Source organism: Lygodium microphyllum, chromosome 4 (assembly GCF_053477565.2).
Source record: "Lygodium microphyllum isolate KBCC chromosome 4, Lygodium_microphyllum_v1.1.10, whole genome shotgun sequence".
NCBI classification, from domain to species: Eukaryota; Viridiplantae; Streptophyta; class Polypodiopsida; order Schizaeales; family Lygodiaceae; genus Lygodium; species Lygodium microphyllum.
Window position 1 is genome coordinate 108,980,848 of NC_141138.1, and position 72,089 is coordinate 109,052,936.

At 38.9% G+C, this 72,089-nt stretch overlaps 1 protein-coding gene across 2 annotated transcripts; it reads right to left on the bottom strand.

Moving 5' to 3' along the window:
• Window positions 1–17,868: 17,868 nt before the first annotated feature.
• LOC148037456 (Ikzf5 (DUF668)) lies at window positions 17,869–55,404 on the bottom strand. 2 transcript variants are annotated; one of them, XM_087676405.1, is made up of 12 exons: window positions 53,952–55,404; window positions 46,476–46,801; window positions 45,266–45,358; window positions 45,075–45,165; window positions 27,760–27,853; window positions 27,538–27,635; window positions 27,382–27,409; window positions 20,548–20,660; window positions 19,861–19,977; window positions 19,594–19,670; window positions 19,442–19,486; window positions 17,869–19,357 (listed from the first exon to the last, which is right to left on the bottom strand). In XM_087676405.1, the coding sequence occupies exons 1-12, from the start codon at window positions 54,411–54,413 to the stop codon at window positions 18,826–18,828; spliced, it is 2,076 nt and encodes a 691-aa protein (XP_087532531.1). In that variant the 5' UTR covers window positions 54,414–55,404; the 3' UTR covers window positions 17,869–18,825. The 2 variants fall into 2 exon arrangements, with proteins under 2 accessions (XP_087532531.1, XP_087532530.1); XM_087676404.1 differs by having other exon boundaries at window positions 27,382–27,451; window positions 53,952–55,403.
• Window positions 55,405–72,089: the final 16,685 nt, after the last annotated feature.

The window sequence follows — 72,089 nt, forward strand, 5'->3', positions numbered from 1 at the left end:
GTCTTATCTTGCATTTTTTTGAACATATTGTTAATTGATAACTTCTCATGTTGTGCTTGCTCAAGCAAATGTTTCTCATATAGTCCTACATTCTTTAGATGTAGACACTCCTCACTAGACTTCCATCTTACTTGACTTACTTCTTGCCCATCAACAATGGCCTTTTCATATACCTTGCATACATGCTTCTCTATAGTGTCAATTTTGAGGTGGAGTGCGTAATCAGCTCCCTTTTTCCATGAGCAACTAATACATCAAGCCTTTTTTGGAGTAGAATCATCAGCTGGTATAATTGGCTAAATGAATGGAAATTTACTAACCCAGACTAGCTGAAATGTATGCTTTGTAAGGTTCCAAATTCTTTTATTTTTCTTCTCACTAGCTTGTGTGCTTTTCAAGGAACTTGACATCTCTTCTTCATTTGTTTGTATAGGTTGACATGGAGCATTTTGTATAGCATAGATGATTTTAACATCCAATGTATACTTTCATGTTATAGAATATGTGGCGAAACTTGTATTTTAGGCTTTTGAAAGTGTGGCGATTTGTTCTCTAAACCAAATATATCCTATAATTGGTTGAAAAATATTTTTTATGAAAATAATAAAGTAATAAAATGTTTAAAGTGTTATTTTTGAACTCAATATGGTAATTTTTTCTCAATAATAACGCAGAAAAAGCATTGAATGAAAGATCATTCAACTAATGACCGTGTTATTGCAAAGAAAATAGTACAACTAAAGCAAGGTAAATCAAGTCAATACACATTGATTAAAGCTCAACTTTCTTGTGAGAAAATACCTATAAATAATGTATTGATAAGCCATAGTGCAACATTCACATGGATTGTCTATACAAAAGCTTCACCATTCAAGTTGATTACACAAAGTGCAACTTGATTATCTTAGGCTTGCCATCCATCAATACTTAGGAACTTCATCATTTTCATGTAGTTTTGTTGTTGATGATGATGATACTGATGTCAACCCTGTGTCGATATCCGATTGATAGCCAAGTATTGACTGATATCCAATATGCCAAAGCCCATTCATACGGAAAGTTATCTACTAAGTACTGATGGGAAACATACAATCTCATGCAAGTATCTAAGTTTTTACTTAACTTGTTGCACACCTTGTTTTTTAAAAACCTCATAACACTAAACATTCATTCATCCTCCACGAATCCTAAAATTATTGTTTGAGCCAAGCCAACAAGTCAAAAATATTCAGGCATACGATCTTCGAGAACTTGACTCATGCTTGACTCATGCTCAACCTGTTTCATAATCGAGTAATTGCACCTGATTTTTTAGGCTCTACAAGTTCTGTAAATTGATGCCACATGGTCTCTCCAAAGCATTGTGATTGTTGCAAAAGTTCATCTCCATCTATTACCAAGAAGGTTGCATCAGACCCTTGCAATTGTAACATTTTTCCAAAGTGATCTTTAAGAACACGAACTCTTTTCTTGAAATCTACTTGAAGAGCACGCATGTCTTGCTGATGGTTCCAAAATTGTGGATGAACTATTGACATTGCCTCCAATAGTTCATCTCCTGGAAACCGTTCTCTTATTTTCTGTGACACAAACTGTGCAACTTGAGCTAATGTGATCTTAACACTTTCCACTACGTTATTAAAAGTTTCCATCTTTACAAGCTGTCTTCTAACAAGCCGTCCTCGAACTCACTTCCTGGAGACATAAAGATGTACCAACCTTGAATGTAGTTTGATGCATACTGTACCATTTTTGTTTATCTTTAAAAAGCTCTTGCTAGGTTCTAATTGAAAGTTCATGATCTCATGCCCTCTTTTGAATCTCTCCTCGTGCAAAGGATGATTCATATCTGCATAAAAAGAATCTAATCCCAAGCATATCATCTTTCGAATATTGCTATATTCAGTCATATGCATTGTTCTCTTTTCAGCAAGCTTCACAAGGACATTAAGATCCGCAAGTAGAGGAACAATTCCTATAAAACAAAGATACAAATATTAGATATCAAACTAGAAAAAAAAAGTACAAGCAGTATGTTCACTCCAAAAACATTGAAATACCTATCAATGTAAGTAATGTCTCTAAATCTATCAAAGCTGTTAAAGCTCTAATGCCTTGTCAGTCTCCTTTGACTTCTAAGCTGCCAATCTATCCATGAGTCCTACTAAAGATGGGTACTCCTCTAATAATCTCCTAGCTGGCAAGTACAAGCTAATCCACCTTGTATTCACATGCTTTGATAATTTTCTACCATGTGTTAAGCCCTTTGCCATCTGTTGGAACTTTAAATATCGTTTGGAACTCCTACAAAAAAAACTACTAGATGTACCGACCAATTGCTCCACCTTTGCAACACTATCAAACTCATCAACTATTTTATAGGCCAAGTACATTCTATGTGCCATACAATGAATTCCTAGACAAATTTTTTTTTTTGCAATCTCAACCCTTGATAATTGCAACATACTCATCAAGCTTTCTTCAACTAACAAGAACAGATTCTCTGTTATGGCATATTTTTGCATTTTGTTTATTGTAAGAAAATATGCATAACAAACATGATTTTCCACAATATAAATTGTCATGCAAACCCAACTAATATTATCTCTAGTTGTGGCCTCATCTAGCAAGAGAGCAAAAAACTGAGAAGATTTGATTTTTTCTCTCAAATCTTGCTTGACAACCTCATCTAATGCTTCTGTCAAATCCCATCCACTATTGTGTGACCAATGCGATTCTAGAAAATTATCAATAGGAAATTGTGACAAGAATTCCTTATACTCAGGATAGTCCACCATTGGTCTTCCTCGCCTTAAGTTATAAAAAATAGTATGCACGTAAAAAAAACCATTACAATTTGATATTACACATAATATAAAATATATTATAAATATATTAATAATTATAAATGATAAAAAATACATTCAATTGCAGGATTTTAATTTGCAAGGTCTTATCTTGCATTTTTTTTAACATGTTGTTAATTGATAACTTCTCACGTTGTGCTTGCTCAAGCAAATGTTTCTCATATAGTCTTTCATTCTTTAGATGTAGACACTCCTCACTAGACTTCCATCTTACTTGACTTACTTCTTGCCCATCAACAATGGTTTTTTCATATACCTTTCCTATATGCTTCTGTGTAGTGTCAATTTTGAGCTGAAGTGTGTAATCAGTTCCCCTTTTCCATGAGCAACAAATAGATCGAGTGTTTTTCGGAGTAGAATCATTTGCTAGTATAACTGGCTCAATGAATGGAAATTTACTAACCCAATCTAGCTGAAATGTACACTTTGTAAGGCTCCAAATTCTTTTATTTTTCTTCTCGCTAGCTTGTGTGCTTTTCGGGGAATGGTTGAAGTTCAAAGTGGCACCATGGCCAAAGTAGATCCCTTATTCAAGATGAAGCAATTTTTGTGTCTATCTATAGTTTAAATGTTTTGACGCCTAATATGGATGCCACATCAAAAAATATAATAACACATTCTTTGACATTCTCTTTCTCTCCTATGAAGTAATCATTCCATTGGATCCTCACTCACAAGAGGTGGTTCTCTCTCTCTCTCTCTCTCTCTCTCTCTCTCTCTCTCTCTCTCTCTCTCTCTCTCTCTCTCTCTCTCTCTCTCTCTCTCTCTCTCTCTCTCTCTCTCTCTCTCTCTCTCTCTCTCTCTCTCTCTCTCTCTCTCTCTCTCATAAATAATAAAATCATATTTCGAAATTATGTGACTATCAAAATAAAGTATTCATGACAAAAGCATCATGTGTCCCTTTTTTAAAACAAGTCATGGCTTATTTGATATCCAAATATCACTATGCTCTTCAATTGTGTAAAGGTTCTAAGGGTCTCAATTTCATCTTTAAGTCCTTTTAGAATAACAATTTTAATTCCTAAATATGAGGAAATTTATCTAGATATTACATAGAATCAAAGCAACTTCTAGAATCCATTTTGATTTATTATTGTGATGAGAGCATGCTAATTTTCAAGTGTACTTTAGACTATATTAAATTTTTGTCTTTGTTTCTTAAAAGTCACCTATAGTATGGGTCTAAATTTAGAAGACACATAATAATTTCTCATATTACTCTTTAAGTATTTTTCTTTCAACTATGTTAAATCCTATTCACACGGGCATGGTGTGAATCAAAGGTGAAAGTAGAAAAGGAGTTGTGCTCATAATAGCAATAATTTGTTACACTTCAATTGTACCTAAAACTTGCTTAGCTACAATTGCTCAAAGTATGGGTAGCTCATACTTCTACAGATTTGTTGACTCAAATGAGGGATAATTTGAGATGCTTTTAAAAAAATATCAAACTGTAGAAAAAAGCACATGGATAAAATAAGAAATGTCAAGTATAATGCAAGTGAGATGGAGTGGTGGATTGGGCTAACAAGAGGTGTAATCTCTAGCCAAAATACTTGTTGGAAATAAAAGGAAATTAGAAGGTCTAGTATTCCAAAAGAGGACAACTCGACCCTCTTGGAGGTTGGACAAAATAGGTGGTGATTTGGAGCTAATTGAATATAGTTTCAGGGCAACATGGGTAGGGTATTGGTTAACTTATAGCGGGGTAATGGTGTGTGGGATGTTTAGGATTAGTATAGACTTAGTTCTCTTACTAGTGTGTGGATATGGTGACTACCCCATGCTTATCTAAAGATCTCTAGCCCTCAATTTTCATTCCCCTACAATAAAGAGGCTCCTTCCAAATGTTAGTTGATGCAACGTGCAAGTATTGCATTGATACATTTACATATGCATGTCAACTTTACAAAGACATTATATAAAACCATAACTAAACATTCTATGCAAAAAATCCTTTAATGGCTTAAAACTTAGGGCTTTTAAGGTAGAACTAGTTTGATTTTTATTTCATTGTTTCATTTCACACATTCTCTCTTCGCATTCACCACATCCCTTCTACATGTTGCGATGGATGCTTGCATATACTTTGATGACTAGATCCATGAGACTTATTAAAACCAACGTGATGAGATCTTTGAGGTTTTTTGAAATATCTTCAATCTTGAATGTGTACTCTCACTCTTGGGTCCCCCCTTTCAAGTCTTAGAAGACTTTGTGAGCACTGTTGCCACTTGCACAAACTCCATTGAGGAATTTAACATGACTTGGGTGCCTTTGGAACAGCTCATAGTATTCCAAGTTGGGAAAAATCACCAAAATTAAGTGAACAGGTGTGTTGCCCATGTGGATCCTTCACACAAAGCATGCACTATTCCCATGGGGAGTGTACTAGGTACAATATCTTTGGAGCTTGTAGGGTGTTATTTTGCACTAGCCATCTACCTCCTTTCATTGGATAAACCAACAAAGGAGAGTGATGAAGGCACAACTCCAAAGGTTGTTGCTATCACATACAAGGGAGAAGATGGTGCACAGATCGAACGGCGTATACACGCGTAGTGAGCGTCAAAAGGTCCCCAAGAATAAAAGAACTCTACTTTTGCACAAAAAACAAGGAAGAAAGCTTGCACGACATGAAGCAAGAGACTCATTCGGTGCAATCTCCCCCCATGCCTTGTGTAAGCGCTCCACAAAGCATGTATTTTATATATTATTCATCTTCAAGCTCAAAAAATAGCCCAATTTACAATTAGCATGCTTTAGCTTTTGTGTTTGCTTTTGTGCCACTAAAGAATTAAAGCTATTGGGCGCCCAAGGAGTCAAGCGATACCCAAATACAATGTCCAATACAAATATCTAAATCGTGCGTCCATGTGCATACAAAAGTAATAAATAAATATCAAACACTTTAATAAATAAGCGCATCAAAATATGGACGCCGTGCCTAAGATACGTGCCCATCAAAAATTGATGATAATTTGAATACACTCTATCCTCCAATGCTTCACAATGCCACCGCTGCTTGCTCTACACATCATCTGAAGCATTCACAATTATTAGAAAAATAATACAATTAAACCGACAAAAGTGAACACCAAGCAGTCTTCAGCTACAAAAATAAATTGGTTAGAACTCAATCCTAACCTTAATTTATTACGAGTGCGTACTCTAAACTCATAAATGTTTATTAATTTAAATATGTATTTTGCGAAATCACCCGCTATGGAATCGCCCACTTACACATTAAATTAACAAAACGCCCAAAAAGGATAGGCGTCCCCTTCGACTTTTCGCACAACGAATCCACCTTGTGTATGAGCCCCGAAAATAAAATTTTACAGAATCCATCGCAAAACCTCACGAAATACACCGTGGAATATGCCTCCTGGCATCAGAAGAGCCAATAAATGTTCAAAAGAAACATCGACTGGTAGCAGAGCAAGAATTGGCTCTCATGGTGCCATTCTCTTCAAAAGAACCACAGGTTCGACAAACCCAACCTTTTTTCCTTAACACCAATTGAAATAGATGGCTCATAATACTTTTTCTTTGAGATATGCTACAATACTTGGAAATGGAGGAAGAAGAATTGTTCACAATCCTAGTCAGAGATTCAATGAAAGACTCTAAAAGAATGTTTTTAGGAACAGGATCATAGCCACATTGGATACACCTTATCTCCCTTGAAACAATAGTGCCCAGTCTCCATCTCCTCTTCTTCTATTGTGGTCTTTGTGCTCTACTGTGTTGCTGTACTAAAGGAGGCTCCACCTTCTACTCCAAGTGGGACTTGGCACACGGTCTTCACTAGGAAACGATAAGTAACTTGCTTGGTATGCGGCATGCAAGCTCAAAGAGAATAAGATGGAGAAGAGTAGAGATTGGAGATGTGAGAATGGAGAAAACAATGAAAGCAAGATGTGAAAATGAGAAGAAGAATAAACTTTTAACCCATTTAGAAATCTAAACCGGGTTAATGCAATTTTATATGTAGTCCACCATATGATCATAAAATATATACTCTTTTATTAGAACCTAATGAAACTTCACATGCACACCCGTTAGGTGACCAAGCACCCATCATTTTTTAAAAGTAAAAAAAGATGCCAATAAACCCCTAGTTTGAGATCTGGCATCTGGGGTCACTTTTTTGCCAAAAAAGTGCCTCTAGACACCAAACTTTGGACCAAGGGTCTTCTAACATAAAAAATGGTGGGCTCTTGTCTACCTAATGGGTGTATGTGGGAATTTTTGTTGCATTCTGATAAATTTTTGGTATTTTTAAAATTATGGATATCGATAATCGAGAAATGAACATTACGATTATTGGCCTTTAGAAATTTTCCACCATATAGACTATACAAAGGCATTAGAAATAAAGTCCACAATAAGAAATTGTAAGTTTTTGCACATTTTTCCTATTGAAATGGACAATGATAGCAAAAATTACAATTAAGCATATAATAACACAACAAATATGCACATTAAAGTTGAGAGTGAAGGATAAGAGCAAAAACTTAATTCATACTTTTGAATGAGTACAACAATTTTGCAGTGGAACATAGTCATGTGTCTAGTCCATGTGGAGAACACTATTCCAAAAAAGATAATATTACAAATGGTATTTGTTCCATTGGAACGAATGCATCCTTCACTGTTTGAAAATTTTTTACAATTTGAAATTCCTTAGGGATTACAATAATGCAATTTGCATGTATTGCACAACACTCAACATCAGTTTCATTAAGTCTACAAAAAGTCCTCTGTAGCACATTGTAGAGCATGAAGACATTCTTTTGTGAAGCAATCAGGTCTATCTCGATCCTGTGCCAAAAACCACCTCCTTCTTTCTATTTGATAGAGATCTTGCACAATTTTGTGAACAAGTCTTGAGAAACTAGCCTTTGGAATGATAAGATCAAAAAAGCACTAATACTTTTTTATTTCTCTTAAGGCCACTACATGTGCCTTCCACTTTCTTATGGGGATGCTAAGGGAAAACCCTCTTAAGGCAACTTGAGGAAGTTAGGTTAGGTTGAGAAGGGGATCATTAGTGGCAGGTTGTGAAGTGTCATTGTCCAAGAGTGCATCTGAGCTGATAAATGCTCCTTTAAGTTGAACACAATATGGGGCTCTAAGAGGAAGCTTCTTTGTAGTCACCTTAGGCTAGTCATTTCCTACACAACAAGAGATCTGAAAACTCAGTGTATAAGATAGAGTAAAATCCTAATATATAGTGTTTATACTTTAAGGCTCATTCACATAGATACACACGCTCTCTTTCTCTCCTAAGATAGAGTAAAACCTAATATATGGTGTTTAAAATTTAAGACTCATTCACATAGATACACACTCTCTTTCTCTCAACTAATGAAATGTGTTCACACTGAATACATTCTTCATCTTACTATCAGAGCTCTTTTTAAACCCATTTGCTACCTTCTTGAAGCCTTGTTTCTAGCCACTTTGCACGGTTTTCTTTGACACTTGAGACATCATAACGTACTCTTTTAGTGACATGATGTGATTCATTAACACTTTCATTTGCTTTCTTCTGCGAGAGTCGAGTTGCATCTCTACTATGATCATGTACAACCAAGATAGCAAATGGATCATTAGATTACTGTCACTCACCTCTTTTCCATGATCAATTTTTCTTGGTATGCATCACATGCTATCCAATGTGTATTTTTCATCTCTTGTGTAGATCAAACTTTGATGCTTTTCTTTTCTGCAAAGTATGTGTCACGAATCACATGATCGAGGGACTTGCTTGAGTTGTTGCACCAAATACACACCATACACACAAAAGGAAGCTCACTCAAGAACACAAGAAAAGAGATGGAGACCAAAACTTTTTTCTTGCTGGTTTCTTCTTCTTCTTTTTACACACAATACAATGTACACAAAGTATAGATAAGATACAACATAAAGGAAAGTGGTTTACTAAGTCAAATAGTGCATAACTGACTATATTAATCAACTAGTGCTATAACTATGTTAGGTGTAGGTAGGTGCAATAAACCAAATATAATAAGTTAGTAGTCATATGAGGATCATAATGACCACTGACGTCCTAAGTGTAGACATGCAGATCCATCTAACCAAGTGGTCTGTCTCATCAATGTTCGCACATGTTGAGCTTGTTGTTTCAACAATATGGCCCATGTGTCTCAAGGATATGCTACAAAGGCACATAACAAACATGAATAAAAATACACATTAATTTATACAATTCATACACTTCTAAAATCTTGACTTAGTATGCACCATATAACGTGTGATAAAAAATTTATCCCACACTTGCACCATATTTTTTAGGGAGCCAATTTATTAAGACTAATCCAACCCTTGTATTTTTCCAACCTTGTTTTTTGCCCATTACTTCAATTAAGAACCACATCATAAATCTTTTTCCACCCATCGTAGTCTTGTGGCCTATAAACTGGTTTTTTTTTTTTTAATAGGTACTAAAAGAAACTTCTTAGCCTTCACTCCTCTAAAGCAAGGTTTCCTTCCTTGTTGACAGGTGCTAAAAGAAACTTCCTAGCCTTCACTCCTCCAAAGCAAGATTTTTTTGGTAAGTTACCAAATTTTCTTAATTTTCTCTTATCATTTTTAATGTTTACTTGATACTTGTGTAGCCCAATCTCTAATAGCAATCAATCCACATTCTTGCATGTTGCAATGGCTTCTTTTTCTAGTTGTATCCTATAAGCAAACAAAATATATTCATACACAATTTTCTCAATAGTTCTAACAAAAGCATGCAATGAACAAATGTAAACACAATCCAATGGAATGTTGAAGATGTGCTTTCAAGTGGGATCTTCTTTATGGTGTATCGATGCAATAATTGTCACTCTTTGTTAATCCTTCCCGTCCTTTCCTTCCATCCTCTCTGTCAAGCAATATAGGCATGGATATTTTGCATTTGTACCATTCAAGATTCCACACATAGATTTTAAGATTTTCAAGTCTCCTACAAGATGCCAGTCACCCATGTATCCACTGTACCCTTCAACTAAGAGTATCTTGCCCTATTTATGTGACGATGGATGATATTTGGAATGCTTCTATGTGTAAAGAATAGTTGTTACACCTCAAATGTTTCCTTAGGAACTTCAAATGCAACAAGCCACTACACATGGGACTTTGATTGAACGCTAAAGTTCTTTGGATTATTCTTGTCAAATTGTAAGGCTTTGTTCATCAAAGTTACTCTCTAACTCTTTCAAGTTGTACTCCCTTAACGACCTCACTTTCATCCAATTTGATGATAAACTACCATTTACCACCATATTCCTCAACAAACATATCATAATACATTATCATTGTTAACTTTACCTTGCATAGATCTAGATAGTAATTAGTAAGTTCAGTAAACTTAACCCTCATATGCATTTTCTATCCCAACCTCTAGTGTTTCCATGCTTAGAACATGCATGGGATTTCCTATCATCTCTAAAACATTTGTGTTAACTAGCCATCAAGCCTCTATTAACTTTGAATGCCTAGGAAGAGCCATGATTCTATTTCTCTAGATGTATGTTGAGTGTGTGAAGATACTTTACACCAACATACATTATGAGAACAAGGGGTTTGATATCTATGGAGTTAAACTAGAGAGAAAGAGATCAACACACATATATGTTAATAAGAATAGGGTTGTTGAGTCTACAAAGGTAAACTGGAGAGATGCAGATAGACACACACTGAGGTTAAGGAAAACAGTTGGTTTGGTATTTACAAAGATAGACTGGAGGAAATGAACATAGATGTTAATGGAAATAGGGAATTAGATATCTCAAGAGGTAGACTAGAGATGCATAGATAAACACGCAGAGATGTTAAAGGAAAGCAAGTACCTTAGTGTGCGAGGGAGGATGGATAGACATTGCAGAGTTCACAAACATAGATAGATTCCATACAATGCTAGTTATTGATAACTGATTGTGAGTAAGAGAGGTCAAGGTAGTTCACTGTTTAAGAAAGGTTGCATAGACATAGAGAAGAGGTCACAGTAGAGGTATGAGAGAGTAGCAAAATGGAACAAAATAGCTCAAAGAGAAGGAACATGCAAGAGCTTTCAGATTTTAGAAATTTCAATTTTACGTTCAAAAACATTTTCAAAAAATGAAAGTTTTGACTAACCCATTTGTTTTTTGACCAAAAGCCATAATATAAAAAATCCATAAAATATCCTAAAAGAAACACTTTAAATTTTATTTTTCTCATTTTCAATTACAAAATGAGTTACTTCATATCTACTAATCATTTTGCATTGAAAACCAAGCACCGCACTCGTGTAACTGCCTTTTAAATATAAAAGTTGGTTGAAAAAGGGTTCTTGAATGAAGAAGAAGGAATCTAAGAAAATCCTTTGTTTATAATATAAAAAATGAAAAACCAGATTGCAAAAGTGGAGAGAATAGAGGATTATTTTATTGTTCTTCTCTCCACTTTTCCTTGTTTTAGGGGAGGGGAGAGGGGGGTCCTAAAAGACCTATTTCTGAGTTCGCATAAAAAGTGGACATTATGATGATGAAAAATATCTTGAAACCAACTTTGAGAGTAAGGATAAACTTCTTCAAAAGGAGTGTCTACTAGACCTATCAATTAGTCATATGGTAGAAGCATAATTAAGTGATACACCTAGTAACATTGTCTACTAGTGTATGGTAACAATTCAATATGTTCATGTACTTGTTGTGGCATTAGGAGGTAACCTCATTTATAAAGGACACAATCCAATTATACTTTCTAAGCACAAACTAATATAAGCATAGTAGCTAAATTCTAGAAGGACAAGAATGAACCCCAACTTAAGATATTGCCATCCAAGTGATCATACAATGTCACTATACTTTTTCAGCTTCAATTAGTAAACAATTTAGTGTGGCTACGTACTCAGTGATGAAGGAAAAGTAAGGGAAAGACATCTATACAAGTATTTCAAATGTATGCTTATGAGATATTTACTCATGATCCTAAGAGGTTTTTCTAGGATCAAAACTAGTCCATCGAAATAGTCTAAGTTTCTATTATTAAGTTCTAATAACTTGATGAGAACTTTGGATGGATCTAAACACATGCAAGGACTTATTTTGACTACTACAAGCCATTCAAGCCTAAAAACATTAAAAAGTGATACATTTTTCAAAAGTGTTATTTACAACTATTTGAGTAAGATTTTTGTAATTATGACCACATTGGCTTGTTGATCAAGTTTGTTTGTTGCAATTAAGTACTTGCATCACCCTATTCAAAGTTCATACATGAAATTTATGGTGGAAACAAGTTGCAAGCAAGCTCAAGATAAAACTACAATCTTAAAGAATTTGTGATAGTTACGTGGTCTTCTTGGATGTATGCTAACTTAAAGATCAAGTAAATTAATCGTGATATTTTAGAGGGTTGATATTGCTCTTATATAGGGTATCTTGATGCATGTGGGCTATTTTGGTACCAGATTGTTCTATGCTTGTTCGGGGCATAAATATTAGTTTGTGCTTGTATTCTCATATGGCAAACATTGAATCTTTTAGGCTTATTTAAATTGGATTTCTTCTGAGCCATAGTCTTAGAAATTGGGATTCTAGTGATCCATAGTTTGAGTAATTGGGTTTTCTATAAGTCGTAGTCTCAAAAATATCATATGAAAGTGGATGTATATACTATGCAAGGATTAAGCCAAAGCTTCTTACAAAAAATATAATTCACAATTGGGTTTCTTACAATTGTTGAAATTAATGCGACCAAGTTATTGCTCTCAATGACTTCTCTTCATAAATGGAAAATTGTGGTAGATGGATATCAACAATGCCTTCCTCAATAGGCAACTTGAGGAATAAGTTTACATGCAACAACATCAATGGTGTATAAAACCAAGTGTGGAGTATCTAGTTTGCAAGCTAAAGAAGAGCTTGCATGGCTTAAAACGAACCCCAAGGGCATGGCATGCTAGAATGGATGAGTAATTGAAAGCTTAAGGGTTCCAAAGGAGTCAAGTTGGCCATACTCTTTATCACAAGATTCAAGGAAAGGATATTGTTCTTGTTCTTCTATATGTTGATGACATGATTTTAACAAGTAGTAATGAAGAATTAGTGGAAGAAGTCAGGTCCAAACTCTCAACTAAGTTTGAGCTAAAAGACCTTGACTATTCATAGTATATCCTTGGTATTGAAGTTGCAAGAACAAAAGGAGGCACTGTCTTCATCTCACAGCACAAGTATCCTTCACAAGTTTAATATGACAATTGTAAGCCTATTTCTACTGTGATGTATAGTACAATCAAACTTACAAAGGGAGAAGCTTTAGCCTTCGATGCTACACTTTATAGATAGCTTATTAGATCCCTTATCAAGTTGACAATCACATGTCTGAATATCTCTTTTGTTGTAAACTCACTTGCTTAGTTTATGCAAGCACCAAAAATCTCCCATTGGATAGTGGCCGAGTGGATCATTAGGTATTCGAAGGGTACCCATCATTGGGGTGGAAATAATCTCAAATCTACATGGATTTAGTGACTCTGATTATGTAGTTAATTTGGTGGATAGATAAAAAATAAGGGGTGTTGCTTTCTTCCTTGGAAGTAGAGTTGTTTCATGGTTCTCCAAGACGCAAAGCAGCATTAGCCTTTCCTCATTTGAGATTGAATACAAAGCCTTAACTACATTAGCATGTGAAGCAACATGGGTAACAAGATATTTGCAAGAGTTGGGAATTCATGGAGCTAACCAACCAACACCTATCTCCTACGACAATATCTCAACTAAAGAATTGGCAAAGAGTCCAATTCAACATTAGAGAACTAGATACATTGAATTTAGAGAGTATTTTATTCAAGAGAATGTTCAAGATGGAAAAAAAATTTACAATATTGTAATGTATGATGGAGCATCCCTAAAGGGAAGGAGTTTGAGCAGTAAGGGAAGGCCCCATCATAATTGCTACAAAATGGAAGTAAGACAATATGTCACGATCTTCTCATCAAAATGAGCTATCCTTTCAAGTGGAAATTTTGTAGAGCAGAATTCTCTCGATCTATATATCAATTTGCTAATATTCAAAACTGTGGAATGTTCCTCTCATTATGGACTACAACAACATGAGAGGACAAGTGGATATTTGATTTATGTGTAGAGTTATTAGGTGCCTAGCAGAGTGAAGATTGCACAATTGCATGACATCAACCACCTACTTGCAAAAATCAAGGAGATACACATAAAATCAAAGTGTGAAAGAAATATTATTTCCATCACACTGAAAAGGTCTCTCTACACTTAACAATCAAGCTAATCTCACTCCTATAAAAAGACATTGTTGCTATAATGCAACAAACAAAGAGAGAATGCATGAAGAGATTAGTGGGTGTTTGCATTCTCTCTTTGTTTAATCCATGTATGGTTCATGAAGTGCCTTATCCTTTTGTGAGTGCAACTAGGGTGTTTTCTTCTTTTTGGTTTCAAAAAAACATGTAGCCAATGAGGTCCAATCTTGTGACCTCCACACTAATGTAAGCTATGCAAAGCATGGCTAATGGAGACTTTGATAATAATGGTTGAATCGTAAACAAGAACAATGGTTCATTGTTGTAAAAGTATAACTTCTTACCTCTTGAGATTTGTGGGGTTTCACACAATATTATGCAGTGTGTTATTTGTTATGTGTATAGGTGTGATATCCATTATTTTTCTATGAGCATGGAGCTATTTCCCTTTCATATAATATATGAAGGGAGTGAAGTGCAACCATGTGAGTTTTGCAAGCTAGTAAACCATGCAACATGCACCTAGCATTGTCGACCAGGCAAGCTAGCAATCATAAATTTTACAATAGACATAAATTTTCATATTTCCTTAAAAGAAAAGGAGAATAAACAAACTAAAGCATTTATATAAGGAGTGTGTGACAAACAACCAATGAAAATCATCATAGTTTCAAACTAGAATAGCACAAAATTATGCACCCCTTTACAACAAACACTATGATGAGGGAGGAGCAAGCCAAAAGAGAGAATGTACCTGAGAGAGAGAGAGAGAGAGAGAGAGAGAGAGAGAGAGAGAGAGAGAGAGAGAGAATAATAGGGTAACCTACTAGGGTAAGGGAGCTAGCAAAGTAACACTCTATATATAATTCCACTATATGCCTTCTAAAATAGTTATAGGGTGCAAGCATAAAGGCAAAAAACGTGTTCATACATTTGTGCAATTATTGTTTCAAACATGTATTCAATCCTCTCTCATTTTCTAATGGAATAAAGTGAAAGAAAACAAAAAAATACAAAGAAATTTTCTAAGAAAATGGTTTTTGAAAGACAAATATATAGTAATCAATTGATTAAAATTGTTGTAGATTTTAGTACTCAAAATAATGCCTTTGAAATATAGTTTATTCTAAATTTTCTATAGCCTAATGCTTGCTTCCTATGAAAGAAGTTTAGTAACCTTTTAACACACGAAGAAAGTAAATAGAAGGATTGAAACATATGATTCTGCTCCACAAGTTATGCAAGCTTAAAAGAATGCAATGTGAAAACGTTCATAAGGTTTGATACACACAAATGGCTTATGACAACTTTAAAGTTCCTAAAGATATCATCCCAAAGCATACCTTTATTGGTAAGCCTTTCAAGACCTTAGTAGGTCACTTGATATGTGGGAGATTGTCTTAGAACATCATATACACATACTATGTTTTAAGTGTTTTCATTAATCCTTTTGAGATTTTCAAGTCTAGTCAACTTTCAAACCTTAATACTTTTACAAGCAATTAGTGTATTTACCTAAAAGATTTAAAAGATTTACCCCTAGTCTCACACCCAACTTGAACTTGTAATGAGTTAAGGCTCTTAGCATTTTCTACAACCCCAAGAAAGGTGTACTTGTGCATGTTAACTAGTGTTAAGAGCCACCCTATTTCTAGACAAGAACTTTAAAGTAAGCAAAACAACATTACAAGATGCCAAAAAATATCCTTCACATAGAACTTGAAACCATAAATAAACAAAAAACTACACTAATGCAACCCTAGATAATCCCAAACCAAAAAATATTGTGTAAAATCAAGTTGCCTAACATGTGAGGCCCATCTAGCTCCTGGAGAAGGTGGTGTACCAAAATGTGATGGTTCAAGCAAATGCGGCCCAACCAAACAAACAAGATGATGATAAGAACGAGCCCTAGCATCCTTTCAAACATATAGATTGAATTCAAAGACATCACAAATGGTAAGCTCAATTATACTCAAGAATATCATAATCAAATATTAATTACATGGAGTAGGTGCATGTATGTCTTTCCATGTAACTTTGTTGGGATAAATAAGAACAAAAAAATTGCTACAACAAAGTTGATTTGTATGCTCATCTACCAATTTGTATTCATTATACATATCAAGAAGGGTTTTAGTGTCTAACCATTGTTCAAGTTTGACGTGCCTTACATGAAATATTCATAAACAAGGCAAACAATGATTGACACCTAAAATCAACTTTATAGGATTACAATCTTCTTACACTTAACTTCATGGAACACAAAACCAATCTATCAAAGATTATGTGAAAGAATGTTGTGAATCATCATCAAGTCATCATAAATCTTTAACTATGCTTGTGAGTAAAGCATAAATAGTCTTCATATGAGTGGAATACCTATAACCCAAGTAAATATAACTCCCCAAGAAAGTTGCATATATCCACAGTACCAAATGATAACTTAAGCAGCAAATCTGATTTGTGTTGACAAAATACAAACTCCTATGCATCTAATTATAAGCTTTCATCTCAAGACATGACCTAACAATTTGTATAGTTGGCGTGCACTTTCCATGTTAACATTGTTGGGATAGATAAGGACACAAAGATGACCAGACAATGAAGTCAGCTCATGTACCCATCTAATGCATCATTCAAGATTGACATGACTTGCATGAAAATTTCAACAAGGGCAATCCATAATTTAATAGGTGTGATCAGCTTGGTGGGAAGCGAGTCTATTTGTAGAAAGCTTAATGCAACCCAAATGAATTCATCAAAGATGAGGGGAAACTGATTCTGTGAATCCTTCCAAGTCCAGTTACTGTAATTCCTAAAGTGAGCAAAGCAGGAGAACTAGTTTTCATGTCGATGAAATGCCCATAACATGTCAAAGTAAGCAATCAATGAACTCCAGTAAATGGAGCTCCTTGTTTCTCTTGGAAGATCTAGTACTTCCTCTTTAATTCATTGGGAGACATTCTTTCAAAACCACCACACTCCCTTTCACTGCAGAATGTGTATCCTGTGCTACATTTTCTACTATCACTTGCTTCCAATTGCTAAATGTTCAAGAATGAAATCAGAAAAAACAGCACTGATATTATGCATTCAGAACATCCCCTTTTTACAATAGTAATATGATTAATTGAAACAAGAAAGTGAATCACTACTAATATCTCCAAATTCCTCCCTTCTAGATCTAAGTGATAAGCAGAATACATGACATAAATGAAGTCTTTTCCCCTACTAATATCAAAATGTTGAACCATTGAAGCTGAACTCCCAGCGAATCAAAAGATGAGTGTTCTTTTCCTTGGGGAACTCATATATAGGTCTTCACCTATTAAGGTAAGTGTTCTTTTCCTTCGGGAGCTCGTATATTCTACCAATTGTGCTTTACTAATTGTAGGATAAAAGCTTCCAACTTAAAAAAGTAATTTCAAGTGAAGCTATCAGGTTTGCCTGATCAACCCTCCATATAAAACTCTCAACTATGGCCAACAGGATTTCCCGGAAGCACTTACACAAAACCTGAGTATTAATAAACTCAATTTCAGGTTAATGCCCTTCATAGCGGTAAAGGCTAGGCCATAGTATGTAGCTAGCAATGAAAACAGTTATAGTCTACAGTAAGACCTTTTGCCACCCAAAACCCAATAAATCAACAATCCATCAACCAGACTCTTATTTGCTAAGGTCCTAATCAAAGCTGCACACAATGACCCAAGAACTGAGGGTATAAATTGAGCACTTGCTTTGCAAGGGGCTCCATGAAGCCAAAATTTGAAATGGGGAAAATGTAAATAAAAAATTAGTGAATTGCTTTGCCTCCACATACAGAAACCCACCAGAATACACTGAACAAGTGATGAGTACTTCACAGGAATACACTATACAAATCAGTCTCCTAAGAGACTTGTTATCATAAAAAATGACTTGAGTGGCTTTTATCAGCTTCAGATGGATTGACTTTACACCAGGCATCAATACCTTATTGGGAGCTGCCTAGTTGCCTTCAGAGTGTCCCATATAAACAACAGTATCACCTGTGATGAAAACACCCATAATCTATGGGGTAATAGTTATATTCATACAAGCCTTGCACCCTTGAGATGTGTGATTGATAGGTTCCCTGAGCAAAAATGGAGGGAGCCCATAATCATGGTTACTTGGCAAAGGTTCCGACTGAGACTTCAAAGGTTCCCACTGCTCATATACAACCCTAAATAGAGGAGTCAAACCAGTTTTCAAATCAGGCAAACATATTTGAGTAGCCCAACTTGGTGAAACCTCCTTCAGGTCAACAAACATGTACTGAAATGCCCCTCATGAACAACAGACTTGCATGACACATGCACATTGCACCTGCGGGCTGCAGATCCTTCTATTCAATGTGCATGTGCAGATCTTTCTGTTATCTGTCTACTTAACTGTCCACTGAGTTCTGCCCTTGATCTAATCAGTATAGTGAAAAATCTCATGAATGATGGAGAAAAGCAATCCGAGTTCTTATCAGTTTGAGAACTCAAGCACAGGCATCAAGGGCAATCAAATAATGACAGAACCAACAAGCACAGAGCTCTGTTTCTTCTTCCTGTCTACCAATATCAGTATTGTATCAGTGGAATTGTACAATGACAAGCCTGCAATGGAATGATGTAACTAATCACTTGTTGATCTGATATTGCCCTAAATGTTGTCCACACGATCTATCACATCAAGGGCTTTTATCCTGTCCACATCAAAGTTGAAAGGAACTATGCCTCCATGACGTCTAGATGAACAAAGGTCAACATCAGTAGAGGTGCTTGGAGAATGGCTATTGCTTTTGCTCAACCTATTTGAATGACAAGCAGCTTTTGCTTTGGATGTGTTGAATTCTTGACTTTTACTGATCCCTGGGGTGAACTTTTTGTTCTTTACACCTTGTAGCATAACCTGATCTTCTGGAGAAAGTTCTTGTGTCAGGCCACTGTGCCCATTCTCCCTTGCAGAAGGTTTCTCACCTGTGACTGATGTATTTTGTTGCACTGGAGAGCGAATGGGAGACTTGATGGGTGATTTACTGCCAGGAATACTGCTCCTTGCCAGACAGACAAGGTGATGCAACCACACAATGAGCTCTAGTATATAATTTTCTGTTACCTCCTTACTTGCATGATGGAGAGTTTGAAGGAGAGTCAAATCCATGTGTCCTGGTAGTCTTCGATCTAGGGATGACCTGCATGCATAGACTAGTCATGCTTGTACTGTGCACTCTTATATTAAAGAAGATTTAAGGGAGCTTGAATCTCCAGAAAAATACCCAGTGTTTGCCCATTCTCCAACCCAGCCGAATCCATGGTGAGCCCTGCATTTGGTTATACCACCAGTAAGCAAGACCAAAATACCAACTAGGCCTTGAAACGTCTGAAGACATTTTTCATTTAATTACAAAGGAAGATCTGCAAAACTCACTTGGTAGTATTAGCAGCCACAGGCACTAACCAAGCTAGTGTCTTTTCCATCTCTGCTTTGATCTGAGGAACAGTCATCTGCAATGCATGGTTGGGAAAAACATTAATTGCAATGAAGATTTCTTTTTTGCAAGACTTAAACTCCAAAATACAACCCTAAGCTTACAAACTTGCACATAGGACAGTCACCATCCATGCTTACACCAGTCTCTAAATAAGAAAAACACAAAAGTTGGTATCTCTAAAAGGCTATAGGGCTTCACATTACCTCCTCCTTGACTGGGAAGTCCTGTATTCTACTACGTAAAGATGCTTTGATATTGGGAGGAAGCCCCTGATAAAGGTTGTCTCTTGTATTGGGAGGAACAGAACCAGGTCTGGAGACCTGTCACAACCATTTGAAACAAAATTATTTATGGATGGTTGGCATCCAATCAAGTACATCAGATAATTGTTTACAGTAGCAGGAGACATCCAGCACAAACTAAACAACATAAAACATAAACATTTTGCACGCTACAACCTATCCTAGTCTGATGGATTATGTCATATTCATGTTCCTAAGAACAAACAGAAAGCATTTTGTTGTTGGCCTATTGCGATGCAGCATACAATACAAGTTAGCTAGATGATAAAACAAAGATAATGAGAAAATAAAAAATGGAAATGCCATCACCATAAGCTGTTTGTAATATTGGTTATAGCAGTAGGAGACAGACCAGCACAAACTAAACAATACAAACATATTGCAAGTCCAACACTACTTCAGGCTACAAGCTATCTTAGTCCGATGTATTATGATTATTCATGCTCATAAAAACAAGCAGAAAACATTTTGTTGACCTATTCTTATGCAGCTTTACAATCCTGACTAACTAGTCACTATCATAGTGAATGTGCTTTTGCACAGCTGAAGGGTAAATCTTTAAACAATTTTGCAGGTTAGAATGCATACCAAAGTGTCTATCTGATTGATTATATTGGCATAGTGTAGGGCAAGACCAGCAGGACCCAGCCTCTCAGAAGTTGCTTCAATAGAGTTACCCTTTCTGAAGTAGGAATTCTCACCTGGAGAAACAAACCCAAAATCCAATTCATTGTATCCCCCGTCTCTTGCTGTTATAGCTACATCAAGTTCTTTCTCCTTAGTCACATATAACACATATATAAGCAATACTTCAACTGTGTATCTTAAGAAAAACAAAACCAGGCGTGAGTAATATGGTTACAAATTTGTGGCGCAAAGTTTCATTCTGGAACAGTAGTGTATCTTAACAGTTCCCTGAGATGAAGGTTGAAACGGGATACAACATTGCGACCCATCTCTGACAACATGACACCATCAACAGATATTGTTAAACAAAGATAGTTTGCACAAGGTTTGGACACTTCTAGCACACCCATTTATTGTCATGTTGAAAGCACAATCTGGCACCATAACAATTATGCATGCTGGTGCAATCTCATCTCTCTGTTGGCTGCTCATTCACTACCATAATCCGACTTTAACCAATCATCCAACAGTTGTTTACCCATTACAAAATCATCCTGGATACTCCAGGATGCTTGAAGATTGCAACAGATTTTGGCAGTCCTGTTGAACATGGCTACCATAATTCCGTATATTTGTTGGATTTCACTCATGCCTACGCCCACAGAGGAGTGTTGGTGATCTTAGTAGGACACTGGGGCACTTTTTACTCTCCATATGAGAGGATTTTCCCCCAGATTTATTCTCTTTATTTTATGTGCCTATGTTACACATTTTCAGGCACTTATTGTGTCGCACACTCTTCGGGTGTGAACACCCTCTTACAACCCTAAGGTTTATGGGTTGTACTTTCATCACACACTTTCAGTCTATTTGCATTGGGTGTTATGCTTCCACTCTCCACACTGTCTACTCCACTCTCATTTGAGCTTCAATCCACTCAATCTCTCACATCTTTTATTAGGACAGCCCTCTACTTAGCCTAGCTTGTGGCCACCGCCAGCTGAGCCGCCACACTCCAGCTCCTCGGCATTCAGTCCAAATTGTCTGCCACCAACAGTCTGCTCCGTCACCAGGCCTGCAGCACCGCCAAACAAGCACCCACTGCCTCCACTTGGCCTACACCAGCCCCAGTCCTGCTGCTTGACTGTGCCGCCAACCTGCTCAAGTCTGCCCCTACTCCTCCAAGAGGATGTGGACAACGGGAAACTCAGCCTATTCAGCCTACTCCACCTCAGCCACTTCCCCAAAGATCAGCAGCACAAAAGGCATGGGATACACAGAATGCACAGGCCTTGTCACTAATTGCATCGGCAATTCAACGGTCTATCATCCCTCACATTCGGTCTACGGCTTCTTCACGAGAAGCCTAGCTGACCTTGGAGCAGATGTTTGCTAGTAAGAATGAGACCCGCATCTCTTTCTTAAAGAAAGAACTTGAGACACTGAAGATGGATGAGAATGGTTCTATGTAAGATCACCTAAACAAAATTCAGGACTTCCGTGAGCAGCTTATGAATGTTGATGAGTATTACTCAAATGCACAGATGATATCTACTACATTGAATTCATTGCCGCCCTTGTACTTGGCCTTTCATATGGCCTTAAACCTCACCGTGAGGATTGCCCCGCAGCCACTTACTTTCCTTCAGTTGGTCAGATTGCTCTTAGAGGAGGAGTAGACAAAAAGAAACAGTGATGTGGATGTTATAACCTTTGTGCAGGCTTTTATGGCACGACAGAAGGGCAAGGGTAGCCAAGCAAAGAATGCTCCATAGAGCTTTGGGACTTCAGGCACTTCACAGGGTAATAAGAAACAAGGGGGCATGCAAGCAAAGAAGAGCAAATGCCATTATTGCAAAAAACCATGCCACTACATCACTGAATGTAGAAAGTGCATAGAAGGAGAAGAAAAAGAAGTCGGGAATGTCTGGTTTTTATACTCCTTCTATTGCTACTAAGTCAGTGTCCTTTGTTGCAGACATGGACTATTGTTTTTATACATGTAGTTATGACTCTTCTTAGGCTAATAGAGCATTTAGCTCTACTGAGGATACTAGCACATGGTTTCTTGACAATGGTGCTTCTAGACACGTCACATCTCACAGAGATTTGTTTGCTTCTGTTGGTACAGCCCCAATTGGCAAGTCTGTACAGTGTGTTAACAATGCATCGTACCCTGTTAGAGATATTGGGAAGATTGTGCTCACAGCCATTGATGGCTCTATTCTCCGCCTATAAAATGCTTTGTTTGTACCAGGTATAAAGAAGAATTTATCATCTATTTCTTCTTTGGCACAATGTGGTTTGCAAGTCACCTTTGATGATGACAGATGCATAATGCAAGATAAGGAACATATGAATTTGGTCTTGACTGGTACTCTATGTCATGGGTTATATGAGTTGGATACTTTTTCAGTTGATCAATTAACATATTTAGTATCCACTCTTACTCCTGCTATGTTACAGACAGAGTTACGACATGCTCACATGGAGCATGTAAACTATGGTAGCTTGATGCTTTCCTAGCGTACCCAAATGCTAGATGGATTACCTCTCATGGAGAGACCTCCTGAGCACTTATCCGAGGGATGTATTTTAGGGAAAACACATTGGTTTTTGTTTCCCCATGATGTTGCTTTTAGAGCCACAACCAGGTTACAGTTAGTGCACTTAGATGTATGTGGCCCTATGCAGACAAAGTCATCGAGTGGATGTTACTACCTTGGGACTTTTATTATGACTTTACTCGCTTCTGCTGAGTCTATTCTTTGGTAAAAAAGTCAAAAGTGTATGATGCATTTTTGGCTTTTGTAGCACTAGCTGAGAACCAATCTGACTGTAGGGTGAAGACTCTCCATTCGGACCGAGGGGGGGAATATATGTCCTCTATGCTGAATTCTTTTTTGAAGCAGAAGGGCATTATTCATCAGTTCACTACTACTTATACTCCACAATAGAATGGAGTTGCAAAGAGGAAAAATCGGTCACTCGTGGAGATGGCCGGATGTATGTTAAAAGCAAAGAGCTTGCCACACAGTCTCTAGATGCAAGCCGTTATGTGTGCTTGCCATGTTGAACAGATGCCCCACCAAAGCATTAAAGAATATCACGCCTTTTGAGACTTGGAATAGTCGGAAACCTTCTGTTGCGCACTTTCGTACTTTTGGGTGTCTTGCATATGCACACATTTCCAAGGTACTTAGAAAAAAGTTGGTTAAAAAGGTTGTCAAATGCATTTTTGTGGGATACATCAATGAGAGCCAAGGATACAGATTATATGATCCTGTCTCTAAAAAGGTATTTGTTAATAGGGATGTACTTTTCGATGAAAAATCAGAATTATCCCTTGCTGATTTTGACACGTATCAAGCTGCCAATGATATATTTGAAGGGCTGCTGCCCAGTTCATTTAGTGATTCAACTGGAGTTTTAGCAAGTGAACTTAATGTTCAGCCAGCTTCTCCATTGAAAAATGCAGAAAATCAGCCAATGGCTGATCTGAATATTCAGCAAAGTGCTGAATTTGAAATTCAGCAAGAGCTTGTGCTCAATCAGGAGGCAAGACAAATGCCTAGATGATATTTATAGACTATGAAAGATAGTCATTTGGATGCTCCCATGGTTGGTCATACTAGAAAGCAAGCTCGTATGCATGATACAACACATACCATGGAGTGAGGATGCACAACATAGTGTGCATTGGATGGCAACAATGCAAGCTAAGTTTGATTCCATCATTAAGAATCAAACATGGGATCTAGAGTCTGCCTATTGGGAAGAAAGCCATTGGAACAAAATGGGTCTACAAGCTGAAAAGGAATGCAGATGGATCCATTGACAAATATAAAGCCAAGCTTGTAACCAAGGGCTATGCACAGAAGAAAGGCAGTGACTATGAGGAGACATTTGCTCATACCTCCCACATAACTTCCATCAAGTATATGGTTTCTTTGGCTGCCCATTACGGATGGACTATGCATCAGTTAGATATAAAGATTGCATTTTTACATGGGGAACTTCATGAAGAAGTATATGTACAACAGGCCATTGGTTCTACAATTGAGGGATCCGAACACTTGGTTTGTAAGCTGAAAAAGGCTTTATATGGCTTGAAACAAGCTCCTTGAGCTTGGTACGTTAAGATTGATGCCTTTTTACTCAGCAAAGGGTTCATAAACAGCTCATCAAAGTCTACTCTTTACGTATATAAAGAGGGGGGATCCATGCTTATCATTTGTCTATATGTTGATGACCTTTTGCTTGCAAGGACACATGCTGATCGGATTTCAGTATTTAAACAAAATTTGCAGCAAACTTTTGAGATGTTAGAGTTGGGGTCTTTGCACTATTACTTGGGCATTCAATTCATACATGATGCTAGAGGTATCGGTTTATCATAGTCAAGATACATTGGTAAACTTCTTAAGAGGTTTGGTTTACAAGATTGCAAGCCAGTCTGTACACCAATGGAACCTAGACTGAAGCTCTCATTGCATGATGACAATGACTTGTTTTATATACACACATATGCTCCAATAGTTGGATGCCTTATCTACCCATGCAACACTAGGCCATACATACAGTTTGCAGTTTCAACCCTAAGCAGATATATGCATCAGCCACACATGTCACATTGACAAGCTGTCAAGCATGTTTTCCATTACTTACAAGGTAGTAGATCTCTTGGATTGCTTTACGCCAAGGGAGAACCACTGCACTTACATGCTCACAATGATTCTGATTGGATTGGTGCTTATGATTCACGTCACTCCACTAGTGACAATTGTTTCTTTCTTGGCTCATCTTGCATATAGACTCAAATTGAAAGGCTACAGCTCATTCCGATTCTCCCTTGGCAGATGCTATCCATTATAGGCAGTTGGTTGGCTCCTTGATCTAGCCTCTCAATACTCATTTTAACTTGTGTTATGTTGTAGGTGTACTGGCCGGGTTTATGAGTGAACCCAAGATGGTGCATTGACAGGTTGCTCAGAGGATTTTGCAGTTCCTATGGGGACCTCTAATCTTGGGATCTATTATCCAACAAGTACCGTTACTACAAACTTGGTACTTACAAGATGAAGTGATTCAGATTGGGTTGGCAATGTGGATCATCGACGGTACACGCCAAGTTACTGCTTTACCTTGGAAGCTGGTGTTGTTTCATGGAGCAACAAAAAGCCATATGAAGCTGAATACAAGGCAACTTTCACTACCACAGTTGAATGTGTACGGCTTAGACACTTGCTAGCTGATCTAGATGTATCTGTCACGGAGCCTACTCCTTTGTTCACCAACAGTCAGAGTACCATTGCAGTGGCAAGAAACCCAATGTTTCATGCATGCACGAAACACATTGAGATCCATTATCACTTTGTCAGAGAGAGGCTACATGCTAGAGATACCAGCCTTGTCTATTGTCCTACCACCAATAATGTGGCACACATCTTCACCAAAGCTCTTCCTCTTGTGACAAATTTGAAGCATTTCGCAATGCTTTAAATTTGATCTCCTTTGGTGACGGATGACCCTTGTATTTTGATCACTCTTCACTCCAAGGGGGGTTTGTTGGGTTTCACTCACGCCTACACTCACTGAGGAGTGTCTATGATCTCAGTAGGACACTAGGGTACTTTTTACTTTCAGTACGAGAGGTTTTTTTCCCCAATTTTATTCTCTTTATTTTATGTGCCTATGTTACACATTTTCACGCACTTACTATGTTGCACACATTTCGGTTGTGAACACCCTCTTACAACCCTAAGGTTTAAGGGTTGTACCTTGTACTTTCATCACACACTTTCAGTCTATTTGCATCGGGTGTCGTGCTTCCACTCTCCACACTGTCTACTCCACTCTCAACTAGGCTTTGATCCACTCAATCTCTCACAATATTCTCTCCCTCTATCATAAACAAATCCAAGCACTTCAAACACAAGCAAGCAACTCACTTAGTAAGACATGTAAGCATTTTTCAAAATTACTGAGAGAGGATTTCATTCACTGGAGTTGTCTTATTTTAACAGGACTCAAATATTAATATGGAAGCATAAAATAAAATGTCATGCTTCATCTGCAGACACGAGACAAATAGTGGTGCTGATTTTAACAAACAAAATTCTTCCAAAACTTAAACTTTTTAACACCAGCCAACTGTTGTAGCAACTTGACCCATGTATTGTCATGTTTGCAGTTTCACATTAATGCAGTCCCAGCTCTCTCAGCTGATGATTGGCCTCCATGAGAGCTTTGTTACTCATACCCTGGTCATCTAATCATAATAAAGGATCATTCAGAGAAGCAGCACAAAATCTGTAGTAATTCAGGTTGCCTGCAGATATGCAACCATATGCACATAGTTATCACAATGTTGTGCAACGTATTCTAGATTCTTTTCATTTTGAAATACCGACTGGCCTTCCTTTATTTCAGCAAGCATTCAGATTCCACATCATTGCTGTTCTCATCTCCCACCTATGAATGCCACTTCACCGCTACTGCTGTTTCTAATATGTTGAGAAAAATACAAGAAGCATCATTCAGAGCAGCAGGAAAAAAAACCTAACTCAGGCTGCTTTCAGATATGCAACCCTATGCACATAGCTCTCACAATCTTGTGCAAAATGTTATTGGTCCTTGTATTTTGTATCACAAACTATCCTTCCTATATTTCAGCAAGCATTTAATGATTGCTGCTCTCTCCCATTTATGCATACCCATTTTATAAAGACAAAAACAAAATAATTAAACAGAGACAGAACACGTACATCAGTCCAGTAAGCTCAACCACTGTACCTGTATCATTGAAGGCTTGTTGGATTTCCTGATGAAGAAAATATACAACATCAACCAGCTTCTCCATGACCTGGTTAACAATGGTTAAACTGAGAAAAAAACTTTTAAATCCAACCTACTGAATTTAATCTTATAGCTGTACATACTCCACACTACCTCTTCTAAGATCTTAGACCATAAGGACCTTTTCTTAAGATTCTTCACGTGCCTTTTTTGACTTTTCAACTCGCTTCTAAGGATGGTAAGACTGTCACCTGCAACTCAAAAGATGCACAAATGCTTGAGCGATCTCTGAAGCAATATGATCACAATGCATTTCAGGTGACTGACTAGTCGTATAAAGAGTTGATATTTTCAACAGGCTCTTGAATTACTAACCTCTTTGAGGATTACTGAATAGTTCTTCTTCTTGAAGCTTTCGTCGATAATCAGTCTCAAATCTGTCCAATGCATGTAGTTCATGATACAGCTCCTAAATAGGAAACAGAAGGCAAGGATAAGGTTACAGTTTGAAGGCAAATGGAAAAGTATAAACACAAACCAACAGCGGCAACAATAGAAATAAAAAGACAAAACCAACAGAACTAAAAAGTAGAAATGACCAACACCTCAAAAATAGGATCAGAATCTTGTTGAAATGGTTCATTCCTTTTGATAGTGAAAGATAATATGTCTCTCATGTGAGCTCATTTAAATACATATTTACAGAGATTCAGAACTTTCAACATCCACAGGGAATATAGATAATCATTAACATTATGTACCATTTTTCATGTCATAATAGATGTCCCTTTTTTTTATTGTACAGCTAGATCATAAAATAGATATGTAATGTTGGGAATAGGTACCTTTTATATGTGCTCGGGTCTGAATGCACCCTTAGCACTTGTGCTTTACATATATCTATCTAAAAACCTAAAAGAGGTACACAACTTATTGTATCCACACATCGAGCATCTCACACTCTCTACTCTCTACTGCTGCTCACCTCCCTCTCTCTCTCTCTCTCTCTCTCTCTCATATATATATATATATGCAACCATTACCATTGCTGAATATCGCATCTCCACCGTGTACTTGTCACTTCAAACTGGTATCAGAGCTAAAGTTATCACAAGCGCGCTTCCAGAGGCCAATTCGAGTGCACAAGTCACAAGTCGCAATCTTGAGCATGTTGCAGGCTGCAGTTGGTCACAGGCGTCACGGCACAGGTCAGGCATCAAACAGGTCGCAGGTCTGCAAGTCCGTAGGGAAGCGCAAGTGCCTGACAGTCAAGCGGCAACATTGGCGGCAATTCCCAGGCCTAGCACGAGTTGAGCGCAGCCATCGGCACTCAACATTCTTTTCTAACAAAAATTCATGTTTTATTTTTCAAAGGTTTATCCTTGGTAAGTTTTGGCAGGCTATCACATGCGTGTAAGCACAGTTTGACAAATCTCAGAGATTGGGCATGCATTTGCTCCCAGAAATTGGGCATTCTAACATATGTCCAAAGATTTTACTCAGCTGAGTAAAATTTGTGGAACTTGCACACATTCAGGTCTCACAAATTGAGGCTTTTTATGTATTTGTGGAAATTGCAGTGGGATAGGTACAATTTCCTAGAAATTTGACAGATATGACCCCGCACAATTTGGGGCTTTTGCAAAATTTGCAAAATTTGTGCCAAATTTGGTCCTGGTATGTACTTGCAATGCAATTTCTATGCAAATTGAGTGCATTGACCCCGGAAAAATTTGGAGCTTTTGCAAAATTTGTGAAATTTTGGTGAAATTGGATTGTGGAATCTACTCGAGAGTTTATCTTTGGTGCAATTTAAACAATTTGAGCAAAGAAATTTTCGGGCTTTTGACCGTATGAGTCAAATTTGTGCCCATGGATGAATCACAATAGCCGTGTCTCCGCTCAATAGTGTTTGGAAAGAAGCTTCTTCTCAAAGTCATCAAAGCTTGTGAACTGGTAAGACATCTTCGATCCTACAATCACCGAGAAAGCTGCATTTGGATGGAGATAGCATAGGAGACAAAAGGCAATCAACTACAAGGACTATAGATGCATTGTTTGTCAAGGAAAAGTTGTTGCCTATCACTAGGAAGTTGTCACATACCACCAAGACATCTTCGATCCTACAATCACCGAGAAAGCTGCATTTGGATGGAGATAGCATAGGAGACAAAAGGCAATCAACTACAAGGACTATAGATGCATTGTTTGTCAAGGAAAAGTTGTTGCCTATCACTAGGAAGTTGTCACATACCACCAAGAAGTTGTCACCTGCCAAAAAGTTGTCACCTATTGTAGACAATTTTTGTTTTCAGCAAAACATAAAAAACAAGGGCCACTTGATGCTTGGATGTTGTCACCTACGTCCTAAGGGGGAATCGCCTGGTAGCTAGAAGGCCAACGAACAAAGATTGGACCACCTAAACAAGTGGTGAATACAACAAACGCTGAAAATCTGTGTTTTGAATCTCTCGGCTGGTCCTCCACACGGAAAACCTACTCTTTAAAAAAATCCCTAGACTGTGTCCTCACAGGCAATGATACTATGTAAATGTGCAATGGAAGAGAAACACGAACATAGAGAGAAGCACAAAGAGAGAGAGGAAGCAGAAGATGAAGGAAGAATGCTGCACTGATAGAAGAAGAATGTTGGTACAATGATGATGGACTGATCAGTCCCTAGCTGCAACCCAAAGTGTTAGTGAGGGCACCAGATTAGGCTAATGATGCTAGCAGCACCAAGCATGCAGTGTCAGAGTGTTCACTTGCAAAGGGAAGACTGAAGAGTGTGTGCATTTGCCAAGTGGGGGGATGGCTCTAAATAGCCATAAATCCCTAAACCTAGCCGACCTACACATGCCAAAAAAGTTGACCGACCAGCATTTAATGCTGACCATTGAAGAAAAATGCCAAAAAAAAAAAGGGAGACCTTGGAAAAATCCCAAATGACAATGACAATGACTAGCAAGTGTAGGCAGATTATGAAAAGCAAAAACTCGCCTTGAAAGGCACACAAGGAGTCGACAAATAAAGAAAATGCACTTAAACTCCCAAAGATCCTATGTCTGTGTCGTCAGATTCTAACACCAGCTCACAACCAAGAGATGGCAGACTGACATAACTAACATAAGCAGGCCAACAATAGCAATGGCAGACCAATCAAATAACCCCTTGGTTTTAACGAGGAAAATGGTCCAACTACCATGTAAGCAACAGATCTACCATATTGGGATGGAGGATGATCCCCCTCTTGACTATGGAGATGGGGCTGAAGTGTCCTCATCTAATGTGCTGGAGTTCCTAGGTGAGTAAGAGAGTCTCTAGTCTTCAATAGACTACCCTTGGTCTTTGAGTGATACTCGTCATCAAAATGGCCAATCTTTTGGCAATGTTCACAGTATCTATTCTTTTTGGGGACATTTTGCCATCCTGTTTCAATTTTGGAGGGGGTTTACTTTTCCCCTCACTGCTCAACGCAGTCTTAGTAATGTTCTAACTACTTTCCGCCACCTTGCTACTTTTCCCCTCACTACCCTGACTCAGTTTCTAGTCTTCATCTTCAACAAACTGCCCTTGGTCTTTGAGTGATACTTGTCATCAAAATGGCCAATCTTTTGGAAATGTTCATGGTACCTATTCTTTCTGGGGACATTTTTCTATTCGGTTTCAATCTTGGAGGGGAATTACTTTTCCCCTCACTACCCGACTCGGTCTTGGTATTGTTCTAACTACTTTCCACCACCTTGCCTCACCTTCTAGGAAGTCAAGGCCCCTTTGAAAAGGAAAATTGGGGTTTCTTATAGAATAAATCAAACAACCGAAAGTAACACAATAGCTGACACTCAAACTCATAAAAGGTGGGTCACTAAGGCTATCAGACAACTCGCTAATGATATTGAAGTATTTTTGTGGCAATTCATTCATGAATAAAAAAGTGACTTGATCATCAACAACTTGGGTTGGCCAACTATAGCAAATTCAACGAGCAATCGCTAATAACTTGATCAACTTGACAATCCAATTATACCTCTAAAGGACTTTCAAGTCTTGGAGCTCATGGTCAAGATTAATATATTGAATACAATCACAAGCCATGTAGCAATCATCTAGATGTGCCCAATGCTTAGAGGCAAGGTCTAGGTTTTGAAGTTTAGAGTGAAATTCGAACGTAAGACCCTGCATCAACTTGACTATGGCTATGGCATTTTTTCTCTTCCATGAGTGAACTACCTCATATGAGAACCAACGTGGATCAAGCTAAGGTTCTTGCCCCTCAACAAGTTCCCACAAGCCTTGGGAATCCAAGACCCACATCAAATTAGACTAAGTGGTAAAGTTAAACCCATTAAAAAGAGTCTCATCCATAAACACATGCTTGGTTGATACAAATGGATGGATAGCTTGATGAGGAGGGAGATAAGCCAATCATATAGGATAGCAATGGGGGAAACTAGATGCTACATGAGACATCAAAGTACGTAGTGTGGTGACTCTAGAGGTATGCCTCAAACAGGTAACTAACTAGTATATGGTCTTGATGCCGAAAAGGTATAGGTTGACCTACTTGGTATTGACATGTTGGCAAGGAAAACTAAGTTGCCCATCTTGTCCTTAGAGCATCTTGAAACCGACGGATAGACCAAGAGGACAAATCAAGCAATGGAGGATATAATGCGTGCATGTCTCCCGTAGGCAATCTGATTGTGAGTATGATCTTCCTCAAATTGAGTTTGCTTATAATAGTGCTAAGCATTCGACGACCAATTATAGTGTACAATTATGAGCCAAAACCACTAATTGCCATCGCACTCAAGGAGATAAAAATGCAATCGGTAGTCAACTTTCCACACGATGTGCAAGAGATGATGACAGTTGCTAGAGAAGCATAAAGACGCACTACGACTATGCCACGCTTTATGCCAACTAACATACTACTCTTCAAGAGCTCTAGGAAAGTATGTGGGTTTACCTTGAAGTGCCAAAGGACTCTCATTTGATGACTACCAATAAGTGCTATAAATTATTTTTGAGGAATTGTGTTCATTTCCAAATTACCAAGAGGATATGTAGCATATCCTATGAGCTGGATTTACCATCAAAAATCGGAGTTCACCATGTGTTTCACATTAGTCATTGGAAAGAATGATTGGGACAAGGTAATTTGACTATTCTGATTAAGGGCATCCCGCAGCTCGAGGATATTGCCCACTCGAATCGGCATGTTCGTTAAAAAGTCATTTCTCTCACTTAGTCCCTAAGGATATTGCTAAGGTCAACAATCATTCATAAGGGGGGAAGTGTTATGTCCTTGGACATCTGAATGGCTACTATAGCATTGGTCACAATGGTTATGAAGTGACTTAGTGCAAATGCACTGAGGATACTTCCACACTAGGGTAGTCGTGGAACGCCAACCCTTGGGATGTGGTCATGACCCCAAGTACTGCTAGCTCCCATGCTTAGAGGTGAGCCCATTTGGCTCCATGGCTAGAAGGAGAGTCTTATGTCCACTCCCTTTTATTCATGGATATGGCTTGTGTTGCGTCCCATATGCAAGTTGGATCTATTAGCAGTCATGTATATCTTGTGTGGTCATCTCATTCCCGTGAGCCTCGGTCTGAGTCAAACAAGGACATTAGGAGCTCTGATATTGTATTTGTCTATCATCTTATGTGTTTTAGACACTTTAGATCGAGGGCACATTAGTGCATTTCTTTTTGTGCATTTTTGGCTATTTTTAGGGGTTTGCCCACATTTAGGGGTTTTCCCTTTTTTGTCTATATATAGGCAGCCTATCCTCCCACTTTCATTATCCATTATTCATCATTGATCCTTCATGATCATCCAACGCTCCTCATTCTCTCATCCCCCTGCAACCGTCTGGCACGCACACTGATGCATAGAGTTGTGTGTTGGGGCTGACTATTGCAACCTTGTACCTTCAGCCGTTGCAATCACATTGTCCCTTCTCTCTCCTACGTTCTATTTGTCTCCTTCTCCACATGTTCACTTTCCTCTTTCCATTGCACACTCTCACATAGTATCACAACCACGTGTGGGAGCCAAGGATCTCGAAGAGAAGCATACTATCCACAACAAAACTTGCCAAGTATAACCAGCCTTCCTTCCGTCGATGGATGGTAAATCCCTAATAACAACTTAATTACAGCAGCAAACAATTAATGCAAATCTGAAAATACAAATTTACCTACTGATCTTGGACGATACACACCCGATTGGCCCAAAAATTGGCGCCCCTTTCCGTATTTCTTTAGCTTTATTAAAGAAGAAGTTGATTTACAATGGGATTCTCCCAATCCCCTTCGCAATTCAAACTCCCCTTGTTGTCCAAAGTGACCAGCAAGTCTTCAATCTATTTTGCCCCTTGATTCGGGCACTTAATTGGCCTTCACACACTTCATAAACGATCGAAATGCCCCAAATTCAATGGCTAGTGAGTCCTCCACCTAAATTTAGCTGATATTCACCTTCAGCCCTATTGAATCCAAGTCTTGGAGCTTCCAATTTCTCGCACGCTTCCCGAGGCTGCTGCTAAACCCTAATTCCTATTGTAAATTAGGGTTTACAGCAGAGAAATTTGCAATTTCTCAACCTCCAAAGGGTCCAAATGCTGCGATCTTCGAAGCGAGGCTGTGAAATGGTTGGGAGATCAGAGAGAAAGCTGTAGAGAGAGAAAATTCAGAGTTTTGTCGCGAAGAATAACTGAAAATCAGTCAAATGCAGCCGATGCCCTGCCACAACAGCTTGTAGATGCAAAGAACTAAAGAAAATCAATCATTACTACACTGCCTTGTCTCAACAACCTGTAGATGCTGTCACTTGTTGTTGATTGGTCTTCTCTTATCCCTGGTTGCCTCAGAAGATCCTCCAATGGCTGCATATCAGACCAGCAGCATCTCCTCCCTCACTCTTGTAGACTGAGTATACTAAAAATGCCTCTCTCTGGCATCTAAAGACGTTTTTCAGCCTTGCACGAGTATTTTTGGCAAATGGTAACCTTTCCAAATGGTTTTTTCAACATTATCCATAATTAAATATTAATTTTCAGTCTTTAAATAATGAAAATCAATCTAATAATTATTTCGATGCCCTAAAAAATAATTTGATTGGCCAATAATTAAATTGGCTAGACATCTTCCACTCCCAAGTATCTCTGCGCCATCTTTGACTATTAGCTTGGCGTAAGGTACCATTAAACACCACTTCTCTAGTATCACTAACCATAGTTACTTGGAGTTTCAAAAACGGCGAAACGGAAATGGCCGGAAAACGGTAGAAACGGAGTTTCGTCTCGAGGAAGAAACGGGGAAGCGGGAAAACGGAGATACAAGGAAATATGTAACCCCGATTTAATATATAATATAGATAATAGATGACAATAAGCCACACTTCGAGAAATACTTGGCATACATGATTAACATACAATTGATTATTGACATTGAAATTTGATACCATCATACTAGGTCGGAGGTCCTAAATCCTAACTTCTATAACCTGTTACCTATAGCCTACACCAATTTCCAAAATCGAAAGATACATCAGGATTCATACAATATACTTAAACTTTGAATTGGCAAGTGCCAAGCACACTCTAAAGATATTCATAGATCACACTTTAAATATTAGATCATTACAATTTACATGTAACATGATAATAGATCTACATGAATCACAAAAACACTTGGAGGCTGGATCATATTCATGAATCATGAAAAAAAGATACAAGAGTATAAAAGATAAGTTGATAACTAATGATCCATAAAACACCATGGGTGACGGTCCACTGAGTCCTCAGTCAATGACCATAAATGATAAGACACAGTCACACAAGAGAGCATCACGCTACAGTGTGAGATAGTCACAGCTTCACGAATTAGAATCACGATTCACAGGCTACAACCTACAACCACACAGAAATTTGAGATAGAATATGAGAGAGAGAGAGAGAGAGAGAGAGTATGTGTGTGTATGCGTGGCTATGGAGTCCTCAGTCGACAAAGGAGCAGGCCCGACAGAGTGGAGAGAAGAAACGTAGCTAGATGAAAAGTCGACTGGAATGTGGGAGTTTGGGGGGCGCTCACGTTCGGGCCAAAGTTTTGCCCCAAATCGCAGTCTACAAAAACGTCGTTTCTTGGGCGTTTTCATTTCTAGAAACGTTGTAGCGTTTCTAAAACGCCAAAAACGGCGTTTCTTGTAACTATGTCACCAACTGACACTTATGGCCAAATGAAAAACCTAGGCCAACAACTGGCACCATATACCACCAAGTACTTGTGCGGCATAACTTATGGCAACTTTTGCCTTTGACATCCCATATTTCCTCAAGTCCTGGGCTCATCCATTTACTTTAACCCTAGTTACTTCTCACATGTGCAACATTTACTTAACCATGTGATTAAAAATTAATCCATATGTCAAGTGAGGTTTCAAAAATACATGTCCTCATGACACCATGTGTCATCCCCACGTGCTGCAGACCTTGTGCTTGGAGTCAAACAAGGCAAGGCGACCTGTTTCCAACCCCTTGTTGGGCTACGTTTATCAAGGAAGATTTGTGTTTTGCTCTTGGGTAGCATCTACCAAGCCAAGTGGCACCAATATTGCACTCGAGCGGCCATTCTATTGGCTCGGCAACACCAAAACCCTCATGTTAATCGCTCGCAATCCCCATCACACATGCTGCAAAACTAGGCCTGCATTACTTTTATTTTTGTGCATGCAATCCATGTATCTTTGCATTTTGTGCAAACAAGTCATTAGTCCTCTTGGGCGACACATTTGCAAGTTGGGCAGTACGTGTTCTTTATTGGGCAGCCTACGTACAACCAGATAAATTTCTTTCTTTGTTGCGTTCTCATATTGGCTGGTCTTTGCTGACCACAATGACTTATTTTTGGTGCAGGGCGGCCTCCATTGCAAGCCCACATTAGGGTAGATTTGTGTTTATAGCAAGACTCGATTTTTAAGCACTCCTAGTCTCCTTTACCAACCCCTCAATTGGTTGTCTCCGAGTTGAAGACTTGTTTTCCTCTGAATTTATAGCTCCCTTTCTCTACCTGGCATTGTGTCTTCCCTTCAACACTCGATACTCTCCGTCTACCTTGCCTCAGTTAGTCTTCTTCTGTACTATGGCCCAATGGACCCCAATTATCCCAAGGACACCTCTTATTAGTCACACCTTTATTCCGATGACAGCATCTTCTTTGTTTTTTTGCAGGTACTTTATTGAAGGACATCTATGGCCAACGTGCATTCTATTCGGGATCATGTGATTCGGGATCATTAAAACCAACCATCATCTTGCAACTCTTTACCATTATGTTCTTCCAAGGCTTCTAATCCCCGATTGGCATTTATGGCATCTTCTATGCAAGTGCTAGCCATACCCTCTCTCTCTGCATCCAACAAGCTAGATGGGATGAACTAACCTCTATGGTCATACCGCATGGACTGTCTCCTCAACAATTGTGCGTTGGGAATAAAGGCTCTTGTGCCTTTAAATGTGCTCAGGTATGAACACACCCTTAGCACTTGTACTTACACATATATATCTATCTAAAAACCTAAAGGTACACACTCGTCATTGTACCTAAAAACGTGCTCACTCTCTTTGTCTCTCGCTAAGCGTAACAACTGACTGTCTCGATCTTTATGCCTCTCCCGTCACTACAAACTAGTATCAAAGCTGACTTTTGTGCACACTTTCCGTGAAGAAGACCAACAGCTGAGCAACCGTGCAAAAGACAAGCAAAATATTGCACCAGGTGAACAGGCAGGTGTCTGGAGAGACCACGCTGCAGACCAGCAACGACAAGGCAATTAGGCGTTAGTTGTTCGCGACTAGGCAACTGCAGGTCGACGGAACGTGGACCAGATAGTAGTCGCAGGCGAGTTACAGGCGGGCACCACGTTTCAGTAGGCCGGCGACTAGGCGACTAGCGACGTGACAAACCTGTGACAAGCATTCTGTCCAACAGCCGCCAACGCGAGTAGGCAGGCAAGTGGCGTCAACGTCACGCGACGTGCTGGCGAGCCAACGGACCCCCCCGCCCCGTCATTCTTTTGAGCATTTTCTTTCAAATCTTTTTTTTTTTAATATCCTCTTCCTTGACAAGAGTTCACACGCCAAAAGCACAGATCACAGATTTGTGAGGATTCGAGCCAAAAATTTGGGGCTTTTTCCAAATTGGACATAGTTCATGCTTGTCAGTGACTATCGACTCAAAAATTGCAAAGTCGGTGCACATTTGCCTAGGAATTTTGGAGCTTTTCACATTTTAGTGAAATTCTTTCAATTTCATTGAAATTAGTATACGCAGGACTTTGAAAATTTGGGGATTTATCCAGATTTGATACAAGCAAGATGCAACAGCGTTATTTGTCTCAAAAATTACAGGAATTTGTGACATTTTGACCCCAACATTTGGGGTTTTTCATGTACATGCACAAATTGGGCTGAAATTTACCCAATTTCTTGACATTGATGCACATTGGACCTCGTGCAATTTGGGGCTTTTGCAGTTTGGGCAAAATTTGTGCAACATTTGGTCAGTTTATGTACATGCAAGTTGAATTCCACGCAATTTGGACATCAACACTTGGTAAAATTTGGGGGTTTTGCTGAAATCGCTCTATTTTGGCAAAATTGACTTGTTCTAAGCATGACAGAGAAAATGCAGATGTGTGTTTGATGCTTTGAGCACAAAATTGTGGGGCTTTTGAACATTCGTAAATTTTATGCCGGTGGGTACATATACAACAAAAATTGCAGCTAAATTTTGGGATTTCTCATGTAATGTGATGCATATGCCCTTGGAACAGCTGTAATCAGTTGTGGAATGTTGTAGCACATGGTTTGGTGCTTCTGAAAATTTAATTACAGATCTGAAATATGTGCTTCTACATGATCATTTATTGCTAGTTGGTACTTGTTTGTACCTTGGTCACTTGGGTGACAGTTTTGGGTCTGCATTTTCTGTTTTTTTTTTTTTTTAAATCACATTTGGGCTGAAAATCATGGCTGGCAGCAATGACAATAGTGATCTGATGCACATAAAGAAGCTTGAAGGAGCACATAACTTTGCAGTTTGGCAAAAACAATGCTACAATATCTTGTTGCCAAAGAAGCAGGCAAAGCCGATCAAAACACAAGGGGCAAAGTCCGCAGATATGGAACAGGACGATTGGGATGAGTTAAATGAGCTTGCACGCTCAACCATCGAGCTATCGATTTCTGATGCCTTGCTGTTTAATATAGAAGGTTTGGATTCTGCATATGCTATATGGACTAGACTAGAAGAACTGTACGCACGAAAGAGTGCTGCAAGCGAAGTGTATTGGCTGGAAAGCTTATGGATTTGCGTATGAAAGATGATACAACAATGTCTACTCACTTGAGTGAGTTTAACTCTATTTTCAACCAGCTGGTTGCCTTGAAGTTCATGATTGATGAGGAATTTAAGGCTACTTTCTTGCTTTGTACTTTACCAGAGAGTTGGGATACATTCAAGACTGCTATGAGTAATTCTAATGTAATCCTTTTGTTTGTTGATCTAGTAAGTCTTCTAGTGCTTTGCATACTAGGGACAGATCACAGCAGAAAGGCAAATATGATAGCAAGGGACGCAATAAATCACATGGCAAAGATGTTGCATGCCATCATTGTGGCAAGAAGGGTCACTTTAAACGTGACTGCTACAAATGGAAGAAAGAGAAAGGAAAAGGCAAGAAAACAGATGATAACAAGGAAGAGAAGAAAGATACTCAACCTAAGAAGAGCAGTGTAAAAATTAAAGAGGTGAATGTAATCACTCATGACAGTGATAGTGGGAGTGACGTACTCTTTGTCTCTTCACACTTTGGTGCATATGCTTTACTTGCAGATACAGATGATGACATGCATACCTGGATTCTTGATTCAAGTGCTTCCTTTCATGTCACCTCTCATCGTGAGTGGTTCTCTGACTATACAGGGGGTCGACATGGTCTTGTCCATCTTGGGTACAACTACGCATGTGAGATTGCAAGTATTTGCAACGTGCAGTCACAACTTCAGTATGGCTCTGTCTTTACACTTCAGCATGTACGGCATGTACCTCAGCTCAAGAAAAGCTTGATTAGCACAAAGCGGCTAGATGATGATGGTTTTCATACCACCTTTGGTGATGGAAAATGGAATATCTATAAGGGATCTAGGGTTATTGCCATAGGTTGCAAGAGTAATACTTCGTATCCACTTCATGTATCTAGTGTGCGTGACCATGTTGTTGCCGTGACCGAGCAGCCAAGTGTTTCTTTGTGGCATAGCCAATTGGGACACATGAGTCAAACAGGAATGAAAGTGCTTTCTCGTTTGGGTTACTTGCCTTGTCTTCGTTATGCTGATTTTGAGCATTGTGATCATTGTATTTATGGTAAACATGCACAGACATCTCACAAAAAGTCTCTTTCTTTGAAATCTTCTCCATTAGAGTTAGTACATTCAAATGTATATCAAATGCCAGGATTATCTTTAGGGGGGAAGAAATATTTTGTCACCTTTGTCGATGATGCTACACGAAAGATATGGGTTTATCCTATTCGTAGCAAGGATGAAGTGCTTGACAAGTTTAAAAAATTCTTGGCATTGGATGAAAATCAGACAGATAAGACACTTAAGTTTCTTCACTTTGACAATGGTGGGGAATATGTGTCCAAGGCCTTTCTAGCATTTTGTGACAGCAAAGGGATAAAGAGGGAGCTCACTGCCCCTTATAATCGACCCCAAAATGGAGTTGCAGAGCATATAAATTGGACCATACAGGATAAGGTTCGTACAATGTTGTCTCGTACTGCATTACCCCATGGTTTTTTGGCAGAGGCTGTTATGACAACCGTACACTTAATTAATCGGTCACCAAACAGGTCTTCGGGGGGGATTGTTCTCCAAGAAGCGTGGTTGGGCAAGTTACCTTCATATGCTCACCTAAAAGTGTTTGGCTACGAGGCTTTTGTGCACATTCGTAAAGAAAAACGCAACAAACTTAAGCCAAAGACTCGTAAATGTATTTTCCTAGGATATGGTGACGAGGGTGAAATGGGGTATAGATTAGATTATGGGATCTCAAGAAAAGAAAAGTAATACCCAGCAATGACGTTATCTTCCGGAAAGATCACATGCATAAACAGTCTGAAAAGACAAAGGAGATTTGTAGGGTTATGTTCCGGGAAGAAATACCTTTTGGACAGCAAAGTGTGCCCGTTATACAGCAGCAAATACCTGCTATAAATGAACCTGTAAATGCAAAAAATGATGCTGGAAATGATCAACCAACTATTGCCCATGATAATGAGCCACTACATGTGCAGGAACAGCCAGGACACCAAGCTGTTAATGCTGATTTGCAAGCTGAAATGCAAAGACAGCACATTGAAAATAGAAATTTGCAAGAACAGCTAGCAAACAATGACCATTGGGTTAGGAGATCGTCTAGGGTTACTAGACAACCTGACAAATTTGTTCCTGGTGCAAACAATGTGGCTGATTATGTCATGTTGGTAGGCTGTGGTGAACCGTCTTGCTTCAAGGAAGCAATGGACAGACAAGATAGCAAGAAATGGTATTAAGCCATGTTGTCAGAGATGGAATCTCTTGAGAAAAATGGCACTTGGGACTTGGTGCAGTTGCCTAAAGGGCAGAAAACACTTCCATGCAAATGGGTTTACAAGATGAAAGTCACTTTTGGTTCATCACCAAAGTACAAAGCAAGATTGGTTGCAAAGGGGATACAAGCAGGAGCATGGAATTAACTTTGATGAGATTTTCTCTCCTCTAGTCAAGATGACTACATTGAGAACCATTTTGGACTTGGTTGCAGTTGAAGATACGGAGCTTATACAAATGGATATAAAGACTGCATTTTTACATGGTGATCTCCATGAGGACATATATATATTGAACAAGGGAAAGAAAAGATGGTATGTAAACTCAAAAGGAGTTTGTATGGGCTGAAACAAGCACCAAGAGAATGGTATCATAAGTTTGATACATTCATGCAGTCTCAAGGCTTTCATAAAAGTCAAGTGGATCACTGCTTGTACACCAAGAAGGCAGCAAATTGCAACCTGATTATCTTGGTTTTGTATGTTGATGACATGCTGATTACTAGCACGGATACTCATGCCTTGGACTCACTGAAACAAAGTCTTCATGGCATCTTTGACATGAAGGATCTTGGTGATGCAAATCACATTCTTGGCATGCAAATACTCAGAGATAGATCAAAAGGCTTACTCTATCTATCTCAGCAAGAGTATATCTCCAAGGTTTTGCAGTGTTTCAATATGGAGAGGGGAAAAACAATTGGGGTTCCATTGCCTCCATATGTGAAACTCAGTGCAAAGGACAGCCCTACATCTGATGATGAGAAGGCTGAAATAACCAAGATACCATATGCTTCGGCTGTTGGCAGTTTGATGTATGCTATGATTGCTACACGTTCTTACATTGCCTTTGCAGTGGGAGTGGTTAGCAAATACATAGCAAACCCTGGCAAGAAGCATTGGGATGCAGTGAAAGGTATTATGAGATACCTCAAAGGCACAAAGGAGTTGTGCATCTGCTTTGGGAAGCAGAAAACATATGTTGTTGGCTTTACAGATGCAGACTATGCTGGTCGTGCGGATTACAGAAAGTTCACTTCTGGGTATGTGTTTACTTTCACAAGAGGAACAGCCTCTTGGATCTCCAAGCTACAAAAGTGCATTCCATTGTCTAGTACAAAGGCAGAGTATGTGGCTGCCACTGAGGCATGCAAGGAGGCTTTATGGCTTTCACATCTGGTGGGAGAGCTTGGTATTACAAAGTTACCTCTTTTCCATTGTGATAGTCAGAGTGCTATCATACTAGCACGGAATCATGTCTTTCATGCAAAGACAAAGCATATACAGGTGAAGTATCACTTCATTAGAGATGAAGTGATAGCAAGAGCACTGAACTTCTCAAAGTGCATACAGATGATAATCCTGTAGACCTTCTCACGAAGGGTCTTCCAGTAGAGCGGTTTGCTCATTGCCGACAGATGATGGGGATTGGATAGATATATGTATTTCAGTTTTATACATACCTAGACTTAGCTTATTCTTTTCTCCTCTTAAGGCACATTGCTTTTAGGTGTAAGGCTGTTGGAAATAAAGGCTCTCGTGTCTTTAAATTTACTCAGGTGTAAACACACCCTTAGCACTTGTAATTACACATATATATCTATCTAAAAACCTAAAGGTACACACTCGTCATTGTACCTAAACATGTGCTCACTCTCTCTATCTCTCGCTACGCGTAATGACTGACTATCTCGATCTTCGTGCCTCTACCGTCACTATATTGTGACCTTTGGGATTTTGTTACAGTCTCTATACTCCAACTTACCGTGGATCATCATGATGGAGTGACTACGGAGTCCACAGCTTTATGGAATCGGTTGAAGCTACTAAAGTCGAAAGATAACTCCAACTTCTTCTTCCCTTTCTTCTGCTTAGCTTGTCCTATACTTGGAGATAAAAACGCATAAGCAAGGCCATGTGCACGAGCTCCGCAATGACTGTGGCACGCATCCTACTCAAGCACCAATTGAACTAGCTCCTTCCAAGTGAGTCTCCTGGCTACCAAAAGCGAGAAGACTGGTGTAGGACAAATCATATGTTGGTGACAGAAGATATAAGAGAAGTGTCACAACTAGGTCCTTCAAAGAAATGTTTGTACAAATCAACAATCACACCATTCCTTGTTGCTTGGCCCTTGGTCCCTAGTGTTTCTATGCAACTTATGGCGCCTTTGATAGTTCCTCACTATCGTCTCATATTTGGATTAGAGGCTTGGCTCACCCATCCTTGATTGGAATTTTCTAGAGTGATCCATTCGAGACCTCTCTATTTTTGTTGTCCTTAGGTGGCCTTCTGTTTGATTGATTGTTTATATAGAGAGGGTGTCTTGCTCCTTGGCTAACTTTCTCCATCTACGGACTACATCGAGACTAGCACTCTTCTTGTCACCCATGGATCTACATCTCCTTTGGCCTTCCACCACATCCAAGATCTTGAGAGGAAGTGTTAGCAATCGTGTGTACCTTGTGTAGTCATCTCTTGTCTATGAGCCTCAATTTGAGTCAAACGAGGACATTAAGAGCTCTAACATTGTATTTGTCTATCATTTTATGTGTTTTAGACACTTTAGATGGAGAGCACGTTAGTACATTTCTTTTTGTGCACTTTTGGCTATTTTTTAAGGGTTTGATCACATTTAGGGTTCTTCCTCTTTTTCACCCACATATAGGGAGCCTTCCCTCCCACTTTCATTATCCATTATCCACCATTGATCCTTCGTGATCAGCAACCAGCCCTCCTCATTCTCTCATCCCCCTACTACCATCTGACACTCACACTAACATGTAGAGCTGCGTTTTGGGCTGACCATTGCAGCCTTGTACATTCAACCATTGAAATCACATTATTTCTTCTCTCACTTGCATTCTCTTTGTCTCCTCCTCCTCATGTCCACTTTCCTCTTTCTGTTAAACACTCACACAAGATCCTAGCAAAATGTTTCACTCTCTATTTGTATTTCTCTTCTTTTCTTTATATTCTCTTCCTATCCTCTCTAGGAATCACCTCTCTACTATTCTACTAATGATAAACTTCACGGCCCTAATTACTTAGCATGGAGTGATGTCATGAAAGCATGGTTAGTGTAGAAACAATTATGCTACGTGGCTTCTCGAGCTATTGAACGGCCTCAACCTCCCGCTCGTCTTCCAAATGATGGGGACCAAGATAACCATGAAGAAGCTGTGCTTACATATGATTCCAATGATACCCGTGTGTATTCTACTCTTCTTCAATACACTACTAAAGAGGTTCTACCAGCAATCACCTCTTGCAAGGCACTTTCAGCAGCATGGGTCTTGGAAAACTTTTAGATGTCGTATGAGGCTCCCTTGACCTTGTGTGCAGTTACAACTTACCCTCTATGGACAGCTCCAACAAATGATGTTTGAGCCAAAGGATACTATCCAATCATCCTTACTTTGTGTTACAGAGGTACAAAACCAACTTCAACACAAGCAATCCATGCTTCCAAAGGCTCATCTTCTAGGGATTGTGTTCTATAAACTTCCTCGAGTTTGATGGAGTAGCCAATGCTTTGCAAGCTCAGCTTTGTTGTCTAAACTATGATGAGTAATTATCATCATATCATTGTATTAGATCAGATCACCCATGATCTAAGAGGATATTAGCAGATTAGTCAACTCATGAGTGAGTTTATGTATTAGTATTTGTGGGTTGGGCAAATAGGATATTTTAGGTAGTCTTTATGGTCATTGTCTGAAGATTTATGGCTAGACAGCTGATGACCATGGGAGCCAAAGTCAAATTTCATAAAGGAAGTGCCAAGTTTGGGGATGAAGGATGCTCATTCCCCCAGGTCCCTAGAATAGAGTTTTTTGAGCCAATTGTCCTACCAGAACTTCTTAAGTTTCATTTTCAAAATCCAATGCATTCAGTAAAGGAAAAATAGAACCTGCAACACACCTCCCAAAATTTTATTGATACCAAAATCATAAAGCCAGGCAGCCTACTAGTTCCCAAAGGACCAATTCCAACACCAGTTATATATGGAAAAAAAAGCTACATACAGCTGTGTGTTGTGCTAGAGACATGAGATTTTGCATCTCTGCTTCAGCCTCCTCTTTTGAAAACCTTGTAACGGTTACATCTGCACCCAACCTATCAAAAAATACAGTTAACACCTATCAGCAACAGGCAGATGCTGTTGTCCGGGGAAGGGGGGGGGGCGGGGTAGGTGAAAGAAAAAACTAAGCCTCACTTTTCAAACATTCGATCTAAATTATGCCATTGGGGATCTCGACAATGGTTGCCAAATCGAACCACTTCACCTGAGAATATTCGTAGCTCGTTTCTGAAGAAAAAGAACCCCAATCAACCTAGCTGTCATAGTAACATGATGTATTGAATATTGTTTACATACTGTTGTGAATTATGATGGCAATGAACACATGAATATCATGACATAAAAAACGCATACATTTTTTCTCAGGACCTAAACATATAACTCGTCACCAAAGATACCCTAAAAATGCATCTCTATAGCATAGGGACTACATACACCTTGCTAGATGAGGATCAGCTTACAAAAACCAAGCCCTGGTACCCTTCAAACATTTAAAGCAGCATCACCAAGGTGTGAGTCACCTTCTGCCCTGAATAATCCTATTTTGCTCAAGCACTTTGCTTGCATTGAGTTTATAGAACATGAACTGTAAATTCAATATTTCATTTTTTTCAACTAGGCCAAGCAAAATGTGCTTACCTAGAATGATCCAGGTTTTAACTTCTGGAACCCTGATAACCTCATCCTCCCTGATCTAACAGTATAAGATAAGAACCCACCTGGCCAATTTGAAAACATACTGCAGTAATGGAATGAACTCTCAAAAGGACTGCAGGCAGTCTGTTTCAAGGTGGGCATTTGAGATAAGAGGCCCACAACATCCTTTACAGTTTCGTGAAATAATGTCCAAGCAAGAATATCAGCAGGCAGTGACCATTTTTCATTTGACTACTGTGAGTATTTTCCTTAGAAGAATTTAATGTATTTTAAAGTTCTCAACAGTCACTATAAAATCACTGACTTGTTCAAGAGTCAAGACAAACATCACTTCCACATTAGCAGTCTGTCAACTTTATCTTGGCACTGAGTAATACAATACTGAAGCACCACCCAGATCAAAAGTTATCTTGTTGCCCCCAAAACACACAAACCCTGGATTGGGCACTAAAAACTTCCAATGAGCAAAAAATTAGAGAATCTGTATCTGGAGATCAGGAGATTCATGTATTGGTCAACTGATTGGAAAAACATCGATCCAGATTTGAATAGTAGAAAACGAACTAGAAGGCAAAATCAGGCTGCTTGCTTGCATGTAAAGAATCCTTCACAGAAACAAGATATGTACACAATGCTGTGAAGTGCAGGGCAGTACACTACAAGCTTAGTATAAACACACAGTAATAACCTCTTATCAGCAGCAGCAATTCTCAGCAATTCAGGCGTATCTGTGGAGATCAAGCGCTGAACTCCCTCTGAAAGTAGAATCTCCTCTTTCAATATTTTCATGCTTTCTTCTGAGACCGACTGCTTCAGGTTGTATCCTTTCACTACTGTATTGGCCACTTCAAAAGCCAAGATCCCAATCTTGTTTCCTTTTGGTGCAGCTCCTGATGCAAATCCACTTCCAAGGTTGAGGTTTGTCATACTGCTTCCTAAAGTATCCAGTGCTTCTACTGCTTTTCCCAGACCAACTGTCCCAGCTCTTCCAAGAAGTGCTCCCATTTCATTAACCTGTTTAAAAAAAGAAAGCAAGCAAAAACGTCTCAAACACCTGACTTTAAATGAGATAAATTTCACAAAAGAAGTTGAACTACCACTTGAATTCTTAACATTGCAAGTCTGTGGATTCTGGAACATACATTCAGGTACCCATAAGTAATTTTGCACTATGAGGAAAAGATCATAACGTGTTTTCCAAAACCTCATGACCCAATAGCTCCCAAGAAAAAGATGAGAAGACAACTCTCCTGAGAAAGTTAAGTCAATGATAGTGACATCTTATAAAACATGCCTTACAAGACAAACAATGAAAGTGGTTCAACCACAAGCAGAGAATATCAACATCAATCAGAAGCATTCATTGAAGATGGCTTGAAAACCATTGCATTTCGTAGGCCTGACACATGCTCTTCAACCAAAGACAGCCTTATCTATGCATGATATGCATTTGGCCAAAACACTGAGCCTCACTCAGCCTGCACAAAACAAAGTAGGACATCCATTTGACTAATCAACAACCTATGCCCATTTCCTCACAATCCTTCAATAGGATTAGGAATGACAAGCTTGAGAGAACAAGAAAACACAAGGGACAAAAGACTAAGTGTTTTTGTGGGTACTAAGATACCCTTACTTTTCATCATCTCCACATATTTATATATGTACAATGTGTACATATACAAGGGGTGCCTGCCCAACCTTTGGCCATTGGCCTTTACCCCAACAACCGCCCACTTAAACGCCAACACATCTTTTAAGGGAATGAAACCACTGAAGATACTATCTAATGCCCATCAACACTGTGCAATGTGCAAAGCGCTTGAAAGGTGAGCTCTTCATCAAAAGATCTACAAGCTGGTTGTTTGTGTGAATCTTGACAAGCTGAATCTACTTGTCCTCAAGCAATTCCCTGATGAATTGATACTTCACCTCAATATATTTTGTCTTTGCATGAAGGGGCATACCATCCCGATTGGATGGCACTTTGGCTATCACTATGCAAAATGGGCACCTCTCCTACAATGCTTGGATCTCCCACTAGATGAATACACCATATAGCTTTCTCACTTACCTCATGGCAGCAACATATTTGGCCTCAATGCGGTAGACAATATTGTACGTGACTGCGATCAAGAAACCCATAAAATTGTACCTTCTATAAATGTGAAAACAAATCCTCTCACTTACGCCATGGCAGCAACATATTCCAATTTCCGCCTCAATGTGGTAGACAAGATCATACATGGCTGCAATCAAGAAACCCATAAAATTGTACCGTCTGTAAATGTGAAAACAAATCCTATCGTAAATCCCCTAGAGTCTACAATCCCTACAAAATTATCTACATACCCAAGGATAGACGTATGCTTCCTTTCAAGAGAAATGCACATAGCTCTTGTATCATTCAAGAATCTCATGATACTCTTCACTAGCTCCTAGTTCTCCTTGCCAAGGTTTCTTATAAACTTGCTACCCACTCCCATTGCATAAGCAATGTCTAGACATGTAGCTACCATAGCATAGATCGAGCTATCAACTGTAGATGCATAAGATATCTTTGCCATTTCAACCTTCTGCTCATTTGACTCAGGGCTATCCTCTTTGATGGGTTTCACATATGGAGGCGACAAAACACTTCTAGTCATCCCCTATCCATATTGAAACGCTTAAATACTCTTCCAATGTAATCTTTTTGAGGCAAACACACATAACCTCATGCCAAGATTATGACCTACATTTTCCAAATCCTTCATGTCAAAGGTTTAATACAACTATTTCTTCAATGCATCCACATCCGAGATAGATTTCTCAACAATAGGTATATCATCCATGTAAAGGATCATAATAATAAGGGTACCATCCATAGCCTTCTTCGTGTAGAGACAATAATCTATCTCACTTCATTTGTATCCTTGAGAACGCACAAAAGCATCAAATATGGTACCACTCCATTGAAGTCTACTTCAATTTATAAGCTGCTTATTCCAACAAGCCACCCTTGTGCTCTTCAAACAAGCTCACTCCCTGCTTCTCAAAAAGCAAGTTGCCCATGTGCTTAAGCAGCCCCCATGCTTGCATAGATCAATACATGAACGAAAGCTCTTATTGAGCAATCCAAAAAACCCACTGATTGGTCTTGATTCCAACCTCTAATGGCTATCCAAACACTACAAACGTGGGCTATGGCAACACCAAAACTAAGACTCATGGCTCCCTTATCAAAGCACTTGTTTTACTTAAAATCTAAAATATTCAAATCGTGCCTCTTCTAGATTTGGGCAACAACCATCCATCTCGCTGTAGGCATTGACTCCTCACATTCCACACTCCAACCAAGAGCTCCCAAGGATGTGTCAAAAGTGGAGGCAACAATGGAAACATAAGAATCTGATGTAAGAGACTGCATGAACACAAACGTGAAAGAGAAACACTGAAAAGAACAAAGAACTCAAGAAGAGAATGTTTGGGAAATGGGATCCATATTCCAAGGCATGAGATAGTGGCAGAACAACAATGTGCAAGGCTGGAAGAGGTCATGTTGTGCTAGAAATAGTTGTGGGCTGCTTTGGATAACATAGACTTCCTATCTAGGGTTGCATGCAGGCTGTGTACATCTTTCTATCTCCTCAATGTGCACCAATGTTGCTGTTGGCAGCTGTTTTGAACTGTGTAGGTGCTTTTCCAGTCTCGTGCAGTTTATTGTAAGTAGACTCTTTTCTCTCCTATGCGTGCATAGATCCAGGCTAGACAACATCGTGCAAGGCTGAGTTAAAGCGTTTGGCACTAGCAATAGCCCAGAGCTTCTCTATTCAGTGGACCTTCTGTCTAGTGTTGTGCATAGGCTGTGCAGTGTGTCCAGCACACTCTCTCACTCACAAGGGGCACAAAATATGCTATGGCAATGCCATTAACCTTGTGCAAGCGATGATTCAAGATAGATCTAGTCAAGAGGCATAACAAGAGTGGGCCATGGAGGTGGGTACTACTTATGAGAAGCAAGAGAAGCGCAAGAAGATAGGTCAATCCAACCAATCCACTATTGCTAAAGCTGAAGAGAAGGGCAAGTCAATGAGTAGTGGGGGAGATGCCCCTAAGAGGGCAACTGCTTGAGAGAAGCAAAAGAAGCTAAAGGAAGAGAACAAGTGTTTCACATACAAGCAACTACGGCATATCGCTAAGAATTTCCCCAAGCAGACTAACTTAAAGGACAAAACCTCCAAGGCAAGAGTCAAGTCCAACATATTGCCCATGATTGCTTCTACCATGAAGCACTCTTGGGAGATGTGAACTCTTCTTTTAGCCGTTTAGTCAGCTCATGAGTGAGTTTGGCCATGTCCATTTGTGGGTTGGGCATTGTAGACTATTTTAGGTCTCTTTTATTCTCATCATTCTAATGATTTATGCCATTTATTGTTGGCTGACTCCATATTTATGCTAGCGGACCTGTTATTTTCTTGGCACTATTTTATGCATATATATTCAGGTCCCTTCTCCTCAATCTCTATCATCATCATTCACATGCACACTTCCCGTGCATGTTTTGTTGGAGATGGGGAGCCGATGCCAATGTCCACACAACTCGTGACTCATCGTTGTATGCAACTGCGAATCAGCCTAAATTTCTGCCCCTGAAGCCTGCATTTTATTTCAGCTGCCTGCATTTTCACTGCATTAATTTAATGCTGATGACTCCATTTAATGCCTTATCTGTCTGCATTTTCATTGGCAGCTGCTGTGTTTTCTGCATTTAATGCTTGTGCAGACTAAACGACAATGTTTTCAGCCTTTTGACAATATTTTCTGACTGCTTGTATGCTGATTATCTCAGATTTTGCAGTTGTTTACTGATCAGCTCCTCTTTACACTGTGTGTGAACTCAACATCTGTGCAATTTGTGTTTGTGTTTGGCTGCACTCTCTCTCTGTTCTTTATCTTCTTTTCCTATCCTCTCCAGATAGCTCCTCCCTACTGTTCTAATGACAAACTTCACGGTCCTAATTACTTCACATGGAGTGCTGCTATGAAAGTATGGTTTGTGTACAAGAGATTATAGTATGTGGAATCTGAAGCTATTGAGCAGCCTGATTCCTCAACCTCCCACTCCTCTTCTTGATGATTGGGACCCTCTATACAGGTGTCCATACTCCCTTCTTTGCCCAAAGAAGACAAGCTTGATGCTTCCAACTACTCACTTTGGTCAAGTAAAGTGGAGTGTATCCTTGATACCTTCGATCTTTGGGAGTTTGTTACCCACCCTATTCCCCGTCCAGGAGAGGATCCCACCATTGGATCATCGATGGATCGTGCGGCCTTATGGGATCAGCTCAACTCAAGAGCTAAATCTTTCCTTTTTATGAGATTACAGGATTTTGTCCTAGTACATGTGCGCATGTTGCGGAAAGCAACGGAAGTGTGGACAAAGTTTGCTTTTACCATCAAAAGACATTTGCCCATCGGATTACTCTCGAGAAGAAATTACAAATGCTCACTATTGATGATTTTTCTTCCACAAATGATCATATCAACAAGTTGGAGGACATGAGGGATGAGCTTGTGTCCCTTGGCAAGATGATCTCTTCAGAGGATATGGCCATGATTCTTTTGACTCAACTCCCATCTCCCCAATTTGATGTCTTCTACACCAACCTTCTTACATCGAGGACCTATGAAAAGCTTCTATGGAAGGAGCTTGCCCTACTTGTTTGGAAGTATGACAAGTGCGTCAAAGAGATAGCCAATGGATCCACCTCCACCAAAGCTTTTGTTGTAGGTTCGGGAGGGGGGACGAAAGCACAAAGGAAAGTCACAGGCTAAAAGACTGAAGAGTTCTTCAGGCTCTAACTCCGACTCAAAGAAGCCTAAATGCTCATATTGTGGAAAGGGGACACATCCAAAGAGGAGATATTGGAAGAAGTACCCTCACCTTCATCCGAGAGCAAAGGATGGAGCTAACACATCTGAGCCTTCTACCTCTACTCTGGCGGTTACCTATGAGTCAATGTTCCTTCATATTATAGACTTGAAGGAGCCTTCTTCCATGGTTGCCTCATTCTGAGAGGCCTTGGCTGATTGATAGTGGAGCTTCTAGTCCTACGACTCCACGAGGTGATTTGTTATAAAATCTATGCCCTTCTGAGGATTTAGTCACTGTTGGTGACATTACTTCGGTGTCTATTTATGGTGTTGGCACCTTGCCTTTATTTCTCAACCGCACATCGAGCTTCCTTTCACATGCTCTTTATGTTCTAGATATGGGCTTTCTACTCCTCTCAATTTATGGCCTTACAAGACTTGGTGCCCAAGTCGTCTTCACCAAGCAGGCCGTTTGTATTGAGGATTCTTCTATAGGGGTTGTTATTACAACAGGTTAGCAGGAGAGCAAGCTTTACAAGCTCCATTCCCCTTCTCTCATGCAAGGTCCTCCAAGTGTCTATTGCTACACTCATTCCTACTTGTGCACCCTCTTTTCCACAGGTTCCCTCCCATCCCCCACCCTCTTCTCCGGTGGTTCCCTCGTACCCCCCATCCCTTTCAGAGGTGAACTATCTCAGTGATGCGGCTGTGGATTTTTTGGCCCCTATTGTCTTAGAGGGGGCTTCCCACAATCACAAGGAGCTTCTTCATTGGCAATCTTTATCGACGGACTTCATCGACGTTAGCATTCCCCTTGCCACCCTAGGATCCGTTTCTCCCTTCGCCTTTTGCCACATCCAAAATCTAAGAGGGGATGTTAGCAATCGTGTTTATCATGCCTTATCATCTCCTTTCTATGAGCCTTACAATCTGAGTCAGACGAGGACTTTCGGACCTCTAACCTATCTATCACTTGTTTGATGGAGTAGGTAGCTCATTCTAGAGTACTCAGTTTATTTCATTTCACTGCATTTTCTCTTCCAATCGAGATTTTATGTGCATTTCTCGAGGCAATTTCTGCATTCCTCAACCTACCTTACCTACGGATATTGTCCACCCTTTCTAGGATTTTTCTAAGCATTTCTAGCATTTTTACCAACATTAAATGCTGGTCGGACATAATTTTGGCCCCAAAATTCAAGTCAACCAGTTTTTGGGATTTTTGGCTATTTATAGCCATTTTTCACTTGGCAATCAATTAGATTATCATATTTCCTCCTTTCTTGGCAAATGCACACTCCGACTCCATCATCTTCCTCCATCTTCGATACTGCCATCATCATCAGACCGATCTGGTGCCCTCACTAACGTTGTGGGTTGCATGCAGAGACTGATCAATCCTCCTTCTGTATTCAGCATTTGTTGCTTATTCAATGCAGGTTTCTTTTCTTCTCTTGCAAATTGTCTCTCTCTTCCTATGTGTTCGAGTTTCTTTTTCCGTTGCGCACTCTCACATTGGGGACTATGCTCTACAAGCTCCTTTTGGAGTTTGATGGACTAGCCAATGCTGTGAGGACACATACCTTATCAACACCAATAAGCTTTACACATATATCCTTGGTGTAGCATTGTTGCTTGAGCATGAGGCATCTTTGCAGTTACAAGGGAGGCTTCCATCTCAATATGGTGGCTCCAATGAGGCATTTGTAGCTTCGGAGAGGGGATGACAGGAAGAAGAAGTTGAAGACCCAATGCTATCATTGTGGTAAGAAGGGCTCAGCCATTTGGGAGATGCCATGTCAAAAGCATGCCCCTTTGATATATCTCTACCCACCGCTCATCTGAACACAGCCTAAGTAAATTAGACTGTGTGGACACAGCACATATTTATCTGCCAATACCTATGTGTAATACATTTTTACCTGACCAGAAATTTGGCAATACAGTAGTACAGTCCTAACTAGCTTTATCCTCAATCAAAGAGTTCATCAAGCTCTCATTGAAGATGTTAACAAACATGAAATCATGGAGACTACAAAATGTCTGCGAGACTAGAGCACAGATTGTAAGTCAAACTTTGAAAAAACTCAAAAATGTGGAACAAACTACAGGTTGGAACCTACCATGCATTGAGAATGCCAATATGTCATCAAGGCTGCAGAATGGATTGGAATTCGAGATAACCTTTAAAAACATCCTTTAGCCAATGCTTTGACCTTTGCATGTAAAACTCCCCATAGATTGATTACAAGTGCATGTTTTTTGATGTCACAAATTCTGCTTAAAGGAAATGAAAGATGCAAACTACCTTTGCGGCTCCTTTCTTAGCTGCACTAGTTGTCCTGGATCGTGCTGTCCTCGCTTTACTAGAGAGCACCCTTGCAAGTTTATTCCTGTCTCCTCTCTCTGCAAACTCCTGACTAAAGTCTTCCAGGTCATCTGAACCTCGGTGCATTGTTCCCAAAGTTGCATGTGGTAAAATTCTCTGTAATTCTGTGCTGCTTCCTAAAGCCTTCAAAGGTGATTGGCCTCTACTGCTATCCATACTCCTCGAACCAGCATCATCAACAGCCTCCAACGCTCCATGCATTCCTATAGAAGAAATGCCGGTGACCATCTTGCTGTACGACTCTGGCGACTTGGTAGCTTTACTTGGCAAGTCGCCTCTTGATTGATCAGTATCCTCGTGCATCCCATGTGCATCTGTCCTGCCAGGCCGAACACTCAGTGAGCCGACCACGGTAGACCGGCGTGAGCATATGCCCCCCATCTTATTTGGCGGGAGCTACACTCCCTGGGGTATTATTGATAGTATAATTTTGCGAAGGTGGGGCACATTTCGAGACCTTATATCCCCTGTGACAGAAGGAAGCTAATAAAACCGCGATGCAAGATCTGCTGCCGTGAAAGCTGAAAACCCACTGAGCTCTGGCTCACAATAAGAAGCCGGGGCATCTGGAGCGGCTACCTTGTGAGAACGGATGCTGTCTTTCCACCATCGCCACTTAATAAAGGCAGGAGCCATTGCTGTGTGCGCCTATCCCATGTTCATCCTGTGAGCTTGAAATTCAAAATCACAAGTCTGACATGGCTGATCAGAAGAAGGATAAGAAACAGGCAGGAGTCAGCAGCTGTGCTGCAGTAGATCGGGAGTGGGTGAAGAAGCAACGCAAGAGGACAGAAAACAGGGTAGGATGTGACAAAACCCAGATGGGGAAGAGAGAGAGAGAGAGAGAGAGAGAGAGAAAGAGAGAGAAGGCTGCTGACAACCCAAATCAAAAAACAACCCAGATGGGCAGAAAGGAGAAGGCTGAGAACCCAATTCTGCTTTTGTTCTTCCCTTATTTGTCTCTTTCAAAACCTCAGTACAGAAGAAGGACTTCTCAAGCTCGCAGAGACCCAACATACAAAAAAGTGCTCGACTAGAAGACTGGAAGGCTGGGGTCTAATCTCAGAAATTAAAAGAAAAGGAAAGAAAACAGAGATGAACAGACATAGGGGGGGTTGAACAGAGAGAGAGGGAAGAGGGGCTTTAGGGAGCTGGATGTAGGAAAATCAGGATGGAGGTGCGAACCAGTGTCCACCTCGATTCAAAGGCAAAGGCAGGGTAACTGTGACACAGACACAGACACAGACACAGACACAGAGAGAGAGACAGAGACAGAGAGCGAGAGCACGGGAGAGGGGGTTAGCGGTGCAGAAGAGCAGGCTTTCTTATGTTTAAGATGGTCAATTTGACTTTGTTCGATTTGACCCAATTTCAATTCCCACTACCAACCATCGTATCCGGCTATACCTACTTGTGATTTGCATTTCTATATGCTCGGATGGGATGCCTTATTTGCCGCTCTGCCCATTTGACCCTTCCTATCCTATCCTATGCGTATAATAAACGTTTCCAAGCTTTCCATGGTCATTCGTTGAATCACCCCTTAGCTCTCTGCCCTTTCTCCCAACGACTTCCAATAGTGATCCTGTTGAATTTTAAGCTTGTCCTCACCTCTCTTTGTGTTGTTAGTCTCGGTTCAAGATTTAGTATATGTATCTAGACATTTTCCGTTTGACGTTGAGAGATCTAAAACTAGTGAACTACTCAATGCCTTACCTTCTCCAAGGATTGATAAGCAAGCCTTTTGTAGCTTGAAATATACTAGGCCGCTTCATGGCAAGCAAAGTTGCCATGCAAACTTCGCTCAACAATCCATTTCTCATCTTTCTCTCTCCTCTTTTCCCTCTCTGTTTTTATTTTTTTATTTACTCTCTCTCTCCCCCCCAATTCATTGGCTACTCTCTCTCTCTCTCTCTCTTCTTCTTTCACTTTCTTCCCCCAGTCTCTCTTAAAGTATGTAAATTTTATCTTTTCCCTATATATAAGTTTCTCTCTCTTTATGATTATATTCTCTTTTCTTTTTCTTTTCTCTCTCTCTCCACCCCCTATTCTTCTCCTCCCCTTTCTCCTAATTTTTATTTTTTTCTTCTCTCTCTTTTTCTCTTTTAAATTTTATCTTTTCTCTCTCTCTTCCCCCTCACTTCTTCTTCTCTCTCTCAAAAAATATTTAAATTTAAAAAAGACTTTTCTCTTTTCTCTTTTTTCCCATCTCTTTTCCTCTTTCTTCTTCTTCTTCTCTCTTTCTCTCTCTCCCCCCTCTCCTCTCTTTTCCTTCTTTCTTTTTTTTTCTTTTTTCTTTCTTTTAAATTTAATCTTTCCTTTCTCTATAATTCTCTCTGTGTTCAAATTATCTCTCTTCTTCTTCTTCTTCTTCTTCTTCTCTCTTCCTCCTTTTCTTTATCCCCCTCTCTCCTCTCTTTTTCTTTTTTTTCATCTCTCTCTCTTAAATTTTATATTTTCTCTCTATAATTCTCTCTCTATTCCTCCCTCTCCTCTTCTTTATTTTTTGCTATTTGTATAATTCTCTCTCTCTCTCTCTCTCTCTCTCTCTCTCTCTCTCTCTCTCTCTTCTTATTTTTCTTTTCCTCTTTCTTTTTCTTTTAAGTTTTTTTTCTCTCGCTCTCTTTTCTCTTTATATATTTTTTCTTCTCTCTCTATTTTTCTCTTTTCTCTTTATTTTCTCTTCTCCCATTTTCTCTCTCTTTCAAACTATATTCTCTCTCTCTCTCTCTCTCTAAGTCAAAAATTATATTTAAAATATTTAATTTAAAAAATATTATTCTCTTTTCTCTTTCCCCCTCTCTGTCTTTTTCTCTTTCTTCTTCTTTTTATCATTCTCCTTCTTTTTCTTCTTCTATCTCCCTCTTAATGTATGTGAAAAACTACTCAAAAAACTTTAAATTAAAAAATCTTTTTAAAATATTTAATTCAAAAAGTTTAAATGAAAAAATGAAGGGAAAAGAGAAAATGAGAGATTACACATGAGAAAGAGGAGAGGGGATGGGACTTTGATTAAAAAAGGAAGGTTTGGAGAAGGGGGCAGGTTCAAAAAGCCTTTGGAGGTTTAGGGCTTTCCGAACCTTCCCCTTTCCTTCCTCCCCCCCCCCCCCCCCCCCCTCTTACCGAGTCTCTCTTAAAGTATATAAATTTTATATTTTCCTTATATATAATTCTCTCTCTTTATGTTTATATTCTCTCTTTTTTTACTCTCTCCCTTTCCTTTAATTCTTTCTCTCTATGGCCCCTTTTCTTCTCCTCCCCTTTCTCCTAATTTTCCTTATTTTTTCTCTCCCTTTCTCTTTTAAATTTGATTCTCTCTCTCTCTCTCTCTCTCTCTCTCTCTCTCTCTCTCTCTCTCTCTCAATATTTAAAATTTTTAAAAACTTTTCTTTTCTCTTTTTTCCCGTCTCTCTTTCTCTTTTCCTATTTCTTCTTCTTCTTCTCTCTCTCTCTCTCTCTTCCTTCTCTCTTCTCTTTTTTCCTTTTTTTTCTTATTCTCTTTACTTTTTTTCTTTTCTCTTTCTTTTAAATTTTATCTTTCCTCTCTCTATAATTCTCTCTGTGTTCAAATTCTCTCTTCTTCTTCTTCTTATTTTCTCTCTCTCATTTTCTTCTCTCTGTCTCTTCCCCCTTTTCTTCTCTTCTCTCTCTTCTCTTTTTTCCTTTATTATATTTCTCTCTCTAACTTAAATTTTATATTTCCTTTCTTTATAATTCTCTCTCTCTATTTTCCCTCTCTCTCTCCCTCCCTCTCCTCTTTATTTTTTGCTCTGTGTGTGTGTGTGTGTATCTATCTTCTATATATTTATTTATTTATTTATTTTTCTCCCTCTATTTTTCTCTTTTCTATCTTTTTCTTTCTCTCCAAAAATGTTTAATTTAAAAAATATTGTTCTCTTTTCTCTTTCCCCCCTCTCTCTATCTTTTTTTATTTCTTCTTCTTCTTCTTTTTCTTTTTATCATTCTCCTTTTTTTTCTTCTTCTATCTCCATCTCAAAGTGTGTGAAAAACTATATTCAAAAAACTTTGTATTTAAAAAAAGTTTTAAAATATTTATTCAAAAAGAAAGTTTAATCTAATTAAGAGAGAGAGAAAACCTAGGCCCTACACATGAGAGAGAGGGGGGAGAGGGAGAAGAAAAATGTTTAATTTATAAAAGACTATTCTATTTCCTCTTTCTCCCCTCCTCTCTGAGTCTTCTTATTTTTATCCTTATTTTTTTTCTTCTTCTTCCTCTCTCTCTCTCTCTCTCTCTCTCTCTCTCTCTCTTCTTCTATCTCCCTCTCAAAGTATGTAAAAAACTATATTGGAAAAACTTTATTTTTAAAAAAAATAATTTTAAAAATATTTAATAAAAAATTTCAATTTAACAGAGAGAGAGAGAGGGAGAGAGAGAAATCTTAATCTCCACATATGAGAGAGAGGGGGGAGGGAGAAAAGAAAGAGAGAGATTATAAGTGAAAGAGAATGGAGGGGGTTTTAATTAAAAAGGGGGGGCAGGGGCGGGGTAAAGGGGAATTTAATGAAAAAAAGGGAGGGGGAAGAGAAAAGGAGAGATTACATGTGAGAAAGAGGAGAGGGAAGGCGGTTTTGATTGAAAAATGGAGGTTTGGAAAAGGGGGTTGGTTCGGGAAGCCCTCTGAAAGTTTACGAAAATAATACAATAGTAAGATGAATGTTTTCGCTACTAGAACTACAATGTGGCATGTTTGCCTTGGGGATCCCAAACCAACAAAAAGGCTCCCAAGCCTATGTGGCACATGTGCTTAATTTGAAGCACATGCAAAACATTTGATACACCTAACCAGATCGATCATGATACATCTAAGATTCTCACTACAAAATGGAGAAGCTAATTTCATTGCACATCCATGTGATGTTTGATAGCATGTTATTATCACTAACTTCCCTTTTCATTATAGTCTTGCTCGGCCGTAGTGAAGGAAGCTGCTCCAATCAGCAATATTTCTCTATGTTACTCCCTCATTTTTGCAACGAGGAAACAAAAAGAAAATACAGATCACTTTTAAAGGGCCATTGTTAAAGCTATGAATCAGTTTTAAAGTGTTATTATTAAAGCTTAGGTTAAGGCAAAACACTTTGGCTTAAACCTCGGGCTCATGCAACCATTTTGTGTGGATGTGAGAGAGAGAGAGAGAGAGAGATCTACTACACGTTGCTAGTTGCCAATTTGCTAATGGGAAGGGATTGCAAAGAGGGAGAGGGAGGAAACCTCCGGGGAGAGAAAGTGGGGAAGAATGAGAGAGAGAGACACAGAGAGAGAGAGAGAGAGAGAGAGAGAGAGAGAGAGAGAGAGAGTGTGTGTGTGTGTGTGTGTGTGTGTGTGTGTGTGTGTGTGTGTGTGTGATGGCTCTAACTTAGAGACATGAGTGATTGTTCAATGTGAGAGTTACTGCTAGTGAATAGTAACTCTTACTTCTAAGTGAGAGCCATGTGAATCTCTCTCTCTCTCTCTCTCTCTCTCTCTCTCTCTCTCTCTCTCTCTCTCTCTCTCTCTCTCCATAAATTATATTATCTTAAGTTCAATAGATTAAATATTTGTTTCTCAAGGGTTTTGAAATGGTTGGAGTTTCACTTAAATATTTACACGATATACCAATTTTTAAACTAATGTTACCATGTAGCTTAGTGACAATTTGAACCATAAGTCTCATCTATTTTATCCCATGTGGTATGAACCCCTTCAAGGTTATTTATATAATGTATTGTCCCCTCCAATTAAATCCATGAAGTATACTCCTTGCTATGAGAGCTACATGTTTTTGTTGACTTAGTGAAACAACAAAAGAAAGGATAAAATTTCAACTTTGAAGACTTCGAATGTCATAGGAGTGTCAAAGTTGAACTAAAAGGTCAAAAAGCTAGAGATAACATCAAATATTAATTATTTCTAAAGGTGAAAGGTGAGAGCAAGGGTTATTAGACATAAAATGGGATCAATTGCTAAAAACACCACCATCTAATATGCAAAGATTACTTAAAGCAAGGGATGAGGGAATGAGATGTAAGAATACATGTGAATCAATGTCTTGCATATAAAGAGTGGCACTTAAATATTTGTTGCTAAAAGAACGATGCATGCAAGGTGTCACCTCATTGGATCCTCAACTATAAATAGAGGAGCCTCATTATTTCTTTTTCTTGATTAACAATAGAACCCCATCATAAGGTCTTTGATAAATTTAAACACAAGCTAAATATTATTTTCAATAACTTCACCAAGTTTTAAATTTGCCCCAAAACTTTTATGGCTCCCTTTGTGGAATGGAATACATTAAGGCATCACAATATTGTCTAGAAAAATTTAGATTTGCAATACATTAAGTCGATAATGACTATAGTTATAATTTCTAAGCAACTAAGTCTAGGGGTTAGGGTTTACTCTTAATCAATACAACCTTTGAGGTCAAAGGCTCCATGTGTTGTCCAATATCGTAAAGGTTAGTCTTAAGTAAATACATTTTTTCCACGGTTTTGTCTTCCCTCCTTACCAAGGTATTTCCTACCATTACCACCTTTTCTACCATGGAGAGAACATGAGGATAATGTCGATTTAAAAAATAAAAAATAAAATTTTTTGGGGGGTTAAGGTGATTGTGCCTATGCCACTTATGTATTCACTACACTTATAGTATTCACACACTTGTACACTATAGGTAGCGCCCATCATCGTTACTTCATTCTTTATTGTTTTAGTGATGAATAATGAATAAGTCACACATTGTGACAGTTGGAGTTCCCACATCTTGAGTCTCTCTCTCTTGGTCTCATGCTCCATCAACTATGACTCACATCTCTTTTGCTTCTGCTTGTTGGTGCTTCCACTCGAGCTTCTCCCTTCAACTCATGTAAGAGTCCTTGATTGAGGAGCTTCCTCAGCTTGTCAGATTCAACACCTACATCTCAAGGTTTAATGGTTGCCATTGCTTCAGCCCATTCAAGGTAACCATTGCTTCACTTGTGTGGGTCTCCTCGTAGCATTGAATAGGCCCACTTGAGCATCTCTAAGTGCTCCCTCACCCTCATTCTCTTTAGCATTAGCTGCAACAAAGGGGGCTACAAACAACGTGATTGCACCAATAGCCTCCCCATTGTCTCTTATTAGTTTGGGCATCTCCTTTAGCTCTTGGAGTTGTTGAGCTTTTGGGCACACACTTGGCAACTCCTCAGGGCATCCTTGGTTCCATTGGAGCACTCTTTGCAATGATTACATCTCTACTCTCTATTGTATACAATAGTAGACATGTTCTTATAAGCCTGTAACAATCTTTCATCTATTATTAGAGCTTACATTTTGCTTCTACCAATGTTCATTGGTTGCTCCAATGCTTAGAATACATTACAATGATGTACTAAGGTGGCATTGGACTGATTTGAACTTATATTGGCTCAATTTTAGTAGGGTTTTCACTGCTAGAATATAGTAACTAGTAAGCTATTTGATTGTGAGGGGTTTTTTCTTCAAAGATTGAAGCTTGCTTATGGTTCCATTAATACCTATTAGTGTTAGGATCATTGCTAGATGCTTGGCAAGTGTCTTGGGAATGTTTTGTGGATGCATTGAGCTAATTTAACTCGGAGTCCTTAGGCTATTTTACTGCTATACATAGTGGGCAGTCAACACTTATTTGGGACAAGGCTATGCATATTATGCTTTGAAGCTACATAGGTACACCACTTGGATGTATTGGTGTTTGTCATTCATATATGCATCCGACTATGTCTATGGTGACACTTGAGCTTTGCAATTGAGCTTGGTTACATGGTTACATGTATTGGAGCTTTGTTAATTTCTATAGTGATCACTTACTTATAGGTTTGAAGATTTTGTTGGGTTTTATGCTCCCAACTATGTACTTGATGTATCCCAGATCCTCGAATGTCATGTATATGATCTAGTAATATTGTATTGCTCAACTAGCATTTGATTTTTTTCTAGTGGGAGTCACTTGAGGTACTTGGATATTTTGCATTTGAGTAAAGGTTTGGGCTTTATGTAGTTGAGATTCTTTTATTGAGACAATGGGACTCACTGACTTGTGTACATGCTCTTTTGATGTTTATTGAATTCAGTTACTCTTCAACGGGTGCACTTATCTTTGTCAGCATGATGTCAATGACGTATACACATAGCTTGGTTATGTATTGAGCTTTGTTAACCTTCCTCGATCAGTCATTCATTTGGTAGTTCTCTCTCATTCCTCTGGAGACATACTACATGCATGATATCTATGCTTATTGAATGTATGATTAATTGACACATTGAGGTGTGATAGATATTGGAACCAATTGTATGAATATGCACTACTAGTTGCTCTTACATATCTTATTTGTTGCTAGATGTACCTAGTAGTGGGAGCTTTGCTTTTCTTTCTTAATTGCCCATAGTTGGTCTTGGATTCACTACTGTGTTTATTACAATAGTGTTGTAATTGCACGTTTATGCATTATTTATGAGAGCATATGCTTTGATTTGACAGTTTATTATTGGTAGTTAGTAGACAGTCCTACACTTTGGGGTTTTTTTCCGTTTAGACCTTGTCTTGTCTATGATTTGGGGCTAATTTGCAATCATTTACAACAACCCATCTTCTTGTACCTACATTTTGGGGTTTTCTTTTGTTTAGACCTTGTATTGTCTATGATTTGGGATTGATTTGCAATCATTTATAGCAACCCATCTTCTTGTATCGTGCTTTCATTTCTTGGTATGATAGTTGGTGGATTGAATGATAGTGTTATCTTTAACATTGACAAATTGGATGGCACTCATTATAGGTATTAGAAAGCACAAATATGGTAAGTTTTAGTGTAGAAATTGCAAATTAAGCCATTGAGACATGAGGGTGTAAAGCCAGAATGCTTTGATGTAGAGGATTCGATTGAATTGGATGAGTTATGTAAATCTACAATTATTTTGTCACTCTCTAAGTAAGTCTACTACAATGTTGTCTCTAAAGGGTAGAGTGCATTGGCAGTTAAGAGAGAAGATCCCTGATGTCTATGATAAATAGAGCCCTACCTCTTAAATATATTGGTTGAAGCAACTCACGGATCTTCATATGAAGGAGGGGACTTCCATGTCCACCCACTTAAATGAGTTTCAATCTATTTTTAGACACATGTCCTCGTAGGGGATTGACTTTAAGGAGAATCTTCTACTATTGTCCTTAGTAGTTACATTGCATGAATAATGGAACACATTCCATATACAAGTATGCCTCCTAATGGGCTAAAATTGCAAGATGTAAAGGGTGCATTATCGAACGAATAAGCTAAGAGAAAGAACGTTGATGCTTTCCATAGCTCTCATGATTTGATAGTCAGAGGCAATGATGCTAAGAGTAGTAATGGTCGTCATGGGAGAGACTCTCAAACGTCAAATTCTCAGTCATGTGGACAGTCCCATAACAGTAAGTCCCATGGTTCTAAACCCGCTTTGACTTGAAATTATTCTGAGAAGTTAGGTCATATTTGGCCACAATGCCATAAAATGCGTGACAACAAGCATAAGAAAAAGGATAAGGACAAAGTGCATGAAAAGAACGATGATCGCAACATTGTCCCTAGCAAGTCTAATGTCAAGACTTAAGAGATCAAAGTAGTGTAGACCGATTCGGATGATGATTACATACTTAGAGCTTCTTCTCTCAATGTTTTGCAGTTGACTGATGCCTTGTTCACCTATGCTTAGTGCTGGCTAGTTGATTCAAGCGCTTCATTTCATGTTACCCCTCGTTGAGAGTGGTTTCACTCCTATCGCAGCATGATAGGATTTGTTAGGGTAATGATGGAGAGATACAAGTATAGTTCACTTCAGGGAACATCTTTACTTTGCATAATCTATGCCATGTTCTGGCTTTGACCAAAAGCCAACTTTGTGCTAAATAATTGAATGATGTAAGTTACTTTGTGTCTTTTGGTGATTCCTCATGGAAGATTGCACGTGGGAATCTTGTCCTGGCACAAGGTGCCAAGTCTTATACTCTTTATCTCTTACTTGTATTTGGGTCTATTGACCATGTTTTGGCAATAGCTATAGTACCACATATATCATTATGCTATTGTCGCCTTAGCACCTGTCATTAAAGGGAATGAAAATGATTACCCATTTGCAGTATATTATGCCCCTTGACTATAAATGTTTTTATTCTTGTGATCATTGTCTTTATTGTGGGCATACACATAGTTCGCGTAAGAAATTTGGCATTACGCGCATGGGTGAGCCTTTGGCTATTGTTCATTCTTATGTTTGTGAACCTATGCCTTGTCAGTCATTAGATGGCATAAAGTACCTCATTACTTTCATTGATGATTACTTGCATAAGGTCTAGGGGAAATTGCAAGTGTTGGCTTTGTTTCAGCATGGACTCTTATTGAGAACCAATTTGGCTATATGTTGAAATGCCTACAATTTGACAATGGGGGTGACTATGTATCTAAAGCCTATGAGCAGTTTTATGATGAGAGAGGCATTAGGCATTAGTTAACCACCTCGTACATCCCACCCTAGAACGATATAGTTGAGTGCATGAATGAGATGATTCAAGAGAGAGTTCATAGTATACTTAGCTACGCAAGCTTACCATATCACCTTTGGATGAAGGCAACTACTACTATTGTACATTTGATTAATAAATCCCTATACATTACTCTTGGCTATCAGGTTGTAGAGGAGGTATGGTCTAGAAAACCTCCATCATATGTACATTTGTGTAGCTTTAGTTGTGAGACTTTCTGTCATATTTTTAAGGAAAAGTGCAATAAGTTGGATCCTAAGTCAGTGAAATGCATATTTTCTTGGTTATGGAGATGTAGGTGAGATGGGCTATCGCCTATGGGATCTGCATGCTTAGATTGTGAGGTATGCAGGATGATATTTCGGGAGGAGCCTCCTATTACTATATGGCTAGTTAGTCAACCTATAATAGATGATGCTCCAATGGCCCATGACCACCATGATGTTAAATAGAATGTGCATGCCCTATTACATGTTTTGCAACAGCCTACTAGAGATAGACATAAGCCTGATTAGTTTGCATCGTCCATGGATTATGTCATAATGGTGACAGATGTTGGTGAGCCTCTTACTTATGATGAGGCCATGCACAAAGATGATAGTCACTCTTGGGAGAGGGTCATGAAATCAGAGTACGACTCATTGTAGAAAAATCATACACGAGATTTGGTTCCTCTACTTAGCATACTTTTCCATGCAAGTGAGTGTACAAGTTGAAGGGTACCCCTAGATTCCCCAAGCCAGTGTACAACGCCATATTGGTTGCCAAGGGTTTAAGTAGGAGCATGGTGTTGAATTTAATAAAGTCTTCTCTCTTGTAGTTATAAGATGACTACCCTACAATTGGTTTTAGCCTTGGTTGTGCAATTAGATATGAACCTTTATCAAATGGATGTCACGATGACTTTCTTACATGGGGACTTGTATGATGAGATTTATATGTAGCAACCTAAGGGCTTTGAGAAAAAAAGGCAGTGAACACCTAGTGTGCAAGTTGAGAAAGAGCATTTATGGCCTTAAGCAAGCACTTAGGGAATGGTACCACAAGTTTGATGCTTTCATACATTCACATGGATGTACTCATAGTGATATGGATTCGTGTTTATACATGAAGAAGGCCCATGATGGCAGCCTTATGATTTTGATACTATATGTGGATGATATGTTGATTGCAATGAGAGCTCATGATGAGTTGTATGCCTTGAAAAGTTAGCTCAAGTAGAGATTTGAGATGAAGGACATGGGACATGCCTCACATATTCTTGGGATATGCATCACATGCGATTGCTCTAAGGGGCTCCTTTACTTGCCACAGGAGGACTACATCCAGAAGGTCGCTAATCTTAAATAAATACATTTTTTCCATGATTTTGTCTTCCCCCCATACCAAGGTGTTTGTTGCCATTCCTTCCTTTGCTACCATGGAGAGAACATGAGGATAATGTTAATAAAAATAAAGAATAATAGAAACTCCCTCTCTCTCTCTCTCTCTCTCTCTCTCTCTCTCTCTCTCTATGTGCATGTGTGTATGTGCATGCATAAGCCCCATTAATGCATGCATGTGTATATATTTTTCTCTTTCTCATTTCAACTTTGCATATCTTGTGTTTACAGCACTCAATAGTATCATTATTAGAGGATGACGCTAGCTATGCGTCCTTTGTCAAGGAAACGAATTCTACAGTTGCATAGAGTATGGTTATTAGGTTTTTCTTCTTTCAATAGTAAATGCGTATTTGAAAATAATACTTCCTTGAAAGAATCCAAGTCACACATGGAGTGTTTAGTAAAACAACCATGGCATAGTGACATCAAGGGGCACTACAATTGAATTGATTTGGTGTATCTATCTAGCACAATGTAGGAGTCTTTTTGCATGCTTGGAAAACATCAATTTCTTTGAAATAAATGATTTGTAGTGAAAGATTTGAATGCTTGTGTGTGTTTTCATTTACAAATCCAATTGTATGTCTATTTAATATATATGTTTGAGATCCCAATGTGACTATTGAGACATCTGATAGAGATGCTCCTGAGGTTGTTTTGTCCACTCCACAGAGCTAGATCAATGTTAGGCATGCAAAGAAAATAGCTTAGGGAAAAGCCATAAAGATATCCTTGACCATTATTCGTAATAACAATTACTTGTGTGTTGAGATGGGTGGTATCCTCACGCATGAGTTGCATTGCCTGTGTCAACAGGTTGAATAGTGTTGCACTAGCCAAAGTAGACTTGCAATTCATCTCTAGTGTGTGATACAACACAATAATTCTTGGAGGGATAGAGTCAATTATGTGCTTCAAGGGTTGTTGGACATCGTTTCTAGTATATAAAAGGACATAAGTGAGATGTATGGTGAGATGTGGGGCATGTTGAAAGATAAGCATAGGAACTCTCCTTACACTAGAGAGGATAAGGATAGCTAGGTGTAAAAGGGCTGGAGGACAGGGGAAACCCTAACCCTAACTCCTCCAGTGGCTATATAAACAACCTAAAGTACACACTCAAGTAGATGAAAGTGTACTAGTTGTACTTTGAGCAACTGACTAAACTTGAGCTCTCTCTCTCCCTCTTGTTCAACTCTAATTTTCAACATGGTATCAGAGCCATCTCTGATCCTTCAGCTTCCCTTAGCCTCTTTACACATCTAAGTGCATAAGAAGTACTCTTGCCATCTCAGTTACCTTCCTCTCAACCATAGCCAACCAAACCTAGGACCTTGGAGGAGCTAGTGTGTGCAATAGAAGCAGTTTCAGCTTCTGATTTCTTTTGGAGATCTTCTCCTTAGCTTAGGGTGACTCAGCCTGGCACATCAAAGGTTGGGATTAGGCGACATGGTGGGCAGCATTGTCTAAAATGCAGATTTGACGCAGTTTTCGCAAGCGGCTTGATTTGAGCTGAAGCATGACTGATACAAGGCGTAATCATGGCGGCTATCTTAGGGTTATTGTAGCCCCTATAATGGACCATCCTCACCTAAGAGGGTTTGTCCTAATTCATCTCCTATAGCCTGCCGTTATTAAAAACCTAGTTGTGGGTCTCCTAGCAGCCATAGCTAGGAAGCTTCAAGCTTATTCCATCTTCAAAAATTTTCAATGTTTGGTCATTAACAATGATTTTAATCACTGAGTCAACTCTTCCAAAGTCAGTTACTAATATGGAAACTTCATTTCAGAGGTTCTTTTATGTGGAAGGTCATCATCAAGCTCACCAAGACCGACATCTACCATCTCTAACAACATAAGCTATAGACGAGTGCTTGTAAGCACTAAGGCACATTGCTTAATCATTATTATTACTGGTACTTACAGAATCTGAATGTTTTCATTAGAAAATTAAAACAATTGAGTGCTTTACTTCATATTGTAAGGCTATGTATACAATTATAAACGCATAGATCATCCTACCCTAAACTTGTATTGCATATCTTATGTGACTTTTTTCAAGTACACTGGTCAATGAAATCAGAGGGATGAGTGTCATTGTACTCTCCTCAGAATCATCAACAACAAGCATTGAAATCATAAACCGTCCCTGTCCAACACAAGGTTCATCCACTAAGCCATACCACAAGGAGGAGCCCGAAGTCTAGTCTAGGTTCACATCATTGAAGCCAAAAAAGACCATTAAACCTCGGAAGAAGATTGCACATAAGAAAAGAACACCAAAGTCATATTTTGAAATATTGCATATATATGATTTTTAGCCTTTCTCCTCATTACAACTTTGATATCAATTGTTTAATTTGCTTCCGTATTTAGTGGCAAGGTTGTAAGGGACTAGACACTGCCCTTGTTCTAACAAGTGGTAAGACCTTCCCAATGGCCACAACATATGCTGATGTCTGTCCTCAAATTTGAAAATTTAATAGAAAAGATTTCCATCCTTGGCAAGTTTTTATCAAATACAAAATGATGGAAAGAGGATATTGGCCCTTCATAAAAGGGACCAAAGTAATTGACCCATCCAATCCCCTTGATGTAGAAGATGATGAACGGGCTTAGGCCATCATCGTGCTTTATTTAGACGAATCCTTAATTCATCACATTGACCAACTCTCAACTGCAAAAGAAAGTGGGAGGAGCTCGAAAGGCTCTACAGTGCTACAGGAAAGAACTCCAATATATTTCTAAAGATCGAGTTTTTTAGCTTGGAATACAAACAAGGAGAAGATCTAAGCAAGTTCATTTCACATATAAAGAGGCTTATGGCACAACTTGCATTTGTTCAAGCACATATCCATGATGAAGATGCCATTTCCATCCTGCTAAAGTCTGTTAAGAAGGTATTTCCAACCCTTGTGACTACCCTAACTAATATCCCGAACCCAACTCCAGCAAGTACCATTCAATTATGCCTGGATGAATAGAAGAGAAACCATACTGAAGTGTGTTATAGAATCCGAGATACACGCTCGACTTTCTTATATACTTAAAATATATGTGGCGAATATTATGTTGGTACAAAGGGAGAATAGATGAGAGAAAAGAAAGATGTAGAGAGAGAGAGGTAGAGAAATTGGCAACACACTAGGGATTGGAAGATGGGCTAGTCCCCCCCCGTGTGGAGTTATATTATTGACAAGGAGCAAGCTCCTCCGTTACACATAAGCCAGTTCTTACTTGTAGATCTTGGAAAAAAGATCACGGTTCCTTGCACGGTATACAACAGGCTAACACTTGCACAACTTAGAAGTTGGCACCTTTTGATCCTTCTTGAGTCTCCTTCTCTCCTACACAATATGTGTAGGGCTCTCCTCTTAGCGCTTGATTTCAGCAGAGCTTCTGCAGCACTTGCACCTTCTCTTCTCCTCTTGGAACTTGATTTCGACAGAGCTTCTGTAGCACTTGATTTCAACAGGGCTTCCGCAACACTTGCACCTTCTCTTCTCCTCTTGGATACATGCAAAGTGATACTTCCTTCACCTTCCCCTTACACCCAAGGAGAGCCTCCTCTTTTATGGGCTTTCAAGAGCTTCTCTTCTTGGAGAGAGAGTTGATTTGATCTTCATGCAATATGTGGTTGTCCCACTCTGCAACACTAATTTTGAGATATCTCTTTGTGTGTTATTTGGATGAAAAAAAGTCCAACACGAAAGTTGTAGATCTCGCTGTTTTCGATAACCCTCGCGACCCGTTTTTAGAGATCATTTTTCTATTACAATATATTTTAAAAATGGATTTTCCAAAAAACTATACTCTTAACTTGTGATCCATGCAACCATCTTGAGTCATAGATAAGGAGAGTTCATTAGATTGCCTTGGGTCTCAACCTTAAGATTGAATTCCATAGAAAAAGCTTGTGTCATTTTAGACCTTAGAAAGAGAAAATCACTTCTCTCCTCACTTCCAGAGGATCACGTCTCTCATCTTTCTTAGTGAGAGAATTCCCTCTCTTGTCTTTCTTAATGAAAGAAAAGACCTTAAACCTTGACTTGTAGGGGAGAGAATGACCCCAAATGAATGCAATGCTCATTACACACAAGTAAAACATTCCCAGGAGTCCCTGGATGCACACATAAATACATATACACAATGCTAATGCACTTCATCTTCTTAGAACTCAATCTATCTTCATTTATGTGTTACTCCTTGGTTCTTGTGTACACTCTTACACTTGGCAGACACTTATTTCCCCCTTCATAACTTGTATTGCATGTACTAGATATCCCCTTCACAATGCTCTGATCACCCCATTAAGTGATGCACTAGGAATACTAGTCTCTAAATGGTCTCATGGTCATGCTAGATTATCATCAACACTTAAAGAAAAGTGAGTCATTAATTTATTTACATGAATTTATTAAATAGAGAATGCGTAATAAGCAATCAATTTAGTGACAAAGGGTCTTCAGCATTTACTTCTCGTGAGCAAGTGTTAGTCCATATAGCTTCTACTAAGTGCTCCTTCTGTCACAAAAAGGGGCATATTATGAGCAACTACTAGAAGAAATATCTTGACAAAATGAAATGCAATAAATGCGAAAAGACCGGGCATATCATCAGTATAAGTGTCCCGGTGTTCCACAAGTACCTAAGGAATTGGAGGTCAACTTTGCCTCTCAATCCATAGGTGACCGAGTCTTTTGAATATTGTAATACTCTCTACCTATAACCTTTTCTTGTAGCCTAATTTATAAAGGCGTCTCATTGAGAATTAAGGGGAGGCATCCTATTATGGTTTTTATCCAATGCCACCTGGCATTGAGGGGAGGTGTTGAAAGATAAGCATAGGATTTTTCCTTACACTAGAGAGGATAAGGGTAGCTAGGTGTAAAAGGGCTGGAGGACAAGGGAAACCCTAACCCTAACTCCTCCAGTGTCTATATAAATAGCCTAAAGTACACACTCAAGTAGATGAGAGTGTACTAGCTGTACTTTGAGCAATTGACTAAACAAGATCTTGTTCTTGTACTTGAGCTCTCTCTCTCCCTCTTGTGCACACTCTCCCATGCCTTCAACTTTGATTTTCAAGAGGGCATGTTGTGGGGTGGACCAGAAGGATCACTTATGTGCCTTATAGGTTGCTATTCTAAACCTTGCAACTTCAGCTTGGTAAGTTTGTGGTGGAGGTTACCAACCTTAAGTTGCATCTAGGCTATTTGAATGTGATCACTGTAAGGATTAAGAATGGTACAACTTCCAGGATGGCCAACAATATTGTGTCAAGTGTTGTTCATAATATTTGTCATGTTATTGTTAGTAGTAACATGATTGCTAGGCCATCTTAGATTTTAGTATTAGTTTGTTGGTCTGAAGAGAAATGTTTGGAAATGATTTTGGATGATAGTTGGGAGAAAATTACATTGTTTTCACAATTAATTCTTGTAGTTTGATTTGCTTTCTTCACATTTCAACTTCTTTGGTTTATCTTTCATTTGTATTAGTTATTTAAGTGTTCAAGATTGCTCAGTCTCTCTCTCTCTGTGCATATGCACGATGGATCCATGCATGCACAAATCTCTTTCTCATCTCTCAATTTAGCTGTGCATATGTTTAGTTTATAGTCCTCGACAATATTATTCTTTCAGGATGGTACTAGCATTGCATCTGTTGTCAAGGGATCTAATTCTACAGTTGTGTAGGTTATGATTAAACTCAACAATATTTAGTAAAAGACATAGTGCTAGGCTTCATACTCAACTATGAAGCTTCTGGTTGGGTCTTTCCTCTTTTGCAAAGTGCAAATCAAAATGGTAGGTTTGATGGATTGAATGCTACAAATCTTTCACTAAGTGGACTAAAATGACTTCCTATAGTGCCCTACATTCCTAGAAATGGAACTCCTCCTATATCCTTGAATCTTGCATCGTTCTTTGCACATGTGCATGCAAGTCCCATAAAGGAAGTGAAGTGTGTAGACCTCCACATTTCTCAAGCACATGTTGTTGTGCAACATATGCCAAAACCTGTTTTTAACCTTGACAATGGTGGAGAGCTTTCCCTTCTCCACGAGATACTATTGATGGGAGTACATCTTGTGATGCATGTGATGTGTTATCGCCGTGACCCTAGAT

Coding starts and splice junctions, on each gene's coding strand:
- LOC148037456 (XM_087676404.1), bottom strand. CDS start 54,413: ATGGGGGGCATATGCTCACGCCGGTCTACCGTGGTCGGCTCACTGAGT. Junction 27,452..27,537: donor GGTCTAAGATCTTAGAAGAG/GTAGTGTGGAGT, acceptor ATTGTTAACCAG/GTCATGGAGAAGCTGGTTGA. Junction 19,358..19,441: donor GGAGAATGGGCAAACACTGG/GTATTTTTCTGG, acceptor CTATGCATGCAG/GTCATCCCTAGATCGAAGAC.